Raw genomic sequence first — 72,089 nt, 5'->3', positions numbered from 1 at the left:
GGTTGGGATCCCATATCTCATTGGTGGCACGCACTCACCCCACCATAGGACCGACACTTCGTTCAGTATCGTCTGTCTTTGAGCTGCCGGACATTTCTCAGTCTCCTTCACCGAAGTTCCTGATTCTGGGTAACCCGATGTTCCCTCCAGGATTGTATCAAGGTCCATTCTAGAGGTTGGTGAGGGCCAATAGGTTTAGAGCACATCACTTTATCACGTCCAATTCTTGGCCCTCTTCTCAATCACTCAATGACATCTTAGACCCATTGGTTCTGTTGAGTTGGCAATCACAACAACTACCACATTTTTTTCACATCGCTACCTCCAGCCTCCACGTACACATGAGGCAGAACCAATTTTGAGCAAATCTGTGATATGAGGGGGTAATCAGAGATGTGCTGTCTCGACTATATGGCCTACTCATCTCTCTGTCTAACCAACCTTCTCCTACCTATACACTCAATTGGGAAAGGGAACACATTAACACATAAGACCTCCATTGCCAGCAACATCCAGGAAACAGGTTTTAAGGTCCTCTCCAGATGGTACAGGATACCTTCCAAGCTGCATTCTCTTTTCCCTACAGTCTCCCCGCTATGTTGGCGTTGCGGGAGAACTAGAGGGTCGATTTTACATGTCTTTTGGGAGTGTCCCGTGCTAGTCATCTTTTGGAGTGAAGTGTGGCGCATCACGTCTAAATTTACTTCCTATGCTCTTCCTAAGACACCTGCATTCTTCCTGCTCTGTCATAGCGAGAGTCCCATGTCTACATAAAGGAGGTCGGTGGTACGACATATGGTCAGTGCCGCAAGAGCATGTATCCCTTGCATGTGGAAACAAACATCTGCTCCCACATTAGCAATGTGGATTAACAAAATTCAGGAGGTCATGAGAATTGAGAATCTGACAGCATTTTCTGATTGTCTGTGCCTTTTTGTTTATCTATTGAGTCCAGTTGTTCATTTATGCACTATACCTAATGTTGTTGGGTTGCGCCCCATAAATGATATTTTTGCTATAAAGTACAATTGAAAACCTAAATAAAGAATTTATCAAGAAAAATATATATTGTACCCCCTCACAGTAGTATTGCCTTCATTTACAACCTTCACAGTAGTTTTGTCCAGATATGTGCTCCCTCACAGCAGTTATGCCTTCACTGTACAACCTTCACAGTAGTTATGCCCACATTGTGCCCCCTTCACAGTAGTTATGCCCTCATTATGCCCCCTCACAGTAGTAATGCCTTATATGTGCCTCCTTCACAGTTGTAATGGGCTCTTTGTGCCTCCCTCAGAGTAGTTATGCCCTCTTCGTGCCTTTCTCACAGTACTTATGCCCTCTCTGTGCCTCTTTCACAGTAGTAATGCCCTATCTGTGCCCCCTTCACGGTTGTAATGCCCTCTCTGTGCCTTCAGAGTAAGTATGCCCTCACTGTGTCACCATAACAGTAATAATGCTCTATGTGCCCTTCACAATAGTAATGCCCATTATGCCCCCTTCACAGTAATAATGCCAATTCAGTGCCCCATAACAGTTATGCCCACCCACTTCACAGGAGTAATGCTCTCTGTGCCCCCTTTACAGTAGTAATGCCATCTGTGCCCCCTTCATAGTAGTAATCCCCATTGTGCCCCTTCATAGTAGTAATGCCCATTGTGCCCCCTACATAGTAGTAATACCCATTGTGCCCCCTTCATAGTAACAATGCCAATTGTACCCTCTTTATTATAGTAATGCCCATTGTGCTCCCTTCATAGTAGTAGTGCCCCTTTCACAGTAGTAGTACCTATTGTGTCCCCTTCACAGTAGTAATGCCCATTGTGTCCTCTTCATAGTTATAATGCCTATTGTGTCCCATTTATAGTAGTAATGCCCTATCTGTGTCCCTTCACAGTTGTAATGCCCTCTCTGTGCCTTCAAAGTAGTTATGCCCTCGCTGTGCCACCATAACAGTAATAATGCCCTCGGTGCCCCTTCATAGTAGTAATGCCCATTGTGCCCCCTTCATAGTAATAATGCACACTCAGTGCCCCATAATAGTTATGCCCACCCACTTCACAGTAGTAATGCTCTCTGTGCCCCCTTTACAGTAGTAATGCCATCTATGCTCCCTTCATAGTAGTAATACCCATTGTTCCCTCTTCATAGTAATAATGCCAATTGTGCCCTTTTCATAATAGTAATGTCCATTGTGCTCCCTTCATAGCAGTAGTGCCTATTGTGCCCCTTTCACAGTAGTAATACCCATTATGCCCCTTCATACTTATAATTAGAGTTGAGCGAACACCTGGATGTTCGGGTTCGAGAAGTTCGGCCGAACATCCCGGAAATGTTCGGGTTCGGGATCCGAACCCGATCCGAACTTCGTCCCGAACCCGAACCCCATTGAAGTCAATGGGGACCCGAACTTTTCGGCACTAAAAAGGCTGTAAAACAGCCCAGGAAAGAGCTAGAGGGCTGCAAAAGGCAGCAACATGTAGGTAAATCCCCTGCAAACAAATGTGGATAGGGAAATGAATTAAAATAAAAATTAAATAAATAAAAATTAACCAAAATCAATTGGAGAGAGGTTCCATAGCAGAGAATCTGGCTTCCCGTCACCCACCACTGGAACAGTCCATTCTCAGATATTTAGGCCCCGGCACCCAGGCAGAGGAGAGAGGTCCCGTAACAGAGAATCTGTCTTCATGTCAGCAGAGAATTAGTCTGCATGTCATAGCAGAGAATGAGGCTTCACGTCAGCCACCACTGCAACAGTCCATTGGCATATATTTAGGCCCAGCACCCAGGCAGAGGAGGGAGGTCCCGTAACAGAGAATCTGTCTTCATGTCAGCAGAGAATTAGTCTGCATGTCATAGCAGAGAATGAGGCTTCACGTCAGCCACCACTGCAACAGTCCATTGGCATATATTTAGGCCCAGCACACACACAGGCAGAGGAGAGAGGTCCCGTAACAGAGAATCTGGCTTCATGTCAGCAGAGAATCAGTCTGCATGTCATAGCAGAGAATGAGGCTTCACGTCACCCACCACTGCAACAGTCCATTGGCATATATTTAGGCCTAGCACACAGGCAGAGCAGAGAGGTCCCGTAACAGACAATCTGGCTTCATGTCAGCAGAGAATCAGTCTGCATGTCATAGCAGAGAATGAGGCTTCACGTCACCCACCACTGCAACAGTCCATTGGCATATATTTAGGCCTAGCACACAGGCAGAGCAGAGAGGTCCCGTAACAGACGATCTGGCTTCATGTCAGCAGAGAATCAGTCTGCATGTCATAGCAGAGAATCAGGCTTCACGTCAGCCACCACTGCAACAGTCCATGGTCATAAATTTAGGCCCAGCACCCAGGCAGAGGAGAGAGGTCCCGTAACAGACAATCTGGCTTCATGTCAGCAGAGAATTAGTCTGCATGTCATAGCAGAGAATCAGGCTTCATGTCAGCCACCACTGCAACAGTCCATTGGCATATATTTAGGCCTAGCACACAGGCAGAGGAGAGGTTCATTCAACTTTGGGTAGCATCGCAATATAATGGTAAAATGAAAATAAAAATAGGATTGAATGAGGAAGTGCCCTGGAGTCCAATAATATATGGTTATGGGGAGGTAGTTAATGTCTAATCTGGACAAGGGACGGACAGGTCCTGTGGGATCCATGCCTGGTTCATTTTTATGAACGTCAGCTTGTCCACATTGGCTGTAGACAGGCGGCTGCGTTTGTCTGTAATGACGCCCCCTGCCGTGCTGAATACACGTTCAGACAAAACGCTGGCTGCCGGGCAGGCCAGCACCTCCAAGGCATAAAAGGCTAGCTCTGGCCACGTGGACAATTTAGAGACCCAGAAGTTGAATGGGGCCGAACCATCAGTCAGTACGTGGAGGGGTGTGCACACGTACTGTTCCACCATGTTAGTGAAATGTTGCCTCCTGCTAACACGTTGCGTATCAGGTGGTGGTGCAGTTAGCTGTGGCGTGTTGACAAAAGTTTTCCACATCTCTGCCATGCTAACCCTGCCCTCAGAGGAGCTGGCCGTGACACAGCTGCCTTGGCGACCTCTTGCTCCTCCTCTGCCTTGGCCTTGGGCTTCCACTTGTTCCCCTGTGACATTTGGGAATGCTCTCAGTAGCGCGTCTACCAACGTGCGCTTGTACTCGCGCATCTTCCTATCACGCTCCAGTGCAGGAAGTAAGGTGGGCACATTGTCTTTGTAGCGTGGATCCAGCAGGGTGGCAACCCAGTAGTCCGCACAGGTTAAAATGTGGGCAACTCTGCTGTCGTTGCGCAGGCACTGCAGCATGTAGTCGCTCATGTGTGCCAGGCTGCCCAGGGGTAAGGACAAGCTGTCCTCTGTGGGAGGCGTATCGTCATCGTCCTGCCTTTCCCCCCAGCCACGCACCAGTGATGGACCCGAGCTGCGTTGGGTGCCACCCCGCTGTGACCATGCTTCATCCTCATCCTCCTCCACCTCCTCCTCATCCTCGTCCTCCTCGTCCTCCAGTAGTGGGCCCTGGCTGGCCACATTTGTACCTGGCCTCTGCTGTTGCAAAAAACCTCCCTCTGAGTCACTTCGAAGAGACTGGCCTGAAAGTGCTAAAAATGACCCCTCTTCCTCATCCTCCTCCTCCTCCTCCTGGGCCACCTCCTGTTCCATCATCGCCCTAAGTGTTTTCTCAAGGAGACATAGAAGTGGTATTGTAACGCTGATAACGGTGTCATCGCCACTGGCCATGTTGGTGGAGTACTCGAAACAGCGCAACAGGGCACACAGGTCTCGCATGGAGGCCCAGTCATTGGTGGTGAAGTGGTGCTGTTCTGTAGTGCGACTGACCCGTGCGTGCTGCAGCTGAAACTCCACTATGGCCTGCTGCTGCTCGCACAGTCTGTCCAGCATGTGCAAGGTGGAGTTCCACCTGGTGGGCACGTCGCATATGAGGCGGTGAGCGGGAAGGCCGAAGTTACGCTGTAGCGCAGACAGGCGAGCAGCGGCAGGATGTGAACGCCGGAAGCGCGAACAGACGGCCCGCACTTTATGCAGCAGCTCTGACATGTCGGGGTAGTTGTGAATGAACTTCTGCACCACCAAATTCAGCACATGCGCCAAGCAAGGGATGTGCGTCAAATTGGCTAGTCCCAGAGCTGCAACGAGATTTCGCCCATTATCACACACCACCAGGCCGGGCTTGAGGCTCACCGGCAGCAACCACTCGTCGGTCTGTTGTTCAATACCCCGCCACAACTCCTGTGCGGTGTGGGGCCTGTCCCCCAAACATATGAGTTTCAGAATGGCCTGCTGACGTTTACCCCGGGCTGTGCTGAAGTTGGTGGTGAAGGTGTGTGGCTGACTGGATGAGCAGGTGGAAGAAGAGGAGGAGGAAGCCGAGAAGGAGGAGGTGGCAACAGGAGGCAAAGAATGTTGCCCTGCGATCCTTGGCGGCGGCAGGACGTGCGCCAAACAGCTCTCCGCCTGGGGCCCAGCTGCCACTACATTTACCCAGTGTGCAGTTAGGGAGATATAGCGTCCCTGGCCGTGCTTACTGGTCCACGTATCTGTGGTTAGGTGGACCTTGCTACAGATGGCGTTGCGCAGTGCACACTTGATTTTATGGGATACTTGGTTGTGCAGGGAAGGCACGGCTCTCTTGGAGAAGTAGTGCCGGCTGGGAACAACATACTGTGGGACAGCAAGCGACATGAGCTGTTTGAAGCTGTCTGTGTCCACCAGCCTAAATGACAGCATTTCATAGGCCAGTAGTTTAGAAATGCTGGCATTCAGGGCCAGGGATCGAGGGTGGCTAGGTGGGAATTTACGCTTTCTATCAAATGTTTGTGAGATGGAGAGCTGAACGCTGGCGTGTGACATGGTTGAGACGCTTGGTGACGGAGGTGGTGGTGGTGGTGTTGGTGGTACATCCCCTGTTTGCTGGGCGGCAGGTGCCAACGTTCCTCCAGAGGCGGAGGAAGAGGCCGAGGCGGCAGCAGCAGAATAGGCCGAGGCGGCAGCAGCAGAAGAGGTAGCAGGGGGAGCCTGAGTGACTTCCTTGGTTTTAAGGTGTTTACTCCACTGCAGTTCATGCTTTGCATGCAGGTGCCTGGTCATGCAGGTTGTGCTCAGGTTCAGAACGTTAATGCCTCGCTTCAGGCTCTGATGGCACAGCGTGCAAACCACTCGGGTCTTGTCGTCAGCACATTGTTTGAAGAAGTGCCATGCCAGGGAACTCCTTGAAGCTGCCTTTGGGGTGCTCGGTCCCAGATGGCGGCGGTCAGTAGCAGGCGGAGTCTCTTGGCGGCGGGTGTTCTGCTTTTGCCCACTGCTCCCTCTTTTGCTACGCTGTTGGCTCGGTCTCACCACTGCCTCTTCCTCCGAACTGTGAAAGTCAGTGGCACGACCTTCATTCCATGTGGGGTCTAGGACCTCATCGTCCCCTGCATCGTCTTCCACCCAGTCTTGATCCCTGACCTCCTGTTCAGTCTGCACACTGCAGAAAGACGCAGCAGTTGGCACCTGTGTTTCGTCATCATCAGAGACATGCTGAGGTGGTATTCCCATGTCCTCATCATCAGGAAACATAAGTGGTTGTGCGTCAGTGCATTCTATGTCTTTCACCGCTGGGGAAGGGCTAGGTGGATGCCCTTGGGAAACCCTGCCAGCGGAGTCTTCAAACAGCATAAGAGACTGCTGCATAACTTGAGGCTGAGACAGTTTCCCTGGTATGCATGGGGGTGATGTGACAGACTGATGGGGTTGGTTTTCAGGCGCCATCTGTGCGCTTTCTGCAGAAGACTGGGTGGGAGATAATGTGAACGTGCTGGATCCACTGTCGGCCACCCAATTGACTAATGCCTGTACCTGCTCAGGCCTTACCATCCTTAGAACGGCATTGGGCCCCACCATATATCGCTGTAAATTCTGGCGGCTACTGGGACCTGAGGTAGTTGGTACACTAGGACGTGTGGATGTGGCAGAACGGCCACGTCCTCTCCCAGCACCAGAGGGTCCACTAACACCACCACGACCATGTCCACGTCCGCGTCCCTTACTAGATGTTTTTCTCATTGTTATGGTTCACCACAACAACAAATATATTATTTGGCCCAATGTATTGTATTCAAATTCAGCGGGATATAAATTTGAGGCCTAGTATTTAGGCGCTGGGTGACCGGTATGGATTTAGTGACAGAATTAGACTTGGAAATGCACAGAAGCGTGTGTGTGAAGTTATTCTGAATGACCCTATGTGCACCTTCAATATTATATACCCTTTTAGGGATAGATTTCAAATAGCTCTGATATAGCAGAAACCACTAAATTATGAAATTGCTAAATTGGGAATTGTACTTCAACCCAGAACAAAAAATGTGCTTTGACGGACACTAAATATCTTGCCCAGCAACAACAGTACAGCGGTGGGTAACGAGAGATTTAGAGGGATTTAAATTTGAGGCCTAGTATTTAGGCGCTGGGTCACCGGTATGGATTTAGTGACAGAATTAGACTTGGAAATGCACAGAAGCGTGTGTGTGAAGTTATTCTGAATGACCCTATGTGCACCTTCAATATTATATACCCTTTTAGGGATAGATTTCAAATAGCTCTGATATAGCAGAAACCACTAAATTATGAAATTGCTAAATTGGGAATTGTACTTCAACCCAGAACAAAAAATGTGCTTTGACGGACACTAAATATCTTGCCCAGCAACAACAGTACAGTGGTGGGTAACGAGAGATTTAGAGGGATTTAAATTTGAGGCCTAGTATTTAGGCGCTGGGTCACCGGTATGGATTTAGTGACAGAATTAGACTTGGAAATACACAGTAGCGGGTGTGTGTGAAGTTATTCTGAATGACCCTATGTGCACCTTCAATATTATATACCCTTTTAGGGATAGATTTCAAATAGCTCTGATATAGCAGAAACCACTAAATTATGAAATTGCTAAATTGGGAATTGTACTTCAACCCAGAACAAAAAATGTGCTTTGACGGACACTAAATATCTTGCCCAGCAACAACAGTACACCGGTGGGTAACGAGAGATTTAGAGGGAATTAAATTTGAGGCCTAGTATTTAGGCGCTGGGTCACCGGTATGGATTTAGTGACAGAATTAGACTTGGAAATACACAGTAGCGGGTGTGTGTGAAGTTATTCTGAATGACCCTATGTGCACCTTCAATATTATATACCCTTTTAGGGATAGATTTCAAATAGCTCTGATATAGCAGAAACCACTAAATTATGAAATTGCTAAATTGGGAATTGTACTTCAACCCAGAACAAAAAATGTGCTTTGACGGACACTAAATATCTTGCCCAGCAACAACAGTACAGCGGTGGGTAACGAGAGATTTAGAGGGATTTAAATTTGAGGCCTAGTATTTAGGCGCTGGGTCACCGGTATGGATTTAGTGACAGAATTAGACTTGGAAATGCACAGAAGCGTGTGTGTGAAGTTATTCTGAATGACCCTATGTGCACCTTCAATATTATATACCCTTTTAGGGATAGATTTCAAATAGCTCTGATATAGCAGAAACCACTAAATTATGAAATTGCTAAATTGGGAATTGTACTTCAACCCAGAACAAAAAATGTGCTTTGACGGACACTAAATATCTTGCCCAGCAACAACAGTACAGCGGTGGGTAACGAGAGATTTAGAGGGATTTAAATTTGAGGCCTAGTATTTAGGCGCTGGGTCACCGGTATGGATTTAGTGACAGAATTAGACTTGGAAATGCACAGAAGCGTGTGTGTGAAGTTATTCTGAATGACCCTATGTGCACCTTCAATATTATATACCCTTTTAGGGATAGATTTCAAATAGCTCTGATATAGCAGAAACCACTAAATTATGAAATTGCTAAATTGGGAATTGTACTTCAACCCAGAACAAAAAATGTGCTTTGACGGACACTAAATATCTTGCCCAGCAACAACAGTACACCGGTGGGTAACGAGAGATTTAGAGGGAATTAAATTTGAGGCCTAGTATTTAGGCGCTGGGTCACCGGTATGGATTTAGTGACAGAATTAGACTTGGAAATACACAGTAGCGGGTGTGTGTGAAGTTATTCTGAATGACCCTATGTGCACCTTCAATATTATATACCCTTTTAGGGATAGATTTCAAATAGCTCTGATATAGCAGAAACCACTAAATTATGAAATTGCTAAATTGGGAATTGTACTTCAACCCAGAACAAAAAATGTGCTTTGACGGACACTAAATATCTTGCCCAGCAACAACAGTACAGCGGTGGGTAACGAGAGATTTAGAGGGATTTAAATTTGAGGCCTAGTATTTAGGCGCTGGGTCACCGGTATGGATTTAGTGACAGAATTAGACTTGGAAATGCACAGAAGCGTGTGTGTGAAGTTATTCTGAATGACCCTATGTGCACCTTCAATATTATATACCCTTTTAGGGATAGATTTCAAATAGCTCTGATATAGCAGAAACCACTAAATTATGAAATTGCTAAATTGGGAATTGTACTTCAACCCAGAACAAAAAATGTGCTTTGACGGACACTAAATATCTTGCCCAGCAACAACAGTACAGCGGTGGGTAACGAGAGATTTAGAGGGATTTAAATTTGAGGCCTAGTATTTAGGCGCTGGGTCACCGGTATGGATTTAGTGACAGAATTAGACTTGGAAATGCACAGAAGCGTGTGTGTGAAGTTATTCTGAATGACCCTATGTGCACCTTCAATATTATATACCCTTTTAGGGATAGATTTCAAATAGCTCTGATATAGCAGAAACCACTAAATTATGAAATTGCTAAATTGGGAATTGTACTTCAACCCAGAACAAAAAATGTGCTTTGACGGACACTAAATATCTTGCCCAGCAACAACAGTACACCGGTGGGTAACGAGAGATTTAGAGGGAATTAAATTTGAGGCCTAGTATTTAGGCGCTGGGTCACCGGTATGGATTTAGTGACAGAATTAGACTTGGAAATACACAGTAGCGGGTGTGTGTGAAGTTATTCTGAATGACCCTATGTGCACCTTCAATATTATATACCCTTTTAGGGATAGATTTCAAATAGCTCTGATATAGCAGAAACCACTAAATTATGAAATTGCTAAATTGGGAATTGTACTTCAACCCAGAACAAAAAATGTGCTTTGACGGACACTAAATATCTTGCCCAGCAACAACAGTACAGCGGTGGGTAACGAGAGATTTAGAGGGATTTAAATTTGAGGCCTAGTATTTAGGCGCTGGGTCACCGGTATGGATTTAGTGACAGAATTAGACTTGGAAATGCACAGAAGCGTGTGTGTGAAGTTATTCTGAATGACCCTATGTGCACCTTCAATATTATATACCCTTTTAGGGATAGATTTCAAATAGCTCTGATATAGCAGAAACCACTAAATTATGAAATTGCTAAATTGGGAATTGTACTTCAACCCAGAACAAAAAATGTGCTTTGACGGACACTAAATATCTTGCCCAGCAACAACAGTACAGCGGTGGGTAACGAGAGATTTAGAGGGATTTAAATTTGAGGCCTAGTATTTAGGCGCTGGGTCACCGGTATGGATTTAGTGACAGAATTAGACTTGGAAATGCACAGAAGCGTGTGTGTGAAGTTATTCTGAATGACCCTATGTGCACCTTCAATATTATATACCCTTTTTGGGATAGATTTCAAATAGCTCTGATATAGCAGAAACCACTAAATTATGAAATTGCTAAATTGGGAATTGTACTTCAACCCAGAACAAAAAATGTGCTTTGACGGACACTAAATATCTTGCCCAGCAACAACAGTACAGCGGTGGGTAACGAGAGATTTAGAGGGAATTAAATTTGAGGCCTAGTATTTAGGCGCTGGGTCACCGGTATGGATTTAGTGACAGAATTAGACTTGGAAATACACAGTAGCGGGTGTGTGTGAAGTTACTCTGAATGACCCTATGTGCACCTTCAATATTATATACCCTTTTTGGGATAGATTTCAAAGAGCTCTGATATAGCAGGAACCACTAAATTATGAAATTGCTAAATTGGGAATTGTATTTCAACCCAGAACAAGAAATGTGCTTGAACGGACACTAAATAACTCGCCCAGCTACAGCACTAGGGACAGATTTAGCTGGATATAAATTTGAGGCCTAGTATTTAGGCGCTGGGTGACCGGTATGGATTTAGTGACAGAATTAGACTGGGATATGGCCAAAAAATGAACAGACTATTGCTGGTTAAATGCACTTGGTGTGACAGCTTCACCCTGATGTAGGCTTTAGCCAAAAAACAACCACACCATTGAGGGTTAAATGCACTTGGTGACAGGCGCAGCTTGCCCCTGATTTTGTATATGGCCAAAAAATGAACAGACTATTGCTGGTTAAATGCACTTGGTGTGACAGCTTCACCCTGATGTAGGCTTTAGCCAAAAAACAACCACACCATTGAGGGTTAAATGCACTTGGTGACAGGCGCAGCTTGCCCCTGATTTTGTATATGGCCAAAAAATGAACAGACTATTGCTGGTTAAATGCACTTGGTGTGACAGCTTCACCCTGATGTAGGCTTTAGCCAAAAAACAACCACACCATTGAGGGTTAAATGCACTTGGTCGCAGCTTGTGCTGGCGCACCACAAGACACAAAATGGCCGCCGATCACCCCAGAAAAATGAGACTGACAAACGGTCTGTGCAGCCTAAAAACAGTGAGCAATTGAGGATCAGCAGCTCAATGATCCACAGCTGCAGATCGATCAGTTAATCAAGTCCTTTGGAGGAGTTAATCTGCCTAATCTCGCCCTACTGTCGCAGCCGCAACCTCTCCCTACGCTAATCAGAGCAGAGTGACGGGCGGCGCTATGTGACTCCAGCTTAAATAGAGGCTGGGTCACATGGTGCTCTGGCCAATCACAGCCATGCCAATAGTAGGCATGGCTGTGATGGCCTCTTGGGGCAAGTAGTATGACGCTTGTTGATTGGCTGCTTTGCAGCCTTTCAAAAAGCGCCAAGAAAGCGTCACAAAAGCGCGAAGAAAGCGACGAACACCGAACCCGAACCCGGACTTTTACGAAAATGTCCGGGTTCGGGTCCGTGTCACGGACACCCCAAAATTCGGTACGAACCCGAACTATACAGTTCGAGTTCGCTCATCCCTACTTATAATGCCTATTGTATCCCATTTATAGTAGTAATGCCCATGGTGCCCCCTCCAAAGTAGTAATGCCCATTGTGCCCTCTCCATAGTAGTAAGGCACATTGTGCCCCCTATATAGTAGTAATACCCTCTGTGCCTCCTATATTGTAGTAATACCCTCTGTGCCCCTTTGTAGTAGTATTGCCCTCTGTGTCCCCTTTGTAGTAGTAATGCCCTCTGTGCCCCCTTTGTAGTAAAATTGCCATCTGTGACCCCTTTGTATTAGTATTGCCCTTTGTGCCCCCTATGTAGTAGTATTGCCCTCTGTGCCCCCTTTGTAATAGTAATGCCCTCTCTGCCTCCCTCCATAGTAGAAATGCCCTCTGTGCCCCCTCCATGGTAGTAATGCCCTCTGTGCCCCCTTTGCATTAGTATTGGCCTCTGTGCCCCCTTTTTATTAGTATTGCCCTCTGTGCCCCCTTAGTAATAGTATTGCCCTCTGTTCCCCCTTTGTAGTAGTAATGCCTTCTGTGCCCCCTTTGTAGTAGTATTGCCCTCTGTGCCTCCTTTGTAGTAGTAATGCCCTCTGTGCCCCCTTTGTATTTGTATTGCTCTCTGTATTGATGGAAGCGCTCTGGTACCCCCCTAAGAGCGGGAACCCAGGGCGGACTGCCCCCCACTCCCCCCCTTAGCACACCACCGATGACCAGGTGCCCTGCATAGGGGACTATCTGGTGCCTCCTTCAGGAGTTCAGGATGATGCACCCTGTGCAGTTGCACAGGTGGCGCACCCCTAAGGCTGGCCCTGGTCCTCATCCAATCTGACAGACCTTGAGAGGATCTGCAGAGAAGAATGGCAGAAAATTACCACAACCAGGTGTGCAAACCTTGTGGCATCATATCCAAGATGATTGAAGTACAGAGTAAAGGGTCTGAATACTTGTGTCAATGCAAGATTTCAGCTTTCCTTTTTCAATACATTAGCAAAGATTTCTAAGATTCTGTTTTCAGTTTGTCATTATGGGGTACTGAGTGCACAATGGCAGCAACATAACAAAATGTAAAAAAGTGAAAGGGTCTGAAGACTTTTTAAATCCATTTTAACATCACAAAAAATTCTTAAAAATGTGCTTACCCCTTTGAGGACCTTGCAATGTTCAATTTTAGCAATTTCGTTTTTCACTCCCTGCCTTCCCAGTGCTATAACTTTTTTTATTTGTAAAAAAATAGTGCGATAAGGCGGCTCTCCCACTAATCGTAAAAGAAAGGTGGCTACGTAGGTAGCCACTGAAGAAGAGGCGAGTGGCCTCGAAACGCGTCTGACGGCCTGCGGTCCAATATATTTATGCCGGCAATGATTATGTCTCAAGCAATATGGGGGAGATATTAATCTTCCAAGACCTTTGAATAGGACCTGTGGAAAGCATCACCCGACTCAGAGGCGGTCACGTGACCATACCAGCTGACCAAGTCACCGGATACCAGCACGGCAGCGCAATACAGCGTCTTCGCCACATGGAATCAGCATCCAAGCCAGTGGACAAATGAATACGTGAGTGTGATGGAGGCTTTTATGCCCCATTAGAATACAGACACCACATACTTCAATACCATACTGGAATGTTTGTTTCGACTCAGGGTTCCTCAGTACATAGGTAAGCATTCACATTGAACTTGGAATAACATTCCAAGTTCAATGTGAATGCTTACCTATGTACATTGAACTTGGAATAACATTCGCGTTCAGCTGGAATATAATGTTAAAAGAAAGCATGCATGCAAATCTGCTTAGGTATTTATCTAGATATTCACCTCACATGTAGATCCAGAGGCTCAAGATTGAGTACAGCTTGATCCTCGGCCCACTTTTGTTATAGCAAAGTCACCATCTCATCGTCAATGGATAATTGTAGGCAGTTACTTACATTTCTGAAGTCTCAATGTGCGGAGCGGAGTCCTGTGCCTTGGCGTGGCGTTCCAAGTGGTGTCCGGCACTAGTGTGACTTACCTCCGTTATTTCACCTCATTCGGAGCGCCGCGACTCTAGAATTTTGTCCGCATCCTCTGCACTATGGCTCCCAGGCTCAGCGTCCCACGTGGATAAGAAATAAGGTGGGTATTCCTCGCATGAGGACACTGCTTCCCATGTAATAAGGAGTCAGTATAGATATTGACCATCTCGTGGTGTGAGCTGTGACTTGAGATCGGTCGCAGGTATATTCCGGGAAGAAAGGTATATATCTATGGAGAGCTCCAATATCTTGATTATTTGAATCCAATCGATGCATATAGCATAATCTGGAGGGTCCGCAGCTCTACCAAATGCGTTTCGGAACCTTGGCTTGTTCCTTTCTGAGTGGTAAGGGCCTCCATTTTGTTTGCTCACTTAAATAGTCAACTTGGGATTCACCCAAACTCTGAACTGGATCCCAGGTTGCAATTGGGATTTTGTAATTGCTATACACATTGTGTTTAATGAGTACTCCTCCTGCGGTTTTTCATCAATTCAAATACAAAGCTTAAACCTATTTTCACAACTAGCTGGTACAGAATGGAAGTGTCCCCCACGAATATATATAACACAAAAATAAAATAACAATGAATTATACTTGGAATAAATAAAATTGTATAAAAATATGTACAAAATGTACATGTGGTTTTACTGCATCTTCTATGCGTTTTGTGGGAACGTTCCCGGAAAAGACGACACAAATAGTATCTACCACCAACTCATACACACTAACAAAAGAATTCTTGACGTGTGATTCCACTTACGTGATTTATATGTTACAGTGTCCCTCTAACAAGCAGTATATTGGGAGGACTAAGAGAACATTTAAGAAACTTATTTCTGAGCATATTGGTAATATTAAAAATGGCTTTCTGTAGAGGATGGGTGGGGGGCGGGTGCCCTTCACCGACAGGAGGCCGGGTGATTTCTATACTTAGACACTCTGGTCCTTCCTGGGTGGAAGGCCTCTACCCATAAACACTAATCTTCATCATACCATCTGAATGAAAATAAGTGAGAAAAATGAAAAAACAAGAAATAAAAACAAAAATAGAAAATAAAACGTGTAAGATCGGAACATAAAGATGTGATATATTTATATATATAGAGAGAACACACACTTTGCATTTAATTTTTCAACAACACGCAGTACATATTTTTATATAATTTTATTTATTCCAAATATAATTCATTGACATTTGATTTTTGTGTTATATATGTTCATGGGGGACACTTCCATTCTGTACCAGCTAGTTGTGAAAATAGGTTTAAGCTTTGTATTTGAATTGATGAAAAACCGCAGGAGGAGTACTCATTAAACACAATGTGTATGGCAATTACAAAATCCCAATTCCAACCTGGGATCCAGTTCGGAGTTTGGGTGAATCCCAAGTTGACTATTTAAGTGAGCAAACAAAATGGAGGTCCTTACCACTGAGGAAGGAACAAGCCAAGGTTCCGAAACGCGTTTGGTAGAGCTGGGGACCCTCCAGATTGTGCTATATGCATCGATTGGAAATTTCAAATAATCAGGATATTGGAGCGCTCTATAGATATATACCTTTCTTCCTGAAATATACCTGCGACCGATCTCAAGTCACAGCCCACACCACAAGATGGTCAATATCTATACTGACTCCTTATTACGTGGGAAGCAGTGTCCTTATACGAGGAATGCCCACCTTATTTCTCGTCCACGTGGGATGCCGAGCCTGGGAGCCATAGTGCAGAGGATGCGGGCAGAATTCTACAGTCGCAGCATTCCGAATGAGGAGAAATAGCGGAGGTAAGTCACACTAGTGAAAGAGACCACGTGGGACGCCACACCGAGGCACAGGACTCCGCTCCGCACATTGAAACTTCAGAAATGTAAGTAGCTGCAGACAATTATCCATTGGCGATGAGATGGTGACTTTACTATAACAAAAGTGGGCCGATCAAGCTGTACTCAATCTTGAGCCTATATTTGTATCTACATGTGAATTTAATATCTAGATATACAGTTGCAAGAAAAAGAATGTAAACCCTTTGGAATGATATGGATTTATGCACAAATTGGTGATAAAATGTGATCTGATCTTCATCTAAGTCACAACAATAGACAATCACAGTCTGCTTAAACTAATAACACACAAAAAATTTTATGTTACCATGTTTTTATTGAACACACCATGTAAACATACACAGTACAGGTGGAAAAAGTATGTGAACCCTTGGATTTAATAACTGGTTGAACCTCCTTTGACAGCAATAACTTCAAACCAAACGTTTCCTGTAGTTGCAGATCAGACGTGCACAACGGTCAGGAGTAATTCTTGACCATTCCTCTTTACAGAACTGTTTCAGTCCAGCAATATTCTTGGGATGTCTGGTGTGAATCGCTTTCTTGAGGTCATGCCACAGCATCTCAATCGGGTTGAGGTCAGGACTCTGACTGGGCCACTCCAGAAGGCGTATTTTCTTCTGTTTAAGCCATTCTATTGTTGATTTACTTTTATGCTTTGTGTCGTTGTCCTGTTGCAACACCCATCTTCCGTTGAGCTTCAGCTGGTGGACAGGTGGCCTTAAGTTCTCCTGAAAAATGTCTAAATTAACTTGGGAATTAATTTTTCCTTCGATGATAGCAATCCGTCCAGGCCCTGACACAGCAAAACAGCCCCAAACCATGATGCCCCCACCACCATACTTCACAGTTGGGATGAGGTTTTGATGTTGGTGTGCTGTGCCTCTTTTTCTCCACACATAGTCTTGTGTGTTTCCTCCAAACAACTCAACTTTGTTTTCATCTGTCCACAGAACATTTTGCCAGTTCTGCTGTGGAACATCCAGGTGCTCTTGTGCAAACTGTAAACGTGCTGCGATATTTTTTTTTACAGCAGTGGCTTCCTCTGTGGTATCCTCCCATGAAATCCATTCTTGTTTAGTGTTTTACGTATCGTAAGTCTTTAGCTGACACTCTAGGATTCTTCTTCAACTCATTGTGCAGTCTGCGCTGTGCTCTTGCAGTCATCTTTACAGGACGGCCACTCCTAGGGAGAGTAGCAGCAGTGCTGAACTTTCTCCATTTATACACAATTTGTCTTACCGTGGACTGATGAACAGCAAGGATTTTGGAGATACTTTTATAACCCTTTACAGCTTTATGCAAGTCAACAATTCTTAAACGTAAGTCTTCTGAAAGCTCTTTTGTGCGAGGCATCATTCACATCAGGCAATGCTTATTGTGAAAAGCAAACCCAGAACTGGTGTGTGTTTTTTTATAGGGCAGGGCAGCTGTAACCAACACCTCCAATCTCATCTCATTGATTGGACTCCAGTTGGCTGACACCTCACTCCAATTAGCTCTTGGAGATGTCATTAGTCTGGGGGTTCACATATTTTTTTCCACCTGCATTGTGAATGTTTACATGGTATGTTCAATAAAAACATGGTAACATTTAATTATTTGTGTGTTATTAGTTTAAGCAGACTGTGATTGTCTATTGTTGTGACTTAGATGAAGATCAGATCACATTTTATGACCAGTTTGTGCAGAAATCCATATCATTCCAAAGGGTTCACATACTTTTTCTTACAACTGTATACCTAAGCGGATTTGCATGCATGCTTTCTTTTAAAATTATATTCCATCTGAACGCAAATGTCATTCCAAGTTCAATGTGAATGCTTACCTATGTACTGAGGAACCCTGAATTGAGTCAGATTACCTCGTTAGAGGTAACTACACAAACATTCCAGTGGATTGGCTGCATACCTTGATTGAGTTTTGAGAGGAACAAATAAGTGGTTTTTAAATGCTCATGGATTTAATGGGCACATAGATACGTTTTATTGTTATCTGATCACAGGTGGACGATCTTATTTGTTGTAACATACAGCTCTACTTATAGATAGGAAATCTCCCTTAGAACCACTGATTTATATCAATATATTTTAATAGTTTTTTATTCTTTATATTTGATTTTAGGAATAAATTTGTATATCCACATGAGTCCACGTGAGTGAGTGCCTGTCAATATTTATTCTATAACTTTTTTTATATTTCTGCTCACATAGCCTTATGAGGGCTTATTTTTTGCGGGACAAGTTGCACTTTCTATTGGCACTATTTAATATTGCATATGATGAGCTGGAAAAAAATCCAAATGGGGTGGAATTGTAAACAAAACGCAATTATGCCATGGTTTTATGTTTTTTATTTAATTTTACGGTGTTCTCAAAACAGTAAAATTGACCCATTATCTTTATTCTCCAGGTCAGTTTAATTACAACAGTACAACACCTGTATAGTGTTTCTTGCGTTTTAGTACTGAAAAAGAATAGAAACCGTTAAAAAATATATTTTTTTCTTTTCATTGCCATATTCTGATCCCTATAACTTTTTTGTAGTTATGTGTACGGAGCTGTATGAGGGCTTATTTTTTTGTGGGCGATCTGTACTTTTCAGTAATACCATTTTGAAGTGTGTGGGGCTCTTTGATCACTTCTGAGCCTTTTGAAGTGAATCACGCGTCAAGCTGCTTGTGCTTGGGGCAAAGTATATTGTAACAGCCATGTCACAAGATATGTTTGTTTGATGCTTTATTGAAAGCGTAGTTGTTATTCATTTATATAATTTTGCCATTATCTTTTCCTGTGTATATGCACTCTTATGATTAGGATATTCCTTTATTAATTCCATATGGATCTGTTTTAACTGGTATAATCCGTGTGGATGGTAGGTAGCGTACTGGTATAGTGATATTGCTATATAGTATTGGTGAATCTGATAATACTGACGCCAGCTATTTTTCCGTACCTATTTTCCATCTAGCTGGTTTTTTCTCTCCTTTTATTTGATAATGTTTACTCATTTGATATACGAATATAGTTCTAATAAAAGTGAATATAAAGAGTTCCATAAATATTCCTTCATGAGTGACCGAGTATAGGCATTTATAGGCTCTTGTTTATCTTTAATTGTTATCTTCACTGTGAGGTTATTGTAGGTTGTTTAGTGCAAATACAGATGTATGTGCAGTGTATTTGGACAGAAGAGACATCACATGGAGGTGATTTGTCTGGTCACATGACCCTCCACCAGCAGCCATTTTATGGACAGGACCTTCGTGTGCACAGCACAAAAGACTTTGTTGTGAAGGGAGCATACCTTATGAAATATAGAAAACGGTGCAAAATTTCCCCAAAGGCTATATTAGTAAGTGGCATGTAATCATCTCACAAACACAATGGTCACCAGAAAGTGAACATAAAAACGTGATTTAAACAATAAGTAATTTTTTTTGATGACGCATTCCCTTTCAGATATTTTGCAATCTTACTCTAACTCACGAAATGGAAAAATTTGCTATAGATGAAGCCTCAGGATGGCTATCCAGTAATCTTTTCAAATGATTTTCCCATACTTGGTAAGATACCTATACATTTAAGTCAGTTAAGCATTAGCAATTCTTTACGTTCACATATGTATTATGCAATGATGCTTTTTGTCATACACCACTATACATTGCTGAAGCAAGAAAACCAAAAGTTTCAAATTACAAATCCAAGCCTTTCAATACTTTATGACAAATATGCCCAATTCATAAGGACAAAGCTATGTGAATAACATGAATGTGCGATCTTCTAGAATTAAAGACTTAAAAAAGAATCACCTTCCCTTCCCTCACATGTTTGATTTGTGATGTAAGACGTAATCCATAAAGAGACCTAGCACTTTCTTTGTCGTTCAGGAAGGAATCATCATTTACAGGGTTTTACAGTTTAGTTATAAAAGTGCTCTTTGTATTCATGTTTTTCTAGTTGTACATTTTGTATGTCTACTAATCCTGTGCACATTCAACACTTCCAATATGTTTAAAAGATCAATATTAGCGGAGCTATTTATCCAGAAGTGCAGTTTCTTCATCACTACGACTACACAGCACCATTTGTCTCTGTTGTGCCACTTTTTGTGCCTTTCAGCCATCATACCTGTTCCTGTACACTGACAGTAGTGCGTGTACCTTCAATTAGCAACAAGGACAGCAGGCTAAGCTATTGTGTCAGCAATGGCATCTATCTCCTCATTTCTCTTCCCTGGCACCATGACACTAGCTAACCCTTAGTACATTTTTGTTAAAGGGGTCGCCCAGGATCCTAAAATGGCATTTAATTGTGTAAACCTCATCAGGGTGTAATCGTGTACCTGTCAATGTTTCCTAAGTCTTCATTTCAATCTCCATTCTCCCGCTGCACTCCACTGTTTACACTTCCACGTTGTGGGCGTAGATGAGCTGCAGCCACAACACTTCCCATAGTGCTGTAAGATCAGACAAAAATGTAAACCTCTACTACATCTCTATAGCCCAATGCTTAAGGTTCTTGCCTTTAATGTAGATGGTTGTGAGTTCGAATCCCCACAAAAGCATTTTAAAAATAGAGTCTAAATAAAACTTAAGTACACAGGACTCAGTTCATCAAAAAAATTTTTTTTTCTCTTTATTGCGATATTTTGACTTTTTTATAGTTATGTCTATGGAGATTTTTTGCGGGATGATCTGTCGTTTTTGACTTTTTCTGTTACGCCATTCACCATATGGGCTAACTTTTTTAAACATTTTAATAGTATGGGAGTTTTCGCATGCGGCAATGCCCATAATGCTAAAACTGAGTCAGATAAGGCCAAATTACTGACTCAGTTTTCATGCCAGCTGTTACCTCAACAGACAAGGGTCACATTTTGTTCATGATATATAGACCTTAACCACTACTCCACAGATGCAGGATACAGGGCATATTCTACTTTATGTTGTATGTTTTATGTCCATGCCTTTGCCCAGTATTCCTTCCTATCTTAGTCCTATATTCTGTTCCCTAGTGAAAACGCATAACGAGCCAATGTTGCCTGTCAATAGCCTCTGAAGCAAGAGGACTAGCTCTGTCTGATTTCCTATTTCCGATATATACAATTTTTCCCCTGATGCATTTCTTTTGTAAACATGGAAATTATGTTATTTGTCCACCTGATAAATTTGTCCACCTGATTTTTCTGATCTCTGATAACTATTGTTTTTCTTTATACGACTAGTGTCTGACGAAGGCCTGAGAGCCTAAAACGTTTACATGTTGATTGTCACTTGCGCAAAATATCTTCGAAAAAAACAACGATACCACTACAAGCAAACTTCATTGCTGTGATTTATATTTACATGGATGGACAGGCAGACAGGTAGACAGATAAACATAGACCCACCATTCACAATAGGTGATGTCAAAGCTTATCTACTCCTTCCTTGTACAGTGATCTCTTCATGGGTCACAAAGCATGCCCAGAAAACTCTCCCAAGTCAGTGAGATCCCCTCCTGATCATTGTGTCTATGCCCCTTGGTGGCTGCTGTAAAGCATATCTCTAAATACTGCTGACAACAACTCAGGCAAGATGGCTGCCCCATAATCATGTTCAGTATCCGGCCCCGTGTTGCTAGACCACAGGTTGCGCAGGATACGCTTCAAGGGCAGCAGAGTGGGGCTGGCGCTGTCGGATTACGTGGTGAGGCATACACCAGCAGCGCAGCCCACCCTGGACCTAGTACCAGCACTGCCGTACAACATGGTGAAGTGGCGAGCACCAGAAGGGCAGTTGAAGCTGGTACGGTGGCACGTGCAGTAGTTCCCCCATCGCCGCCACCGCACAGATGGGCCTGTAGAGCCCCTAAGGTGCTGGCAAACCTTGATTGGCAGTCCCCAACTTCAGCCGCACCATTAGTTCCCCCTTTCACCGCCCAATCTGGAGTTCGGGTTGAGACAGCTCAGATCGGTTCGGCACTGTGATTTTTTGAGCTGTTCTTGACTGTGGAGCTCTTGGACATCAAATCAGTATGCCACTCAATTTATAGCCGCCAACCCGGGAAGCTATTATGCCCAGCCTTTCCGGTGGAAACCCGTCCAAGTTTCCGAATTAATTTTTTTTCTGGGCCTTCTCCTCAACATGGGTCTAACCAAAAAGCATGAATTGTGGTCATATTGGTCCACGAACCCAATTCATCACATGCCCATGTTCTCTGCTGCCATGTCAAGGGCACGATTTAAGGTCACCCTGCGTTTCCTGCACTTTAGCGACAACACCACCTCCCGTCCCAGAGGCCACCCAGCTTTTGACCGGCTCCACAAAATTCGGCCTCTCATAGACCACTTCAACAACAAATTTGCAGATTTGTATACCCCTGAGCAAAACATCTGCGTAGACGAGTCCCTTATACATTTTACCGGGCGCCTTGGCTTCAAACAATACATCCCAAGCAAGCGTGCCCGGTATGGGGTCAAATTGCTTAAGTTCTGTGAAAGGGCCACAGGCTATACCCACAAATTTCGGATCTATGATGGTAAAGATCAGACACTGGAGCCGGTCGGTTGCCCTGACTACCTGGGGAGCAGTAGGAAGACAGTCTGGGACTTGGTGTCACCCTTATTTGGCAAGGGGTACCATCTTTATGTGGACAATTTCTACACAAGTGTGCCCCTCTTCAGGCATTTGTTCCTAGAACAGATTGGCTGCGGTGAAATTGAGAGACAAGCGTGACGTTTACATGCTCTCCTCCATTCGCGCAGACACGACAATAGAAATTGAACGAGCAATCAGTGTCATTGAAATGCCCCTCTGTGTCCACGACTATAATTCGCTCATGGGAGGGGTGGACTTCAATGACCAGATGTTGGCTCCTTATTTAGTTTCCCGATGCACCAGACGATGGTATAAGAAGGTGTCTGTATATTTAATTCAATTGGCTGTATATAATAGTTTTGTTCTCTACAGTAAGGCTGGGAGAACAGGATCCTTCCTCAAATTTCAGAAAGAGATCATCGAGAACCTCCTGTATCCAGGAGGTTCCGTGGCCCCATCCACCAGTGTAGTGAGCTGTCTACACGAGCGACATTTCCCCAATGTCGTTGCTGGTACCTCAACCCAACCGTCACCCCGAAAAAGATGCTGTGTCTGTAGCAGGAGTGGAATAAGGCGTGACACCCGTTATTTCTGTCCTGACTGCCCTGACCACCCTGCCCTATGCTTAGGGGAGTGTTTCCGGAAGTACCACACACAGGTACACTTAGCATAGGGATTGCATCTCACAGGACAGGCACACAGGGCTATTAGGGCCCATTCACAGAGAGCTGCCGCAAACCTCCCCTTTCACCTGGGACAAAGTGCATAATGTACTTCGCCACATCTTTGGGCGCTTTGCGCTTTGCACATTGTCCTATGGGGAAGGAGAGGTTTGTCCTTTAAAGTAAAAAAAAAAATCACCAGTAAGCAAAAAAGTTAACGTTCTGTTCAAAAAGTTAAATAAAGTTTATATGTTCCGTTCAAATGTTATTATAAAGTTAATGAATTTATTGCGTTGCGGCCTGGTTTTTTCTTTCTTTTTTTTTTTACCTTCCAGGTAGACCAACCAATCGACTAGCTGCAGCACTGATGTGCATTCTGACAGAAGCATTGCGCTGCTGTCAGATTACACAAAAGTTGGTGTATGCGGCGCTGCAAGACGAGATTTCTCCTCTGCAGTAAAAGATACATTTGCCGAGGCATATGAGCTGAGGGGGCGGCGGTGTTCATATGCTTTGGCAAACACTTTGTATATAAAAAAAAATCTAAAAAATCCTGGCAATGATTTATTCATCCACATCGATTGATGTGAATGGAGAAATCGGGTTTGCCAGGGCATACGAGCTAAGTGGGTATGGATGTTGGGCGGAGATCCTATGTCCTGGCAGACGCCTTTCCCCTTTATTTATTTTTTGGCAGAGATTTTTTCATCCACATTGATCGATGCGAATGAAGAAATCGGTGCCGTTCATTTTTTTCCTTCAGCCCAGAGGCTGAACAGAAAAAAAATATCTCATTACCCGTATACTCAATATAAGGAGAATAGCAGAAACTCCTAATGCTGGCCATACATGTAATGATTGCGGAGACCCTCAAATTCTAGGGCAGTACAAACACCCCACAAATACCCCAAGGTATTCACTGAGGGGCATATTGAGTCCATGAAATATTGACATTTTTGTCCCAAGTTAGCGGAAAGAGAGACTTTGTGAGAAAAAAATAATAAAAAAAAATTTCCGCTAACTTGTGCAAAAAAATAAAAAATTTGATGAACTCGCCGTGCCCCTCATTGAATACCTTGGGGTGTCTTCTTTCCAAAATGGGGTCACATGTGGGGTATTTATATTGCCCTGGCATTTTAGGGGCCCTAAAGCGTGAGAAGAAGTCTGGGATCCAAATGTCTAAAATGCCCTCCTAAAAGGAATGTGGGCCCCTTTGCACATCTAGGCTGCAAAAAAGTGTCACACATGTGTCATTGCCGTACTCAGAAAAAGTAGGGCAATGTGTTTTGGGGTGTCATCTTACAAATAACCATGCTGGGTGAGATAAATATCTTGGTCAAATGCCAACTTTGTATATAAAAAATGGGAAAAGTTGTCTTTTGCTGAGATATTTCTCTCACCCAGCATGGGTATATGTAAAATTACACCCAAAAACACATTGCCCAACTTCTCCTGAGTACGGCGATACCACATGTGTGACACTTTTTTGCAGCCTAGGTGGGCAAAGGGGCTCACATTCCAAAGAGCACCTTTTGGATTTCACAGGCCATTTATTACACATTGTGATTTCAAACTACTTCTCACACATTAGGGCCCCTAAAACTTATTTTTTTTATCAAAGACATGTAGAACAATACATTTAGTGAAAAATTTATATATAGATGTCGTTTAAAAAAATATAATTACAACAGAAAGTGAAAAATGTCATTTTTTTGCAAAAATTTCAGTAAATTTCGATTAATAACAAAAAAAAGTAAAAATGTCAGCAGCAATAAAATACCACCAAATGAAAGCTCTATTAGTGAGAAGAAAAGGAGGTAAAATTCATTTGGGTAGTAAGTTGCATGACCGAGCAATAAACGGTGAAATTAGTGTAGTGCAGAATTGTAAAACGTGGTCTGGTCATTAGGGGTGTTTAAGCTAGGGGGGCTGAGGTGGTTAAAGAAATAGGAAATTTGCCATTCATTGCAAGTGATAATTCATTGCAATGTAAAGCATAACGATCTGAAGAGCATATATTAAAGTCCCCTAGGAGGACTAAAAAAAGGCGATTTCCATCAGTGATAGTGAGCCAAAACCAGGAGTGAAGTCTACACAGACATAAGGTATAAAGGAAAGAACTTGCACCTTTTTGACCCACACCTGGTTTTGCCTCACAATCGTTGATGGAAATCACTGATCAAACACAGACTAAACACTGACTGTGTGAAAGTGGACTTAGGTCAGATATACACATAAGATAAGTTCTTGGTTGAACAAGCATTCATCTGACAGCTCTCACTCCCAATACACTCATACACATCTCTGCTAAGCTTGGTTGAGCAAGTATGTATTCTCAGTAGGAAGAGGGGTAAAGCCAGGGGCGTAATGATCGCGGTCGCAGAGAGTGTGACTGCGACCGGACCCGGCGGGGGGAGGGGGCCCGCTGTACTAACATGTAATGAAGTGCTGTGACGGGGCCTGGCATGAAGTACAGTGATAATGCCGGGCACCTTCAGGGCGCTCCATTACATGTTTAATATGAGGCAAAGTGGGGGAGGTTTGGGCAGAGGGAGGGAGGACGAAAAGGGGGGACACGCGCACTCAATAACATACAATCGGCCCGGCAGTTCTTGTCACTGCCGGGCTGTCTCCAGATCATCAGTGAAGCAGGAGCTCTAGCGCTCCCTCTGCTGAGCGCACATTGTGCTGCTTGATGTGGGAGGAGCTCTGAAGGCCCGGGAAACTGCCTTCAGCACAGCCAGCAGCGCGATGTGAGTGGTTTTTTTTATTTTCCTAACACTGCAGACTGGGGGCAAAGGGGAAGGGGGGGGGGGGTTGATGGGCACAACTAGAGTGAGGGGGCACAAAAGTGGGCATCTCTACTGAGGGGGCACCTAATCTGCCATAACTGCTGTGAGGGGGGCACATATAAAGGCATAACTATGAGGGGGCACATATATTAACTACTGTGAGGGGGGCACAGAATCTGGCATAACCACTGTGAGGGGCACATATGTGCGCATATCTAATGTGAGGGGCACATAATCTGGCATAACCACTGTAGGAGGGCACATATCTGGCATAACTACTGTGAAGGGGGCACATATAAAGGCATAACTATGAGAGGGCACATATGAAGGCATAACTACTGTGAGGGGGTAACATAATCTGGTAACCACTGTGAGGGGCACATATGTGGGCATATTTAATGTGAGGGGCACATAATCTGGCATAACCACTGTAGGGGGGCACATATCTGGTCATAACTACTGTGAGGGGCACATAATCTGGCATAACTACTGTGAGGGGGAACATATCTGGGCATAACTACTGTGACAGGAACAAAGGTGGGCATAACTGCTGTGAGGGGCCACAAGAAGGACATAACCTTTGTGAAGGGACCACAAGGTGGGCTTAATTACTGTGAAAGGCCACAGGGTGGGCATTAGTACTGTGAGGGGCCACAATGTGGACATTAGTACTGTGTGGTTGCACTTAGGGAAAATGTCCTAAATTACCCTGCTATACATTGGCATAGCTCAGTCTACCAGGCCAGCACAGCGCCCCCTGCTGGTGATTTCACAGGGGCAGTCACTATCCCTTCCTTATGTGATTATTCTTTTTTCTCAATCACCACAGGGACCTTGTTCTGGATCCAGCGGACATCACACCGACGCCAGCGACACCCTGGATGAGGTAGGACCAGATTTTATTAGGACTGGATGAGTGTAGCCATGCATTGGGCTTAGGGCTCTTTAACACGAGCGGATTCCGTGTGGCTAATCTGCTGTGTGAAAGACAGCCAAGCCCCGTTCCGGACAGCAGAGACACGGAGCAGTAAAATGATTGATAATGCTCTTTGCCTCTCTATGATCGTTTTGCTACAAAATCACAGTGACAACTTTATCTCACTGTGATTTTGTAGTAAAAAGGTCACAGAGAGGCACGGAGCGTTATCAGTCATGTTACTGCTCCATGTCTCTGCTGTCCGGAACGGGGCTTGGCCCTCATTCACGCAGCGGACTAGCTGCACGGGAAAGAGCCATTAGTAAGAAAATCTGCCATTTCTTAGTAAAAATGGGGGGGGGGGGGGGGCGATCCAAAGTTTGCACTGGGGCCCATAACACTCTAGTTACGCCACTGGATAAAGCTGAGGCCAGAGTCCTCTGGCAGTAGCTTATTTCCCCGAGAACTAGCCTAGTGGTCAGTTGGATTTCATTGTCCTTCAGGATATGGTTCGCTGGACCTACCGAAATTGTCAGGTTTAGCCAACATACACCTAATGTGTAGAGTCAGACATCTAGGACCTAGTTTCATTTATCCAGATATCCTAAACCAGAGCGAGCAGAGCTGGTGGGATGGGAGTCTAGTTCTAGAAAAAGGTCCCTCTGAAATTGTTAAATTTGCATTTATGCTGATGACATTCATGTATTACTGTAATGCAAATTCAAGTTCTTATTAATGAGTGTAAAATGTGAGACTTTACCAATTACACAGTTCATGTCAACAAATCACCAACAGATGGCGCTCAAGTAATTCCAACTAATTTTCCAAGTCGCAGCCATATCAGCATGCTTTGTGTTATAGCATTCATACAAATCTAACTTCACATCTGAGATTTTAGAGGTGTTTATATTAGCGCCCATCTTTTACTATAGTCAGCTATTTGTTTTTCAATGTATATGATAGATGAAATATCAGTAAAGAATAATTTGGAAGGGGGATGTGATGTTTTTAGATATAAAGGGGTTGTCTCATGAGGACTTTAGTGCATATTGACATGATAAGAGGGGGTCCACGTTCAGAACCCCCAGCATAAAGCCACTGAAAAGCAGCAGCACTGGCCTGTGCAGACTGGAGCCATCCATTTACTATATGGATGGCCCATTCATTTGGCCGCCATGTATTACTATAGTTCTGGCTGGCCATGGCTTCCCCTGCAGCATTTTCTTGATCAATATATATTATTCAGATTGAGACATTTTTATGTTGTGATCAGAATTCTATAAATATTTTAAAGAAGTTGTGGTAATTGTGTAACATATACAGAACATCCTGTGACATTTTCAAGTATACAAAGGTGTCAGTGATCAAATGTCGGTCTAATTATATGTTCTCAAACTCTTCTTTTCCATCTTTTTTTGTTGTGTGAGGAGAGAGGGGGGGGGGGGGTGAAATGTATAGCTAGAAATCTATAGGTAAATGTATTTTAGGTTTTGTAAACGTGATGAAAAATAAATGTACAGCAAATGCCTACCATAAGTGGTGTCACATCCAACATATTTCTTGTACTTTGAGAAAAATTTACATGCTATGAACTCCAATATGTTCTGTGAAAACTACTCTCTTAATTTCAAATGTTCAAAATATTCAATAATCTAAAAAGTCATTCTGCAGTTATTGCTGTATATAGCATCCAATGACACATCTAGATTTCTGGATAACTTACTGAATGCGTATTTGCTTATGAAGATGCACTGTGATGCTTATATTCTGGTATTCTATCTATCATCATATTCTATCATGTATCTATCCTCGTCATAATATGATGACAGGTAGCTAGATATACATGAATTACAGCTATAGATAAGAGATTAATAGGTGAATAGATAGATGTGAGATACATAGGAGATAGATAAATAGATAGATAGAGGTAGGTGGATAGATAAAGGTAAATAGATAGATAGATAGAAGCACCCCACTTTATGTAAAAGGTAGATTAACCCACTTTATTACCAGAATGCCACATTTCAGCCCCGCTCAATAGTGCCTTTCTCAAGGTGTGAGATTAAATATCAGTGAGATAGTTAATGACATGACTGAACAATAAATCAATAAATTCATATCATAATAACAATAACAGGATTATACAAAATATATCAGTGACAAGATTAAAACATTATATAACATATTGGGGGCACACTCATTAAGGTCTTAATAAGCCCCTACGCTGGTGGTGGATCGCTGAAGGTATCTAGAGGCGCTGGCCATGCCCCCTTTTTTTAGACCTGGTGTGAGCGGGGAAGAAGTCGAAGGTTCTGCTGCACCATGGCGTGCAGCAGAATCTGCGCCAGATATACACCACAAAAGTAGTGTATATCTGGTCATAAATGACCCCCATAGTGTCCACACTGTATATGTGGTCAGTCTTCTTTTGGATATATAATAAAGTTGTATAACAGTGTCAATTGCATGCTCTCTCATAATCAGCAGGGCTCTTACAGCTGTGTGTACATGTGCAATTGTCAATATATCCATCAAGAGCGATACATCAAAGAAGTTTATATCTCTAACATGGCTTACCCTAATATGGGTCCCATAATGTAGAAATGCCTCGTGCAGCATCAGGATGACGCTAGTCCGCTGGTCCACGCATGCGCAGAACGACAGCGCCCACACTGCCAGTACTGCAGACGAGCCGCTCATTGCAGTGAGCCATGAGTGTCCAAGCGGTCCAAGCAGCAATGCTCCTCAGACAACCAGAGGCCCCCAGCAAACTGATAGCAAAATCAAACTAATACAAAAGTACATCCTAAAGGGAGCTAGTCATATGACAAGTGTCTGAGTCAAAGAAAATGTGAATTCTAAAGTGATCATCAAGCGATCGTATCCAAGGCATTGTACTGAGTACACATACTGAAGGGCAGCAACAATCTTAAAGGGGCCATGTGTCAACCATGACCTATAGATCAGAATCAGACTATACATATGAACAGTTATATAACAGTTATATAAGTAACTATATCAGTCTTATTAATGAAGGGCTGTCATAAGGTAACAGGACGATGATGTCCCAAATGAATGACATTGGCTCACTATTAGAAAAGGGATCTAAAGTGGTGTCATTCATGTGTCGTCATCTCCTCCATTTATCATACAGGCAGGTCACTAAAAAGCAACACCACAAGCACAAAAGGTGTACTAGGGGGTGGCGGCTCCACTCATCCGCAGAGCATATCCCACAAATTATTACGAAACTTGCTGACAAAGGGGGAGCACTGGTAGTCATGGACAGATCCATGTACATCGACAAAATCAGAAAACAGTTGAGTGACAGTACTACATATGAATTACTGACCATGAACCCCACCATAAGAATTGCCAAGAAAATCAAGAGCACACGTCAAGATTTTCGCCAGTTGGGAGCGATAGATGAGGACACCATTACTTTTTTGACAGAACAACACCCTATAACACCTGTTTTTTACATTCTTCCAAAAATCCACAAGAACCTACAGAACCCACCATGCAGACCCATAGTGGCCTCTACAGATTCCATACCTTCTCCACTTTCTATTTACCTTGACCGCATACTCACCCCTCTTATCAAAACATCACAATCCTTCCTGCTAGACACTACTGACTTCATTTCAAAACTACAACAGGACAGACCAGAACCAGACTCAATACTAATCACTATGGATGTTAACAGCCTTTATACATCCATAGAACACAATAAAGGTATCAGTGCCACGGCTCACTTGCTTTCCACAACTTCCACACTCACTCCTCTACAACAAGAATTCTGCTTGTCTCTACTCTCTTTAGTGTTACATGAAAACTTTTTTCTGTTTGGTGACCAGTATTATGGGGGACTGCATTGGGGGCCAATTTTGCCCCCCCCCTATACTAACACGTACATGACGCTTTTCGAGGAAACGTTTGTGTACCACCATCCTTTGTTCCAACAGCACGCCATGATTTGGTTACGCTTCATAGATGATATTTTTTGTCTATGGAGAGGCACCGAATCAAGTGCCCTTCCTCTTCCATCAGGATTTAGATAACATATACCCTGAACTGAGTTTCACGATCCAGATTGATGCCCACTCAATCAGTTTTCTTGATACCCTCATTCTTAAAGACAAACAAGGCCAGATAAAGCTTGATTCATACAGCAAACCTACTAATAGAAACAGCCTTCTACATTACACAAGCAACCATCCAAAGTCTACTAAGGTGTCATTACCTAAATCACAAATAACAAGGGTAGAAAGAATTGTCACTAATCCATCTACACGAAACACAAGGAAGGAGGAGATGCTCTTGACATTCTCACAGAGAGGTTTCCCTGAATACTTCAACAGAAACCCAAAAGACCACATACTACAGACACACAAAAGGCCCCTGCCAGTCGAGTACCTTGCATCTTGACCTATCACCCTCTTGCACCAAAAATTAAACAGACCATTAAACAGCAATAGCATATACTGTCCCAAGCATACCCCAATATACAGGAGTTCCAGACCCCACCCCTAACCTGTTACAAACGATCAAAAAAACATAAGACACTGTTTAATCCGAGCAGATATTGGACCCCTTACCAAAATCCCTCGAAAAAGGTTTTTGTATACCCCTAAAACAGGCACTTTCCCCTGTCTCCACTGCGCCCAGTGCTCGAGTATCATTAAAGGGAACACTTTCACACATCCACACTCCGGTCAGAAATAGTCTATTGATGGATACTTTACATGTGATTCCACACATGTAGTATACCTCATTAAATGTCCGTGCGGCCTGATCTACATTGGTGAAACCACACAACACATTAGGGACGGAATCTCTAAGCACAAATCCACGATCAGGACTGAACAGCTTCTTTTACCGATTCCTGCTCATTTAAAAAAAATACGATCATCACGTCTCATCTTTACGATTTCAAGTTTTAGAACAAGTTTCCACCCCACGGAGGGGAGGTAACCGAACATTGTTACTTAAATAACGTGATTCACTGTGTATACAACGTTTGGAGACCTTGTCTCCTAAAGGACTCAATCGAGAATGCGATTTCTTTAATAATATTGAATCATTTGGACTTTAGAGTGACAATATGTTGACGTGTTATTTCCTTTTTTACAGATCCATTAGTCCTGGATAATTCTCTCATGTGTTATCTCCTTTATTGCAGATTCGCTAGTCCGGACCCTAGTCTATAGCCATCTAGACACCTTGGTGAGAAACCACAGATGGATGGACAGAGATAGATATGAGATAGATAGATGTGAAATAGATATGAGATAGATAGATATGAGATACTGTAGATAAATATAAGATATATAGATATAGACTCCAAGACCCTCTCCAGGACAACTACTTCTTGGAACTATAGAACCACATACACAAAAACCGTAAGAACATCAACCTCCACATCCAGAACGGCAACATCTGACTCCAGTACTTCAAGGACCTTTATAAAGATATCCCGAAGGAGAACCAAAGCCCAAAACAAAAAGAGATCATGAAAAAACTGAAGGATATGAAAGAAAAAAATCTAAGATTTCCCAAATCCTCTTGACATACTAATTACACTGCAGGAGATAACAGAGAGGATCTCATTGGTGAAGAGTAAAAAAGCCATCGGCCCAGATGGGATCCTTCTAGAAATGATAAAAAACAGCCCATCATGTATCCAGGCCACAATAGTAAAACTCTTCAATGTTGTTCTGAGTGCTAGTTACTTTCCCCAGAGTTGGTACCAGGGACTTATAACACCCATACACAAGAATGGAGACAGGTATGACCCGGCCAACTATCGAGGGATATGAGTCAACAGCAACCTGGACAAACTCTTTAGCAGCATCCTGAATAAGAGGATCCTGAGATTCCTCTCCCAGCACAACGTCCCCAGCAAAAGCTACGTAGGTTTCATGCCAAACCACCGCACCACGGACCACATCTACACCCTATTCAGCCTCATCAAGAGCCACTTCCACAATACAAAGCATGGAAAGATCTATACCTGCTTTGTGGACTTTTAAGGCCTTTGACTCAGTGTGGCACCCAGCCTATTCCTGAAACTTCTGGAAAGCGGAATAGGAGGAAAAACATAAGATGTTCCTACATTGAGAACATATGCAGTGTGAATGTAAATAGGAGGAGAACAGCATATTTCTAGCAGAGCTCAGGAGTCATACAGGGCTGCAGCCTCAGACCAACAATCTTTGACATCTATATCAATGACTAGGCGGTGGCTCTGGAGTCCTCCTCAGCACCAGATGTCAACCTCTATGACACACCCAGGTGAAATTTTTTATTTATGCAGATGACCTTCTGCTACTATAACCAACTGAGAAAGGTCTCCAAGACAACCTGGAAATTCAGGAGAAATTCAGCACCACGTGGGCACTGCCCATCAATCTAAACAAAACCAGCATCATGGTGTTCCAGAAGAGAAACCTAAAACCAGCGAGGCATTCTCCCTTCCTGCTAAACAACTGTCCACTTTCAGAAACTGACATGTACACCTACCTGGGACTAGAACTTAGAATGTCAGGGAGCTTTACTAAAGCCTTAGAAACACTGAGACAAGGAGTGCAAAACATTCCATGCTATCAGAAAGTGTCTGTATCATCTCAAAGCACCAGTGACATCCTGGCTTAAAAGCTTTGATAGTATCATCGCCTCAATCCTTCTGTATGGTAGTAAAGTCTGGGGTCCGGATACATATCTATACTGGTCAAAGTGGGGCTCTGGGCCAACAGAAATATTCCATCTAGAATTCTGCAAACATCTCCTCGAGGTCCATCAGAGCACTTCTAACAGCGCCAGTCGAGCAGAGCCAGGCAGATTCCCACTATACCTTGCTGTCCAGAAGAGGGCGCTGTCATTCAGAGCCCATCTACATAGCAGCAGTCCCAACATCTACCATCACAAAGCCTTGCTGCACCAAGAAGCGCCATAAAGATGAAGTCACCCAAACCCAGCCTGCCCAAGCCACCAAGCAGTACAGCCTAACAAAGAAAAAAATCCAGAAAACAATATGCAAGAGCAAATAGGAATATATCAGCGTCTGGAGGAACGTCATAAGAACATCACAGAAGCTGACAATATATCACAGCCTACAGAGGGAGTACAAACTGGCTGATATGTGGAAAAACTCCCCAATCCAAGAGACTGACAGATCCTGAGCCGGTACAGACTGATCTCCCACAGCCTGCTCATCAAATCCAGGTGGCACTGAGAGAGGTACAAGCTCAGGGAGAGCAGATTATGCCAGCAGTACAACCAGGTGGACGTGGAGGATGAGGTCCACTTCCTGCTGCGGTGCCCCAAATACTCAGCAGTGAGGGACACCCACTTCAGAAGACTGTCTGATCTCTTCCCAGACTTCACCTCCATGGAGGAGGAAGAGAGACTCTCCATACTGCTGGGGGAAGAGTAGAACACAACGGCCATAGCAGCACAATATGTCAGTCAGAGAGAAGCCTGATATACCATTGGACTACTATACCCCCACCCTGGATGTGTCCCTATTCCCAATCCCTACCCACTCATTTGCCACTTGCTAAACTTTTATTTAGTTCTGCCAAGAAAGCTAATTTGAATTAGATAGATAGATAGATAAGACTCATTTTTCATGGGAAAAAACATAAATGACAGATCCGAGGTTTTCAGACACAAGGATGATTCAGAAGCAAATTTTTCTCCCACGCTTGTACGTAAATCTCTATAAGCATTCAAGGACAGTTTACATGGTTCCTGATTCTATGGTCCTTTGCGTATACAAAAATTACTGGTGTCTGGAAATTACATGTGGTAGATTTTTGGCAACAATACTAATACTCCCAGCACTGAGTTGTGGGACAACAGCACTTTGTTTGTATAGACTGATTAAAGAAATTTTACGACACTTATGACGTGTGTCCTGCAGTATGCCAAATATTTTCAATGGTATGCATTAGGCTTATACTAGCTGATACTGTATAATTGCATCTCAATGACAAAGGGTTCTTTTATCGAAGCAGGGCTGTAGACAAATATCATACATTGCCTGTCCCCCAAAAAGTCGTCACAAAAAAAAAGTCACACACTCTAATATTTCTTGGATCGCTTTTAGCTTTGATTACGGCACGCACTCGCTGTGGCATTGTTTCGATAAGCTTCTGCAATGTCACAAGATTTATTTCTATCCAGTGTTGCATACATTTTTCACCAAGATCTTGCATTGATGATGGTAGAGTCTGACTGCTGCGCAAAGCCTTCTCCAGCACATCCCAAAGATTCTCAATGGGGTTAAGGTCTGGACTCTGTGGTGGCCAATCCATGTGTGAAAATGATGTCTTATGCTCCCTGAACCACTCTTTCACAATTTTAGCCCAATGAATCCTGGCATTGTCATCTTGGAATATGCCTGTGCCATCAGGGAAGGAAAAATCCATTGATGGAATAACCTGGTCATTCAGTATGTTCAGGTAGTCAGCTGACCTCATTCTTCGAGCACATGCTGTTGCTGAACCTAGACCTGACCAACTGCAGCAACCTCAGATCATGGCACTGCCCCCACAGGCTTGTACAGTAGGCACTAGGCATGATGGGTGCATTCACTTCATCTGCCTCTCTTCTTATCCCTGACGCGCACATCACTCTGGAACAGGTTAAATCTGAACTCATCAGACCACATGACCTTCTTCCATTGCTCCAGAGTCCAATCTTTATGCTCCCTAGCAAATTGAAGCCTTTTTTCTGGTTTGCCTCACTGATTATTGTTTTTCTTACGGCTACACAGCTGTTCAGTCCCAATCCCTTGAGTTCCCTTCACATTGTGCATGTGGAAATGCTCTTACTTTCACTATTAAACATAGCCCTGATTGTTTTTCTTCAATTTGATTTCACCAAACGTTTAAGTGATCGCCGATCACGATCATTCAGTATTTTTTTTCCAGCCACATTTCTTCCTCGAATACGATGGGTCCCCACTATCCTTCCAGTTTTTAATAATGTGTTGGACAGTTCTTAACCCAATTTTAGTAGTTTCTGCAATCTCCTTAGATGTTTTCTCTGCTTGATGCATGCCAATGATTTGACCCTTCTTAAACTGACTAACATCTTTTCCATAACCACGAGATGTGTCTTTCGACATGGTTGTTTAAGAAATGAGAAGCAACTCATTGCACCAGTTGGGTTTAAATAACTTGTTGCCAGCTGAAAGATAATCGCCCATGCAGTAATTATCCAATAGGAGGCTCAGAACTATTTGCTTAGTTAAATCCAGGTGGCAACTTTTTTTGGGACAGTGTATATTACCACTGATGAATATATTATTCCACAGAATTTGCCACACATCTGCAGCAAATTCTGCATGTGTTATTTGTGGATTTTAGTGGGGGTAAAGTACCGTATTTTCACGATTTCTCAACATAAGGAACATGTAGAACTAGAAAAAAATCACAGCTTGTTCTGAAATCAGATTTGTGGATACTGTAGGACAAAAAGAAAGTGGATAGCGCCTCATGTGGTAGGTTCATGCAATCTTGGGTCACTCATGCCGCTAGAATAGCTGCTCACATTGTAAAATATAGGAAGATACATGTAACCTACTCAAGAGGTGAAATCAGGGTGACTGCTCAGCCAGATGCCTCAAGAGAAGCATTGCCATTGCAAGTGCTGGAACAAAGCGACATCTGCGAATGGAGCCGTCAGACCCGTGGTACAATAGACTGTGGTCTGTGACTGGTGCAAATTTGTCACTTTTGTACAAGGTCTATCAATGTTATAGTATAACATAAAATACTAACTATAATGACTTCTTACTGTGCACATTTTTGAATAGCTCACTCATACATTCGGACTTAAATAAGACATTATAGTAATCCTCAGTCTATGTTAGCAGTAAATGCTCTCTACAAATGGTTAAGCTGTACAACCCTCCCATCCCAGTACGTATAGACCCGCCCCCAATATTCAGGAGCTTGTACCTGTCCACTATTAGACACAGTGCAGGAGAGCCGGCAGAAGGACAAGCTTCACTGAAACAGGTTGGGATCTGAGTCTTAAATTTGAGCCAAGCTTGCACATTTAAAAAAGCCTTTATCTGGAAGATAGGATTTGTAAATCATGCCAGAGCTGCAAAGGCATCTACAGCTGAGTGAATAACCTGATGGCAAGGGACAACACTTTGACTATGGATAAAACTTCTATAGGAACTGTATTAGTGGATCTATAAAGCTAAACTGAAGACTATGCCTGGTTAGACATTAGAGTCAAGGTCTTCATAGTTATAGGAATGCACTGAACACTTCAAAGTGGTCTCCTTTAATAACTTTAATAACTTACAGGGTGTCTCATTCAAAATGTACAGCTATTGTATGTTAATGTTTTAGATTATATTCATATGATCAGAAATTTTAGAGTCTATTTTGGAATAGGACAAGTAATTGGAGTGGGGAATAGTCATGCATAGATGTATTATTATGAGATGGTAAAGAATTCAGAGAATCTTTGTGCTTATGAATGGGATTACATGTCTGGTTTAGCATTTTGAGTAAGTTCTACTATTTGTTTATGTATCTTTTTACTTTTTGTTTTATTTTAGACCTCATAGAAGTAGCATATGGACATTGTGTGTATTTCACTTATTGCCTTCTCTTTTACACAGGTCACTTGTCCCTGGCAGAGTGTAAAGGTTCTTGCCATGAGGTCCTGGACGGTTGTGTCTTTGAGTTGTATCAGCCTCTTGTGTGTGCAACAGCTGCAAAGTTCTTTGGCTCTGCCCTCCCCCCAGCTGCCACAGTTACCAGCTCCCAGGTAAATACAAATTTATGACATAATATTACACACAAAGACGTGTGACGCAATACATCACACCCACCTTTCTTATTTCACACACCTAAAATTCTTTTTGATATGCTACCAATACCAATAGGCATGTCTTTTTAATGTGTTGTATTCATTTTTTTGCTGTCAATTATAGTACATTTTGTTACTTGTTCACATTGTACAGTGCATTCATCTTCAATGATGTGAAAATAATAGTTTAGCAAACTACAGAACAGCTGGCGAGCTTGCTACAGACAATGACGTGCAGAACATCCATCAATTCTCTTTAAATACTTAGGGGGTCATTTACTAACAGAAATATGTCACTTTTTTGCTGTAACTTTTCCCTGCTCACGACAGTCCTAAAAAAGGGCATGGTGTGGGCGGGCACAGATGCCTTCAGATTGCCAAGTGCACATGCAACAGGTCAGTCAGTTTCATAGGTACAAATCTGCTGACAGATGCTCTTTAAACAATGATGCAACTATCTATTCAAGTTATGACTATATGGAATAGAAATTGCTTCAAGGAGTTGTCCAGGAATTTACTATTGATGGCCTATTTTATTTATTTCTTTTTATACACTTATATAGTGCTACTATATTCCACAGCGCTTTAAAGATATTAGCTCCATCCAACTGTTCACAATGGGGCTCACAATGTAGGTTCCCATCAGTATGTCTTTGGAGCGTGGAAGGAAACCAGAGAAAACCCACGCAAACACGGGGAGAACATACAAATTCCATGCAGATGTTGTCCTTGGTCGGATTTGAACCTAGGACCCCAGCACTGCAAGGCATGAGTGCTAACCACTGATCTGCCCATCCTGCAGGACTGCTTCCATTCAGTGAGAGTAGCACTGTAGTTACCAGCAATGTCCACTACACAATGGACAGTTGTGTAGTTTTGGCACCAATTTCCTGCACTGGAGCTGCAGCAAAACAGCTGATTTGCAGGAGTGCAGGGTGTTGGATCCCAGCTAGTCAGATATCAATGGCCTGTCCTGAGGATAGGCGATCAATAGTAAAATCCTGGACAGTCCTTTAAGGTGGACATTAGATGAATGTCAGCCATACCCAACTGGCCTTCCATCTAATGTATATGAGGTGTCCTAAATTTCCCCTGTTGACAGATGTAGCAGAAAGGAAGGATTAGGCATGCTGGATTTAAGCCATCCCCAGAAGAGTCTGGCAGCGGCTTACTCCTCTCTCCTTACTGAGAACACATGCACTTTTGGTCAGTGTGATCTTGCATATGTTTTTGTGTGTGTATATTTGTTAGTGGGAGTTAGGGTTAGAGTTAGTGTGTTGTTGCTATAAGAAAAATCTGTTTAAATTTTTTTATGATTTCTAGAGCAAGTTAGTGTTATTGCGGTGGTCCGCACCCACCTCTAATCTGTTCACCATCAACCCTGTTGCCAGGTTCTAGTGGCTCTGACCTATTAGTGTCTTTCTGTGCTGGGGTAAATCATTTGTCCCTCACAGGTTTTTACCTGCTTCTTGCTGGAATTCCTCTTCTCCTTGCAGGCTTGTTTGCTTGCTTCTACTGTGCCTCTAGGGCACTGGCATGGTTACCCCTCTGGCTCCCTAAAGGCTGGCCACCTAGTAGTACTTAAAACACCTTCCCCTTTAGGAAGGTGCCTGAGCAATACTTTACTAGGTTCCTGTAATAATGTGCTGCTTAAACATTTGTCTGCTCATGTACCGACTTCTTTCTGTTTCCCGGAGTTGATGCTTTGCTGCATAACCTGACCTTGAACTGTTTATTGGATTGCACGTACTCTGCCTGCTCTGACCTCGGTCTGCGCCTGACTACAGTTTTGCCTGATCCTTCGGTGTTCCACATAGGTGTCTATTGACTGCTGGGGTCAGTAGTCACTTGAACAGGGACTACTCCAAAAGTTTGCTATTTGGTAGTTCTCCACAGTGGAATCCAGATCCCTGTATAGGGTTTATAGGGTAAAGACCAGGAAGCCACTTAGATAAAACCATTGGGAGTAACCCGAAGCCAAATCTTTTCAGGTGACACAGCAGGTTCACATCTGATTTGTAACAGAAAAGCAGTGATTTGAACTGGTTTCCATAGTCAACTGCTCCAGTTTTCTATGGGGCCTATTAACACCATAAAATACATAAAATTAGAAATTAAGTAGATTGTAAAAATAATATTTAAGAGGCAGAAAAAACAGGATGCTAATATTAAAAAGAATGCAAAAATAAATAAATAAATAAATATATATATTGAGGAAGGCTCCATCATAGAAAGCTGGGAATAGCTACCAAAATTGATATGTTCCTGACTACATAAACCGCGTGTGTATACCTTATATAGATTGCATTGTTGTGTACTGCATTTGTTCTTTATATATTTCATATCTTTGTATGCTGAGCTTTAGAATGTGGGTCTGAGTAACAGCTACAAACACCCCATAAAGGAAAGGAAGTCTTTATAAAAGTGGATAACATAGAATTATTATACTGTATAATCACAAAGTAGTTTAAACCGAAAACTGCTTGTTGAACATAATAAAACTATAAGAAACAGTAAAATGTAGAATTCTCCCTTTCTCTCTCTCTCTCTCTCTCTCTCTCTCTCTCTCTCTATATATATATATATATATATAAAAACATATAAACATATATTGCTGTTAGGGGCTGTTTAATGATGTATTACAAAGGATTTTGTGAATTTCATCATTATCTTTTTTTATAAAATGCTTAACATTGACCTTCCTCTACCCGTTTTTTGAAGATAATGCTCCATCTCTTATAGTCTGTCATTTTAACTGCCTTTACAAGATATATTTGGCAGGTAATGCTTGACACGTACATTACCCCCCCCCCCCCCCCCTCCCCTTCCCCGCACTGCTTTTTGAATGCTGGCCATCTTCAGAGTCTGATGCAACATTCATGCAATGTTAAATCTTTTCTTAACAAATTGAAAGCCCTAACCACAAAATGCATGACACACTGACAGAGCATGCCATTACTTCAAGTGTTCCCACACATTCTGTAATATGATAACATAAGGTAAGGGAGGGAGGGCGTAAATTTCATTCACAAACTTGTTGAATGGGATCAACAGGTATGACATGGAATGTTATAAGTTAAAACTCATTCACATCAGTGGGATGTACCCTGTACCTCCCCCTGGTATGCAGGGAACCAAATACAAAATGTATCATAAAGTTATCAAGTTATAAAGTATATTCACATACAACTGCATCCCAAAAGAAACAGACAATGATTTTATTTTGTGGGTTGGTTAACACCTTCATACACAGTAGTGTTTGTTTTACTACTTCTTTGATAATATCAATTCAAAAATAAAAAATGTCAGGTTCCATATGTTTGTAGAATATTATCGATAAACCCAAATAACTCCAAAACCTGGATTGCTTGCAGTATTCTACAAAACGGATTATATATATATATATATCTATCTTATATCTAAAAATGAGTTTGTCTGTCTGTACGTCTGTACGTCTGTACGTCTGTCTGTTCTTTATGTGCGACCAAATGACTGGACTGATCGTCACCAAATTTGGCACACAGGTACATCAGGTGTCCAGAAAGGTTTTAGAGCGGGTCTAGGCTCTCTAGGACGTACCGTTTCTGAGATATTCCCCATAAAATTACCTGCAATACAAGCCCCCAACTGCCATGCACACGGTCACATGTCCCTTATAAGCCAATAGAAGCTCGCAGGCCCTTAGTCTCCACATACACACAGTTTTACTCCAGGTTTACATAACAACCCGACCATTTTTCTTCAATGCTGTAGGTCAGCATTACACTAGGGCTACATGACGACAATAAGTCGCACGACACATAGGGCACAACTATACTGCTTCATGCATCCATCTTGGATGGATTTTTTATGACTGTAGTGTCGCAGTCACAGCATGTCACATGTCACAGTGCAACATCATAGCCTATCATTATAAAAATTGTTGCGCGACATTGGTACGACAAAATGGCGCTCGACACATGTCATAATGTAGCCCAGGCCTTAAAGGAGCAGGGAGCTATGGAGGTCACTGTTAATGGGGCAGGGGCCACTATTAAAGGGGCAGCTGTTGTGGAGGTCACTGTTAAAGGGGCGAGCACTGTGGAGGTCACTGTTAAAGGGGCATTCACTGTGGATTGCAGCAGTGGGGAGCTGGTAAGTATAAATCCTTAGCATAGTGGGGCAGGCTGCTGGCACCTAGTAAAATGTCATTATTACCAGAGAACCCCTTTAAAACTTCATGTATCTCATAAATGTATTTGTATTTGCAACAAATCATGTCACTAAAGGGCAAACATACAATTTTGTAGGTTACATCATAATGACATATGATATTCTCGCCATAATTATAGACCTCCACATGTTTATTATAATTACACTGTAACAAACTTTAGTTTATAGACATTTAATCCTACAGTTATGCTTCATAATACAGATAACATGCAGGCTAGCTAGGATTTCAACTTTTGCGAATATGCTAAAAATGTCAGGGTTAGGCCTCTTTCACGTGTCAGTAAATCATGGACGTGGGCTGTTTGTGTTCTCCACGGACAGCACACATACTCATTGATTTCAATGTGTTTATTTACAGATCAGTGATTTTCCACTGACTGTAAGCGGAAAAACCACAGAAATATGTGATACTTTGGTCTGTGATGCAGACTAAACCACTGATGGTTGGTCTCCATATTCTGTCAGCGATTTTCACAAACGATAGGTAGCAGATAAAAAGAACCAAAGATATAAACTGACTGGCACAACTGAACTTAAGATATGTTCCCCACTGGGAGTACAAGACACAAAGGAGATCTAGTAGTACATCCGGTGATGCACAGCATATACAGGTGAAAATGTATTTATTGTGCAAAAGTCCATTTATTTCAGTAATGCAACTTAAAAGGAATTGCATTAATGCAGCTTAATAGAATTTTCTGAAAAGGTTCAATATTCTAGGCTCAGAGTGTAACACTCTAGTCAGCTAATTAACCCATACCCCCTGAGCAAAGGGGACCTCAAAATTGTGACTTTGGGGTTTCATAAGCTGTAAGCCATAATCATCCAAATTATAACAAATAAAGGGAGGTTATACTATATTTGTCTGGTAAAGGAGAGTATGTGTGTGCTCATCAGGTTTTATAGAGAGAACACTTTCCAGAAGTGGAAGATCATATGGCCTATGAGGCCTGCAGCAATTTTACAGGATCCATGCGTTCAGGAGAGGAGGCCCAATAGATGTTTACCTCCTACTGCACCTCATGTCAAGTCAGAAGAGACCCCTACTACTGCTGATGGACTTATGGCAGCCATGGAGAAGTTAGTTAGCCTGCAAATATGTAGCCTGAGGGAAGCTACCGCCATCTGAAAACCTTCTCAGGTGTCACCCCTACCCCAGTAGGAGAAGAAAAATATAACACATAGAGAGATGTTGCCCTGCAGTATCTAGAAGACTGTCAATCTATTGATGTGAAGAAGCAGAGAATAGTGGAGAGTTTGAAGGATCTGGCTATGGAATAGATTCAGGCTTCATGGCGGAGTAAGGCCCAATCAACTTCTCAAGTCTTTATAACTGTGCTTAAGAATGCTTTTGGGTCCCCAGAGGATGCCGTGGCCCTGCTCTATAATATTCATACTACCTATCAAGATCCTGGCAAGAAGATGTCTGACTATCATTACAGGCTAGACTAACTGGTTCACAGGATAGTATGCAAAGGAGGAATTAGCCCTGGAGATGGGAGGCTCGTCCCCGCCTGCAATTGGCTGCTCCCCCCCGACACTGGATGTTTTCATCCGTGTGCAAGGAGAATGAGCAGAAGCGGTGCGGGGACCAGGAGTGGTGCGGGGAGCGGGGTAAGTACATTACCTGTGAGGGGCCCGGGGGGGATGTTTCAGAAATCGGATAACCCCTTGATGGAAGTGCAAGAGGAAGCTACTTTGGCAGCCAGGGAGCTGAAATCTATGAGAGTGGCTCCTGTTGCTCTAGAGTCTAAGTCACAGTGTCGAGAGGAGGCACTTAAAAAAAAATCATTGAGAAGGGAGAGCAGATTTCACACCCCTTAAAGTGGTATTCCCATCTTGCTATTTCACCCTTACCTGCAGCCAGCTGTGCTGTTTACTTCCTGGTTTCCTGCTTCTAAGGCTGGGCGGGTTTAGGCAGTTTGAGTCAAGGCCGGCCACGCCTCCTTATAACATCACACTGAGAACTCAGTCCTTGCGTGCTGGTTCATGTGGAGAGTATGAGTCATCAGTCTGGCAGCCTGCAGTGTCTGTGAGGCCGCTCCCCCCTGCTGGGGAATCGTCACTCAAAGCGCTGTAGTAAGTGAGCTAACATGTTCTGTCCTGTAGTCTAATACAGTTTTACACACAAACCCCATTCTGAGTAGCAAAAAAATAATTCACTACAGCCCAAAAGCATGTTAGCTAGTAGCCAAATGATCTGTGCTTTTGCCTCCCCTAAAATATTACCATCCCCCACCCACCAGCACTGATGCAGATTTGTTTCCATTACAGCTACAACAGTTGTGTATACACCATTGACCATGTATCTGTATAGATGCATATACAGCTCTGCTACATCTGTCTTCCCCAGTTCCCTCTAGCATTGTAGCTTACCAGCTTTCTTTACAGCTCTGCTACATAAGTATTCCTCTCCACTACCAGCACTGTGGCTGACCAGCTTCATATACAGGTCTGCTACAGCTGTCTTCCCCTCCCCCACAAGCACTGTGGCTAAACAGCTTTCAAAACAGCTCTGCTACATCTGCCACTAAATAAAATTATCCTCCATTGTCCCTCTACTCTCCTCCGATCTCAGTTGCTCCAATGCACAGCCCCTCTACGCGCAGCTCGATACAGAGTCCGCGCTGCATATATTTGTTGCGGGATGAGATGACGGTTTGTTTGATTGGTACTATTTGGGGGGGGGGGGCATACGCCTTTTTGATTGCTTACTTTTTGTGATGTAAGGTGACAAAAAATGGCAAATTTTTTTTTAGAGTGTTCACCTGAGGGGATAGGTCATGTGGTATTTTTATAGAGCAGGTTCTTACGGACGCGGCAATACATAATATGTCTACTTTATTTTATTTGTTTTACTTTAGCCCAATAATAGCATTTTTGTTTCCATTGTCTGAGAGTGATAGCTTTTTTATTTTTTGACCGATTGTCTTAGGTAGGGTCTCATTTTTTGCAGGATGAGATGGCGGTTTGAATGGTACTATTTTAGGATGATTATGATTTTTTGATCGATTGGTATGGTACTTTTTGTGATGTAAGGTGACAAAAAATGGCTATTTTGGCACAGTTTTCTTTTTACGGTGTTTATTTGAGGGGTTAGGTCATGTAGTATTTTTATACAGAAGGTTCTTACGGACGCGGCGATACCAAATTATTTTTTTATTTGTTTCACTTTAGCCCAATAATAACAGTTTTGAAGCAAAAAAAAACATATTTTAGTGTTTCCATTGTCTGAGAGTGATAGCTTTTGAATTTTTTGACCGATTGTCTTAGGTAGGGTCTCATTTTTTGCGGGATGAGATGGCGGTTTGGTACAATTTTAGGATGATTATGATTTTTTGATCGATTGGTATGGTACTTTTTTTTTTTTAATGGTGTTCACCTGAGGGGTTAGGTCATGTGGTATTTTTATAGAGCAGGTTCTTACGGACAAGGCGATACATAATATGTATACTTTTAGTTATTTATTTTACTTTAACAGAATAAAAGCATTTTAGAAGAAAAAAACTGTGTCTCTATAGTCAGAGCCATATTTTTTTACTTTTTGGGCAACAGTTTTATATAGGGGCTCATTTTTTGTGGGATGAGGCTATAAGAAGAAATTCATTTTTTTTATTTTTACTTTTTTTTGGTCCCAGACCCACTTGGTTCTTGAAGATCCAGTGGGTCTGATGCCTATATAACACACTACAGTACACTATATAGGGGGATTGCGCGCCCACCTGCTATAAAATAAAAGGGCACATTGAGGGCTGCAGGGGGTGGGGAGTCTGTTTACTCCCTGTCTGAAGGATATGCTGTCAGAAAAGAGGGCCTGTAGAGTCCTGTACTGGACCCCCATCACCCATGAAGGCCAGTACAGGACTACGGGGGCACCGGTGGCTTGCCTCTCTTGTGGTGTATGATTTCAGCTTGAAGCACCGTTCCAGCTCAAATAACATCAATGCAGATGTCCTATTCCAGATGCCCTGGGCCCTACTGTGTGATGAGTCGGAGGCATGGCTAACCCCAAACATGGCTTTGTCAGATTCTTAGAGGCTTCAACTGACTTAGGTGAATGCTGGGTCCCTGCCTCGATTGAACAGTGATCAAATGAAGAAGGCATAACATCTGTGGGGGTGGTCCATCGGTCGGTAAAAAGGGGCCTTAGGCCTGACAGAAATGCTGTGAAGACAGAAGAGTCCATCTGGCTTGCCCGCCAAGTGGAGTTCCTAGAAGTTAGGAATGGGCTACTGTATCGGGTGAACAAATGGTGGACTGAAAAAAATTCGAAAACAGCTGGTGCTTCCTGCTTGTTTCAGGGACATGGTCTTGAAGGCTCTGTGTCCCGAAAAGGTAGGGATAAGTGCAGCCCTAAACTCCACCAACTCCCCTATCCATACCTACTTGCACGGTCCGTCCTAACTGATGGGGTACAACTGGCCGGCAGTCCCTAGCTTATGTACGTGTAGGGGCCTAAAGGGAGGAAACAACAAGGGGAGAAAACAAAAGATAAGGACAGAAAACACAGAAGCAACAAGCTTCCCAGGCTGGGTAAAACCACAACTGAAACCAATGGAAGCCAAGGTCTAGACCCAGGAGGTAAAAAGGGCACAAAGGAATAACACAAGATTGAAGTCAAATACAAGCCGAGGTCAAACAAAAGTAGTCACACATGCAGAGAACACTAGTGAGGTAACAAGACCAATCACAGGCAACCTGTGGCCAGCAGGTTACCTGTTTAAATAGGTCTAATTGATGGGTCACGTGACGTGGCCAGCGTCACGTTACCCATGTCAGGCAGAGCAATACAGCTGAGAGCCGACTCATTGACATCGGCGCTCAGTTCCCCCGCTGCTCGTTGTCTAGGGGATGAAGGACGCAGGCCAAGCTGAAGGGGCGTGCGTGGCCGAGTCCTCTCCACCCCCTTGTTACCATGGAGATGAGGACACCAGTCACATCATCGCTCCTCCTCACGAATGGGATGCTGGCGGCGCTGCAGGGAGAGAGCGAGTCGCCGACTCCCGTTACACTCTGCACGGACATCTTGGGGTTGAGAAGAAAACTGGTCTTGGGCAGACAGATTATATTAGCCAAGAATGGAAGCTGACATTGAGGGTTACTGCTAGTCCAGTGCATGGTGTGTTCTGAGAAATACTCAAGGGAATGTCCAGCCAACTTCACCTACTCCACCAATGATAAGAAGGCAGTCATTGTGGCCAAAACATTGTGGGAGAAGTTCTTTGTACATTATTGTTGACTACCAGCCAACATCCACACTGACCAAGGAAGAGACTTTGAGAGCTGGCTGATTAAGGGGTTGTGTGAAATCTGAGGGATCAAGACTTACAAATTGGCTGACCAGGCTTCTGGTCGATCAGGAAGGAGAAACAAGATCCCCATTGAACAGCTGGACCTTCATGGAACGCAAAAGCTTCCTGATCGGTGGCATTCAGAACCCTATGTAGTGGTAGAAAAGCTGCCTGGTGTTCCAGCATACAGAATGAAGCATGAGATTGGAGGTAGGATCATCAAAACCTATCATTATGAGCACCTGTTACCTGTGAGTCAGACTGTCCAATGGCGAGGTTCACAACCAGAGGGATCTAAGTCAACCCTACAGCCTCCGACGAAGAGTCGCCATCACCACCAAGGGATCAGTCTGAGTGTTCCGCCTGAAGAAAGTTACAGTGATTAAAGTGATGAATGGGGTCTAGACTATGGATGGGGAAATAACCTCAGGCCCTTCGTTCAGGACAGTCTGGACCAGTCGCTTGATGTGGACTATTTGGAAAACTACAGTACAGATTTCAGCTCGACCTGTCCTCAGTCGGGGAAGAATTCGAAGGAGATTGAGCCACCAGATGAAGAAATAGTTGTGATGGAGCCCGAGTCTGAAAGTGAAGAGCCAGGGGCCAAGGAGGATGATTCCATAGTACATAATCATCCTAGAAAGGTCCCTAGGCCCCCAATGATGCTTACTCATGATAGAATGGGACATGCTACTGAGATCCCAGTGATACACCCAAATGTTATTAACATGTGGTCATAACAATGCATTTTTCAACATGATGGAGCACTGTGTCACAAGGCAAAAGTGATAACTAAGTGACTTGATGAACAAAACATTGTAATTTTGGGTCCATGGCCAGGAAACTTCCCTGATCTCAATCCAATTGAGAACATGTGATCAATCCTCAAAAATAAAGTGTACAAACAATAACACAGAAATTATTATAAACTCAAGCATCAGTCAGGATTTGGCCTAGAAGCTGATATCCAGCTTGCCAGGGTGACTTTTAGAAGTCTTGAAAAAGAAGGGTCAACGCTGGAAATACTTAAAATTGTACTTCAATATACAGCAGAAACATCTGACATTAAGATCTAAAAACACTGGAGCAACAAACTTTGAGAAAACCAAAGTTTGTGTTAGTCTCAAAACCTTTGGCTATGACTGTGGGTTTTCCAGTACTATGATATTAATTACCCATCCTCAGGATAGGTGCCGATCCAGGATAGGTCCAATATCTGACACCACCACCTACAGCTGCTGTTGGCAGCTGGCATGAAACTATGTAGTGGATGGAGTCAGAAGCACAAGGTTCCATCCATTGTGAGTTGAGCACCAGCGCCAGAAACTACACAGTGAAGCCTTTTGCCCACTGTATAATTTCTGGCATCAGAATCTTCCTTAAAAACTGATCAGTGAGGGTGTTGAGTGTCTGATATTCATGACCTATCTTGAATAAGTCCCAGAAAACCCCTTGAAGTGATTTTCTAATATATGTTACCAGAGAATTATGTAAACTCTTTAAAAAAACAGCCTGTAAACTGTCCCCTTAGGAACATTCTAAATGAGCATTGGTAAGTATAATGCATCTTCAGTGTCTGCTGTACATTGAAGATGGATAATAGTAAGATGCAATGACAGGCTTCTTAGCCTGCCTCTTCTGTTCCTGCCACAGCCGCTGTCTCCATATGTGTATATAATATATCTTATTAAAAATGATAGATTTTACTATGTCCCCTTGCCTGTTTGATTTGCTGCCAGTGCTGTTCAATTGTATTCCTGCTCCCTCTATCCTCTGACACTTAGAAACCAGGGACTTACAGGCAGATAGAAGTGAATGGGACTGGCAGTGATCAGCACTGCAAGCAAGTTAGGAATCTTAGTAATATCCATACTGGCTGGGGCAGGGAGGGAAGATGCAGGCTTAAAGGGGTTGTCCAGGTTCAGAGCTGAACCCGGACATACCCTTATTTTTACCCCGGCAGCCCCCCTGAGCCTAGCATCGGAGCATCTCATGCTCCGATGCGCTCCAGTGCCCTGCGCTAGATCGCGCAGGGCACGGGGTCTTGTGTTTTCAATAACACACTGCCGGGCGGTAACTTCCGCCCAGCAGTGTGTTCGGTGACGTCACCGGCTCTGAGGGGCGGGCTTTAGCTCTGCCCTAGCCGTTTTACTGGCTAGGGCAGAGCCAAATCCCGCCCATCAGTGCCGGTGACGTCACCGGGGTTCCTGTCAGCCCCATAGAGAGCCCGGTACGTCACCGGAACTCAGAAAAATGCCTTTGCCCTGTGCAATTTAGCGCAGGGCAAAGGAGAGCATCGGAGCATGAACTGCTCCGATGCTCATGTGAGGGGGGCTGCCAGGGTGAAAATGGAGGGCTGTCCAGGTTCAGCTCTGAACCTGGACAACCCCTTTAAATGCCTGCCTCTGCATCTTATACTTATCCAACGTCATCATACTCTAGATGGATTTTAGCAGTGCTCATTTACAGTGTTCCCAAGGGGACACTTTATAGGTTGTTTTTTTAATAAAAGCTTAAATATTTCCTTAATAAAGTATACTACAATACCACTTAACATCAATATCACTGTCCCTACTCATTAAAAAAGTGAAATTACATTTATGCTTTAAATCATTCTATAAAAGGACAAATTAGCATTCAAGTTATACAAAAAGTATTTATTTTTTTCCATTATAGATTAAAATACATTATTTTCAGTAAACTGCTGTGCTCCTTTCTGAAATCGACAAATTAGGCAATAGTAAAAGCTTTCTTTTTACTGCTGTGGAAAGAAACAGTGACCTCTGAAGGATCTGTAATTTAAAAGTAATTATGTGAGATATTTGAAGTGTTATTATGTACTTCTACAAAGCAAGCAAACAAAGTGTGGATGTAGAAGCCATTACTTAAAAACGTTATTTTTAAATCTTATACCAGTGGAGAAAAATAAGTAGAAAATCATTTCAAGGATATCTTTAGCAGATGATAATTTTGTCCCAGATTAACATTTTACCCCTTATCCACAAGATTATATGTGCCTGATCAGTGGGGGTCCTATCACTGGGACTGCTACTGCAATTTACTTTACTCACTTATATAGCGCTGACATGTTGCGCAGTTCTTTACAGACATTATCATCACTTGCTGTCCCTATTGGAGCTCACAATCTAAGTTCCCTATCAGCATATCTTTGGAGTGTGGGAGGAAACTAGAGTACCCAGAGGAAACCCACACAAACATGGGGAGAATATACAAACACTATACAAATGTTTTCCTTGGTCAGATTCAAAACCGAGACCCCACTGCTAAGCCACTGTGTGGTCCACTATTACTGCTATGACAACAGGGGTCCCACATTCCCCATTTAAATGGAACATAAGTAAATGTGTATTATCACCCCATTCACTTCTAGTGAGACGGACAAAGATAGTTTAAATAGATCGACAGTGTGCATCCTTAACTGCCATTCTATTCAGACGGGTACACAGAAACCCCATTCTCATAATAAGTGGGGGTTGCAGCAGTAAGACTATACCAATCAGACACTTATCACCTGTCCTGTGGATACGTGATAAGTTGTCTTTCTGAGACAGCCCTTTAAGAGCTGTTCAGGTAAGTGCAGCTTTTCTTAAATGGAGCTGAGCTATAGTTCTTTGCTTACTACTCACAGAAGAAAGTTAAAGAAGACATTCATCTTGTCTTTCCTGTTACTTTTCCTTTCAACTAAAAATCTGAACAAGAAAAAAAAAAAAAAAAAAAAAAGTGCTAACCCAGTGTCACAGCTGTACATGTAGATAAACTGTTATGTTGCTGTATACAAATTTAGAGCTATTGTTCCTTTTTGTACTATGAATAATAATTATAGACTGCATCATTGGGTTTTAGCTATTTCTTTCCTGTTAATTATAAGGATATATTTATGCCCTTCCAGATACTGTCTGAAGCATTCTTCTCACCTTGTTTACTCAAATAGATAATGAAGTGCAAACACAGATTTTCATATCTTGTTGCACCCTGGGGTTGACTCAGTAATAAATAGTCAGGTAGTTCTAGCTACTAAAGTCCAGGCATTCTGGTTGTCAATGTGAGAAATTAACTTTTTAAGAGATAAAGGAATTTGCAAAGCAATTTCCTCAATAAGTAAATTATTTCGCAAATCCGGAACTTGAGCAGTTTATTATTTTATGGAATGAATATACATGAACGAAGTTTTGATGGACCATGTGATGTTGATTTCCATAGCAGATGAACACTGCAAATCAGTTTCTGTCTCCCAGTTCACTTAAGGCGGATTTACACTACCTGATAATTTAACAGATTATCAGGAACGCTGATTCCCAACAATCTGCCCTTTGAAGTGTGCCGACGATCGAAACACTCGTTCATTGGGTGATCCTGTCGTTCGTGTTGTCTGAACAGCGATCTGATGCCCAGAAACAATTATTCTGTATAGGGATGAGCGACCGCAATAGCGATCCTTCATCCTCATACTGTGAAGGAGATTGCTGCATGTAAATGCAGCAGTCTCGTTCCCCGACCATCCAGAAGGACGTTTTCTTCCCAACAATTAGCTGTTACATTGTGCAGTGTAAACCCGCCTTTACTCACCAACTCTCCTAAAGTTATTGTGACACACTGAGGGGTTGTGTCTGGCAAGGCAGGTATTTTTCTTCCAGCATGTGCGGCTGGGCTGGCTTCTATCCAGGTGAGGTCAAATACCTGACCAAAGTTTAAGCCCCCAGACACATTTCCATAGTCCCCAGTACCTCTCCCGATTATCGAAGTCCTGTTTGACCAAATAGCTATGGACCTCATAGGCCCAGTACCGAAGTCCGCCAGAGGGTATCAACACATCTTAGTCATTCTAGACTACGACACTCGGTACCCGGAGGCGGTGCCACTATGACATACCTCGGCCAAACTCATAGCTAAGGAGTTAATGGAGATGTTTTCCCGAGTAGGACTACCTAAAGAGGTTCTAAACGACCAAGGGACCCCTTTTATGTCCAAGGTGATGAGAGAACTCTGTAAGTTGCTGCACATAAAACAACTACAGACGTCCGTTTACCATCCGCTATCGGATGATCTGGTAGAACGGTTTAACCAAACATTAAAAAATATGTTGAAAAAGGTAGTGTCTAAAGATGGGAAGGACTGGGACCTCCGTCTGCCCTATCTCATGTTCACCGTGCGAGAGGTACCCCAGGCCCCTACTGGGTTCTCGCCCTTCGAACTGCTATATGGCAGACACCCTTATGGTCTCTTCGACATGGCCAAAGAGGCGTGGGAACAACAACCCTCTCCACATAAAAGTGTCATTGAGTACGTTACTAAGATGCAAGATCGGATAGAGACAGTGTTGCCTCTTGTTAGGGAGCATATGGAGGCAGCTCTGCGAGCCCAGAGTCGGATCTATAATTGTCAGGCTCGGGTCCGGATCTTTAACCTGGGTAATCAGGTTTTGGTTCTGGTGCCGACGGTGGACAGTAAGTTCCTAGCTAGTTGGTGGGGCCCCTACGAGGTACTCAAGAAAATTTGAGATGTAGGGCGCAGAAGTTTCCTTTTGGCGAATGGTCCATGTGCTATGCACTGGGCTGTGTGCCGGGGGAGACTGATGTGTTCAGCAGAGTAGTGTTTTGTTGGCTGATTTATGGACGCCGGCTAGGGCCCCCGTGCATTACGTGGATTTATTGGCTTGGCGTGGATGCATTTGTTAAGAGAACAATATATGAAAGGAATGTGCGTTTGTTGTCTCTAGTGTGCCTGATCAGCCGCTGGAGATAATGACGTTGTCCTGTAAATAAACATGCATGAGGATCATAGTAACTTTATCTGCCATTGATCACTGAGCAAGGCTGGATAAAGTTGACTCCAGTGGTTATAGGATACATGTGTTTGTTAGCTGGCTATGTTATTCTAAATGATGGTGTCTTGTCTTCCTATGTCATCACTTCCTGTAAGTCATCACTTCCTGCATCCTTGTTACATGAAGTAAGTGGTCTGGTGATGGGCCAGCCCCTTTTCTATTGTTAAACCTTTTGTGAGTAAACAATAAAAGTGTACAGACTGGGCGGATCAGGGCAGTTGCTCAGCAGAACTGAACATGAACTTTGTCTGACTGCGGTTGAGAGATTTGCCTGTCCTTACACAAAGTCTGATGAGAGTGGATTTCTACTATTAATATTTCTACAACAATACCCAAGCCAGACGGGACGTTGCGGTTTTGTAACAACTTTCGAAAACTTAACGAGGTTTCCAAAATTTTTTTTGGGACCTCATGAAAGGGAACTGGCAGGTGCCCTTAATGGAGACTGCCAAAGAGAAAACTGTCTTAATCACGCCTGAGGGGCTGTATCAATATAAGGTCTTACTCTTTGGTCTGCATGGCGCCCCTGCAATTTTTCAGCGTCTAATGACTAATTGTGCTTCGTCCACATTGTGTCACGGCCACGGTTATGGTATAGCTTATGCTATGATAATACTTTCTCAGGGTATTGAACAACAAAATCATCGAAATCACTGGAGATAATACATGTCCTATGTGTTATGATTGTTTGCTGCATCTGTAGTCTTGTTAGATGCATATGAAAAGGTAACAGGAGATCAAGTCACAGATGTATGCAGGGAACAGGTTGTATATGGCCTTGTATGTCATAGCTAGTGTTTTGTACTGGATTCTCTGGGCAGTTGGGAGCAAGTGAGGGGATTAGCAGGGAGGGGGGCAGATGAGTAACAGAGGGAGTAGTGGATTAGTCTGGCAGCAGAGTTGAGTATAGATTGGAGGACAGTGAGAGTGCCAGATGTGAAGCCACAGAGGAGAATGTTACAGTAGTCCAGGTGGGAGATGATGAGGACATGTGCAAGTATTTTTGCAGACTCCCGGTTGCGGAATGTGTGGATCTGAGAGATATTTTTTAGTTGGAGGCGGCAGGAAGTGGAAACGGATTGGATTTGCAGTTTGAAGGGAGAGTAGAATCAAAGGTTAACCCAAGGCAGTGGACTTGTGGGACCAGTGAGAGTGTGCAGCCATTGTCTATGATAGATTGGTCTGTTGGGGAGGCTGAGTGAGATGGGGGAAAGATGATAAATTCTGTTTTCTCCATATTTAGTTTTAGAAAGGAGAGGAGAAGAAGAAATATGTAGCAGATATACATTCTGGATAGTAAGAAGGTGACATCTGAACCAGACAGGTAAATTTGTGTGTCATCAGTGTAGAAGTGATACTAAAAGTCATGGAAGTCTATGAGCTATGAGCTGTCCCAGGCTGAAGGTGTAGATTGAGAAGAGCAGATGTCCTAGGTCAGAGCCTTGAGGGACACTAACTGAGAGGGGATGAAACAGGAATGAAGTGGGATGGGATCAGGTCAAGTGCACAGGTGGTGAGATGTGATCTGGAGAGTAGTGTGGAAAGTTTTTCTTCTGTAATGGTGGAGAAGCAGGTTTTTGAGGGAAGAGGAATAAAAAGTAGTGGAGATCAACTCTGAGGACTGCAGACTGAAACTTTCTCTGATGTTGTCAATCCTTTGTTTGAAGTATGTGACAAAGTCCTCTACTGAGTATGATAGGTGAGGAAGGGGGTACTGCTTGACAGAGAAGAGAGTTAAAAGTGTTGAATAGTTCTTTAGGGTTGTGAGACAGGAAAGCTATAAGAGATGTAAAGTAGACCTGTTTTGACGGAGCAAGTACAAACTTGAAATTGAGAAGGGATTGTTTGTATGTGATAAAGTGCTTAGGGTGAGTTCACATCACGTTTTATGCCTCCGTTTGACCTATACGTTAGAAAAAAAAAGGATACAAAAACTTAGCACACCACGTTCCTGTATCCTGCACAGTCCGTTAAAAAAAACATATACGTATTGAAGGAAGCTGGTTACTGCTGTACTGATCAGCTGGGGTGTAGGGTGTCATAACTCTGCTGATCAGATATTGATAGCATATTCTGAGGATAGGCCATCAATATAGAAGAAGTGACCAACTCCTTTAAGCTCTTCTGAGCCTACTATTACTGATTTTCACTGAAAAAGTAAAGCACAAAAACAAAAGGGAATTAAAAAGCCAGGAAAGGAAGTAGAATACATTGAGTGACTTAAATTGATATATCCAGTAAACATTCACCCGTTTTTATTTTAAAAATTACATAGAATATTCACCTATAGGCTGTTAATATGGAATAGTATTTTTTATATAGAAGTGTCCCTTTTGAATATAGCCAATCTACTGAATACTGTTAGTAGAGGTGTAATTTGAAGTCCCTGGGCTTCGATGCATCATTTTTAATTACCCCACAACTTACATGCAATTTATCTTTCATAAATATTTATTAGGTTTAAAAGTCCCCTTGCATGGGGAAAAAATTAATAAATTGAGTGAAATAAAGAATTTCCAAATACACACATGTATTTAGATATTCAGACACAGAAAAAGCTGAGTATCTGAGTATATGTACTAACGCACTCTCCTGTACACATAGACATGAATCACTACCCCAGCACAAGGAGTACGTGTGAAACTGCAGGCAGTCATCTTTCCCTCTCCCCTCCTCCACATCTCTTCATTCTCCTCTTTCCCTCCCCCTTTCACCTTTCCCCTTCTTTGATTTCTCCTCTTAATGTAATTTGAGTTTTCTGCATTATCATAGGGGTCAGTAATACATTTTCTTTTAGTTATTTTGCAGCACAGTAGTGTCTTACATAAATCAGAGGACTGCAGTGACAATGGTCCTGGTCACAGTGACCTTGTATTTTCTTTTCCTCACAGTCAGTTTGTTAGACTTGCACATTTGTATTTTGTCAGTTTCTAAATAACGTGGTTTGCACCCGTATAGTAGCAGAGAAAAAAGGATAGCCACATAAATGGTCCACAAATCAAAATGTATAGTATCACAAATTTAGAAACTGGACTGCAAGACTCAGTCCTCACTCACACAATTGACATTTATTACTTTTGTAAAAATTCCAAGACAAAGAGTAACAGTCCCAAGGAAAAGGTTCAGCTATTTTTTGTTTATAAACCATGGAAGTGCTTCTAAAGGCCTGATCCATATTTTCTTGTATGGACAGTTTCCCCTAAACAGCTATATCAGTTCCAGTTACTTTACCTCAGTCTCGAGGTAACCACACAAAACCACCTAAACCAGTATTTTCTTGCCATGGTCCCCTTAATCCCAGTTTGGGGTTATATCAGCAGCAAGACCCCTTACTTTTAGAGCGATGGTAAACTGCTTTTATAAAAAATGTGAGGATGCATTAACTGCTCCTTCGCCAATCTTCATTACAGTAGAAATGGAAGTAGGGGTTTCTCTATTGCAATTAGTTTGGGAATCACAAGATCTACCTGACTGTGTTCTTTCCTTCGCCCTCTATCTATACCTAATCTATAGGTTTACTATAAAATTAGGCCAAGTTTAGGGCACATTTTTCGAAGGTTTTGATTAGATAAGTGGAGAAAGACTACAGGACAAACACAAGGAAATTTAAAGTGGCTAATTTTTAAATAAAAGCTGATGTGGAGAGCTACTCTAACTCCGGTGATCAGCTGAAATGAATGGCCACATGAATGGGCTTAGTTTGCCAGGAACCCTGTAAGGGCAAGTCTCTGATGTGGCTCACAGAGGGTCCCTTGTTCATCGGACTCACCTGTATGACATTCATATACTCTTCAACAGATAGGTTCAGTAGACAGTAAACTTGGAGAACTGATAGCTATATATATATAGATATATGGACTGGTTATTTATATTATTCTTAAACTACGTATATGCGATCCTTAAGGGGATTGTGTCATCATAAATGACCTATTGTTTAAATTACCTTTTTATGTTTAACATATTTTAAATGAATTTTTGGTGATGTTATTTTAAATTTTCCATGTCAATATTTATATTTAAACAAAAACCATAAAATCCTATAGTTTTCGCACCGGCCACAAGGTCAAATAATAAGCGCCACTTCTTGAGCTGTACATATCACTTTACTGCTGTTAACTTCTTATCTGTCATTCTAATCCTGCCTGTAATGATTTCACCTCTGTTTATAGATAAGACCGGATCCACCATGAGCAGTAGGTAACTGTAAAAGCTTATCTATCCCTTCTTTGTACAATGACCTCTGCACAGGTCAATATCTCATAGACATCAATGAGACAATTGTGTCTATGGCCCATGTAAAAAATGTTCTTAATGATTTCAAAATGTGTTATGAACAGCTCAAGCAATATGGCCTCCCCCATAATCATGTTCAGAAAAATAAATCTGCAATCAGAAAATAAAAACAAAAAGAAAAAGAAATGTGTTGCTATCAGGTTATAACTGGCAGATAACATTTTTGGTGACACATTTCCTTTAAAGAGAACCTGTCATCACGAAATGCAGTGTAATATGCAGGCAGCATGTTATAGGGCAAGAGAAGCTGAGTAGATTAATATATTGTTTTCTGGGTAAAGATTCAGCAAAAATTGCAATTTATACATTTAAACTTATGCTATTTCTGAACTTAAAGGGAACCTGTCACAATGAAAATGCAGTGTAATTTGCAGGCAGCAGGTTTTGGAGCTGGATAGACAGAGTAGATTGGTATACAGTTTTTAGGAAATAGATTCAATAAAATCTTAATTTCATTCATCTAAATTCCTGCTCATTTTGGCCTTTTTAGTCAAGGAGGCGGGCATATCACTGAAAACACCTCCCCATGTACAGTTATCAGTGACTGACAGCTATCTATGTATACACACTTACACAGAGAAAGCTATCAATCACTGATAACACTTCCCTGTGTACAGCTATCAGTGACTGACAGCTATCTCTGTATACACACTTACACAGAGAATGCTATCAATCACTGATAACACCTTACCTGTGTACAACTATTAGTGACTGACAGCTATCTCTGTATACACACCTACACAGAGAATGCTATCAATCATTGATAAATCTTACCCTGTGTACAACTATCAGTGACTGACAGCTATCTCTGTATACACACTTACACAGAGATTGCTATCAATCACTTATAACACCTCCCCCTCTGTACAGTTATCAGTGACTGACAGCTATCCTTGTACACGCACTTACACAGAGAATGCTATCAATCACTGGTAATGCTTACCTTGTGTACAACTATCAGTAACTGACAGCTATTTCTGTATACACACTTACACAGAGATTGCTATCAATCACTGATAACACCTACCCCTCTGTACAGTTATCAGTGACTGACAAATATCTCTGTATACACATTTACACAGAGAATGCTATCAATCACTGATAACACCTCCCATGTAAATCTATCAGTGACTGACAGCTATGTATACACACTTACACAGAGAATGCTATCAATTACTGATAACACCTCCCCTGTGTACAGCTATCAGTGACTGACAGCTATCTATGTATATACACTTACACAGAGAATGCTATCAATCACTGATAACACCTCCCTGTGTACAGCTATCAGTGACTAACAGCTATCTCTGTATACACACTTACACAGAGAATGCTATCAATCACTGATAACACATGCCCCGTGTACAAGTAAAGTCTTAAAATGCAGAACTATAAATGTATAAGTCATATGTTCTACGGAACCCTTTCCCATAAAGCTATACATCAATCTACTCAACTCTTCATGCTCTATAACCTGCTGCCTGCAGATTATACTGCATTTTTAAGATGATATTTGGACTCATCAATGTGTGGGGCTTGCTCATATTTTAAAGGGGTTGCCTGTTGAACTCTTTAAGAGCATATGAACATTATACAGGGCAGCCCTTCGATCTCCACCTTCTTATTAGCCTGAGCACAGAACTGCTGTTACAGACCCCTTTGCAGACCCAGCACATCTATGCATTGATTATTCATATTTTTTCTTTTTTGATGATAACATCTCAAAATTGAGTATGTAGAGTATATATTATATGGGCAGGGGTGCCGTTTGAATTTTTGCCTCAGGCAGCAAGAAGGCTATGTGCTTCTCTGTCCCTGAGGGAAGGGGGGTGGGGACCAAGCTGAGCTCTTGCACCAGGTCCCATGAACCTTCAGCTATGCCCCTGTATATGGTTAAACAGGGGGAGTGAAAATAACAGTTTATTAACTTTACTGGCAAAGGCAATAACATTTTTAGGTAAAGAAAACCACAACATTGCCAGTGGTCATATTTCAACATATTGAATAATATGCTTCCGTTTCCTTCTTTCTTATATGTAGATGAATTTATGGGACAGATTTGTAGCATTCAGGCAGGAACTTAGTCAAACCACATAAAAAATATTGCTTTGCCACCTGCTGTTATAGGGGAAACATTTTCTCCTTTTTCAAACCCTGCACTTACATTTTAAGGCAAATGCCTCAGGGAGTCCTTCTGGCACTGGGCTTTCGGACATTACCCTGATGGTCAAGTAGTCAGTCACCCCTGGAAATGAAGTGTTCGGTGCTCCACAGCATCAAATTACTGAAATATACATTTGCTATGAACCAGAGAGTTCAATACAGTACTTCTAATGTATTCACTGGCAGAATCTGATTCCATTTCAAAGTAGACTGCAGTTGAGCGTTGCAGTATGAGACAAAGGGGGAAATGTATTGGGACATTGGTCTTTATATCCCCTGTGCTGCTGGAGGATGCACCTAAATTAGGCGCATCCTCTGGTAGTCCTTGTGCCTAAACAGAAATCTAAGGCAGCCCATAGCTGCCATAGATTTCAGTCTTCATTTACGACAGAAAACTGGTGTAAAGGAAGATAAATGTGGTGGGCCCACCCTTCCCCAACCTCGATATACCCCCTTTTCAGAAAGCCACGAAGGCGGCGTACACATGCCACTAAATTTTGTTGCAGTTATGTTAAAAAAAGACGCAAACACAGCGTGTGTGACTTTTTTGCCCAAAAATCAGCGTAGTTCTCACCTTGCCTCTGGAGCAACCCTGTCCCTGTAACTAGCCCATGACACCCTGCAGCAGAGTCATTAAGACACAATAATAATGTAACAATCCCATAATATCTAATATGTCATTTAGTAGTTTTAATGCTCTGTAAGAAAAGTTAATAAAGCTCAGTGAGCAGACTCGCATTGGACTCAGTTCTGCATGGTGTAATAATTAATCAGCATAGCATTCATAGTCATCACAGCGCCGCCATGTGGGTAATTCCTACAATTGCCAATGTGCACAAAGCCAACTTTTCATTGAATTTAAGAGATTGCTAACATGGGGCAAGGGACAAGGAAGACAACCAAAGAAGGTGATAATGTATATAGATTTAAACAAAAGTAAGATACAGATTTTGTCCTATTCTAGACCCTATTAGGCTGAAATAATCTGGCTGGGAAATGTATATTTCCATGTTCTGACCTCACTGCATGTATTTACTGTCTCGCTTGATTTCATCTTACAACATACACTTTCCTGACAGTCATATGAACTTTCCTGACAGTCACAAGGACCGGATGCAACATTTTCTGTTTCCTCTTGAGGTATGAGAAAGTGCAGTGTTCTGTGGCACATAATAAGAAAAGGCGAGAGTTAAGCGAACAGGTGTAGATAAGTGAAGTGTCCCAATAGAAAACCTATTCGAGCTGAGTTTCTGGGTACTTTTACAGAAAAGCTAAAATTTCTTAAATGTGGTTGTTTAACTCCGGGGTATGTTGTATTATTATGTATAGGGAATGTGACACTTTAGAACATAGGGCTTGCTGTGGTTACAGTGTATTGTGGTTCTAGAAGAAACAAAGCATGTTCTGAAAATTATGTTCATATCATGTAAATAGGAAAAGAAAGTGTAGGACTCATGTAAATGAGAAAACTGTGTGCTTAGATCTTGTACAGCCGCATATAAGTGCGTGTGCTGCATAATGTGATGTGAGGCACCATTTACAGATAGACTGTTAATGATGACTTGAATCACGATTAACTTTATTAAAGGGGTTTTCCGGAAATTAATATTGATGACCTATCTTCAGGATAGGTCATCAATATCAGATCGGCGGGGATCCAACACCTGGGACCCCCTGCTAATCAGCTGTTAGAAGAGGCGGGGTGCTCCATGAGAGTTGCGGCATTTTCCTATCAGTCACACGGCCTAGTTGTAGCTCAGCCCCATTCAAGTCAATGGGGCTGAACTACAATACGAAGCACTGCCGCTATATGACGTACAGTGCTGTACTTTGTTAGTGCCTAGGAGGCCGCTGCATTCACCAGAGCTCCAGTGAGCACCCTAGGTTCCCGAAACAGCTGAACTGCAGGGGTGCGGGGACTCGTACCCCTGCCAATTTGATATCGATGATCTAACTTGTGGATGGGTTATCAATATTGTTTCTCGGATAACCCTTTTAATAGATTGATACATTCAAGGGGAAATGCAACACTAAATGATGTTGATTCAAATGATTTAACGACCACGTAATGCATGGACGTGCTGGGTCAACCAGTGCCGAAGCTACTCTTATATTCGGGGATCTCAAGCAGGGATATACAGAGGGGTTGTTCTTGTGAGACAACCCTTTAATTATTTGAAGAGCTTTGACTTTTCTTGTCAGTTGTCTCCTACCACTAATTGTAATAAACAACATAAAATTTATAAAAATCATTGTATACATTAATTTATAATTTTTATTTTCTAAATGTAAATATTCAATATTTTAGTCAATATATATTGATTTTCAAAAACCTTTTTATTAAGTAATAGTTTTGATTTTTAAAAATAGGAGGTAATAGAAACAACACACACAAATGCAAAAACTACAGAACAGAGTAAACAGTCCAGGTACAGCTCAGGGCCCACTTGGTGGGACACTGTAACCCTCAAAATCAGGAATAAAATAGGAAAATACAATTATGACAAAGTAGTTTATCCGCTATAACAATGTGGAGAAGAAAACAACCTGTCTTGGTTCTATGTTATTGACCATAAAATATACTGTAATATACAAAAAAAACGGAGGCCTGCTATTGCAAAAAATAAAAAGTAGAAAATTCTGTACCAGTATTGATTTCTCAATCATTTTTATTGAGTAAAGCATCATTACTTGCACTACCAGGATAAGGAGTAGTCTTTTCTAAAAAGACAAGTATATGAGTGTATGGCATGAGAGTATGTATTGGATGAAATCCCTGTGGTGGAGGATTTGGCTGTTAGAGTGGGAACGTGTCGACTTGCACTCTCTCATGTCCTGAAGACTATAACAGATCTCAGTTAGAAAATGAGACATCCAGTCTATACACAAACATAATGTCTCTCTGTGCACACACTACCTGTCTTCTACAGCTATTTCTGGGCTGTAAGTTAGTCTTTTTTACTACACAGTAGTAGTAAGTATGATCACTTTCAATTCTCTGTCAAGCTCTTGCCTATGCTCAGGGGCATACATAAAAATCACTGGGTCCCATAGCAAGAATCTAAATAGGGCCCTCATGCCCCATTTATAGCCCCTCCCACCAGAGGCGTACATAGGAATCACTGGGCCCCATAGCAAAAATCTGAATTGGGCCCCTTAACCCCGCCCACTACCCACCATGGCCCCTCCCACTTCCTGACTTTGCTCCTCCCATGCCACACCCCCATTAAATAAATTTATACATGACCTACAGAAACTGTTAGGGGTTTCCTGGGGGTGACCTGTCACATGGGATATCTGCTGCAGCCTGCAGGTCTCCTTATTTGGGGTGCCATGTTAGGCTACCTTCACACTTGCGTTCGGGTCTCCGCTTGTGAGTTCCGTTTGAAGGCTCTCACAAGCGGCACCGAACGGATCCGTCCAGCCCTAATGCATTCTGAGTGGATGCGGATCCGCTCAGAATGCATCAGTCTGGCACCGTCTGTCCTCCGCTCAGCAGGCGGACACTTGAACGCTGCTTGCAGCGTTCGGGTGTCCGCCTGGCCGTGCGGAGGCAAACGGATCCGTCCAGAGTTACAATGGACGTCAATGGGGGCGGATCCGTTTGAAGTTGACACAGTATGGCTCAATTTTCAAACGGATCCGTCCCCCATTGACTTTCAATGTAAAGTCAAAACGGATCCGTTTGCACTATCATGAACAAAAAAAAAAAATGTTAGTTTTTTTTGTTCATGTTAATGCAAACGGATCCGTTCTGAACGCAAGTGTGAAAGTTGCCTTAAAGGGAATCTATCACTAGCAATTTACCCCCAATTTTTTTTTCATGAATCCATGTTTAACAGAGAACCTGTTTTCCATCTGTCTTGTTCTTTTGATTGTGAGTCTTGTCATTTCTTCAAAAAATCGATTCTTATGATATGTAAATGAAGCTGTAAGGAGCCCAGAGGGGCGTTATTCTTTCTCCACGGTGCCCAGGAACGCCCCTCTGAAGTGCCGTGCCCGGCTAAATTTGAAAACTAATAACGCCTCCAAGTTCATCTAAATCGCCTCCCAAATCCGATCCTCCTCTCGCTGGCATCCCAAATCCCACGCAGGCGCAGTGCCGTCAGTCATCTTATCATAGCGCAGGCAATCGCCGGCACTGCGCCTGCGCGGGATTTGGGATGCCAGCGAGAGGAGGATCGGATTTGGGAGGCGATTTAGATGAACTTGGAGGCGTTATTAGTTTTCAAATTTAGCCGGGCACGGCACTTCAGAGGGGCGTTCCTGGGCACCGTGGAGAAAGAATAACGCCCCTCTGGGCTCCTTACAGCGTCATTTACATATCATAACAATCGATTTTTTGAAGAAATGACAAGACTCACAATCAAAAGAACAAGACAGATGGAAAAAAGGTACTCATGGATCCATGTTTAATAAAGTACCTTTTTTCCATCTGTGTTCTTCTTTTCCATGTCAGTCTTGTCCTTTCTTCTAAAAATCGATTCTTAGGATATGCAAATGCAGGAACGGTGCCCCTCTGAAGTGCCGTGCCCGCCTAAATATGAAAACTCTAACATCTCCATGTTTAGCTGAATCGCCTCCCAGAGGCGCGGCTAAGTCCTCAACACCCGCCCCCCTCCTCAGCGCTGCGCTCTGCAAACACCCGATCCTCCTCTCGTCGGCGTCCCAAATCCCGCGCAGGCGCAGTGCCGGCGATTGCCTGCGCCTGCGCTCTGATAACACGGCTGAGGGCAACAGCTTTAACATCGTCACTGGGCTCGGCGCATGCCCAGTGACGATGTTGAAGCTGTTGCCCTCAGCCGTATTATCAGAGCGCAGGCGCAGGCAATCGCCGGCACTGCGCCTGCGCGGGATTTGGGACGCCGACGAGAGGAAGATCGGGTATTTGCAGTCAGAGCGCGGCGCTGAGGAGGGGGGCGGGTGTCTAGGGCCTTAGCCGCGCCTCTGGGAGGCGATTCAGCTAAACATGGGGGGGGCCCTGGGGAGAAAAGCAGCCGCATAGCCGGCTGCAGGTCATGAGTGGGCGGGGCCTTATCTGCGCTACGGGCCCCCCAGTGCCGCGGGCCCCATAGCAGTGGCGTGGTCTGCCTCTATGGGCGGTACGCCACTGCCTCCCACTACCCATTCCTGACCAGTATATATAGCAGTGTACTCATGTGAGATGCGAGGTGTAATTTATACCTCATACCCCACATATCAGCCCACTGCTGTATATACTATATATCTGTACACACTGTATGTATTATACCTCGTACCTCACATATCAGTACACTTTTGTATATACTATATATCTGTACACACTGCATTTATTATACATCATACCTCACATATCAGTACACTGCTGTATATACTATATATCTTTACACACTTCATCTATTATACCCCACACCTCACATATCAGTACACTGCTGTATATACTATATATCTTAACACACTGCTTCCATTATACTGTATATATATATATTGTATACAGATATATGTAGTCAGTTATATATTATGGTTATTGTGTGAGGTGCATGAGGTAATAGTGGTTGTAACTGTCGGCAGTACTATATACAGTACAGACCAAAAGTTTGGACACACCTTCTCATTCAAAGAGTTTTCTTTATTTTCATGACTATGAAAATTGTAGATTCACACTGAAGGCATCAAAACTATGAATTAACACATGTGGAATTATATGCATAACAAAAAAGTGTGAAACAACTGAAAATATGTCATATTCTAGGTTCTTCAAGGTAGCCACCTTTTGCTTTGATTACTTCTTTGCACACTCTTGGCATTCTCTTGATGAGCTTCAAGAGGTAGTCAGCTAAAATGGTCTTCCAACAGTCTTGAAGGAGTTCCCAGAGATGCTTAGCACTTGTTGGCCCTTTTGCCTTCACTCTGCGGTCCAGCTCACCCCAAACCATCTCGATTGGGTTCAGGTCCGGTGACTGTGGAGGCCAGGTCATCTGGCGCAGCACCCCATCACTCTCCTTCATGGTCAAATAGCCCTTACACAGCCTGGAGGTGTGTTTGGGGTCATTGTCCTGTTGAAAAATAAATGATGGTCCAACTAAACGCAAACTGGATGGAATAGCATGCCGCTGCAAGATGCTGTGGTAGCCATGCTGGTTCAGTATGCCTTCAATTTTGAATAAATCCCCAACAGTGTCACCAGCAAAGCACCCCCACACCATCAGACCTCCTCCTCCATGCTTCACGGTGGGAACCAGGCATGTAGAGTCCATCCGTTCACCTTTTCTGCGTCACACAAAGACACAGTGGTTGGAACCAAAGATCTCAAATTTGGACTCATCAGACCAAAGCACAGATTTCCACTGGTCTAATGTCCATTCCTTGTGTTCTTTAGCCCAAACAAGTCTCTTCTGCTTGTTGCCTGTCTTTAGCAGTGGTTTCATAGCAGATATTCTACCATAAAGGCCTGATTCACACAGTCTCCTCTTAACAGTTGTTCTAGAGATGTGTCTGCTGCTAGAACTGTGTGGCATTGACCTGGTCTCTAATCTGAGCTGCTGTTAACCTGCGATTTCTGAGGCTGGTGACTCTGATGAACTTATCCTCCACAGCAGAGGTGACTCTTGGTCTTCCTTTCCTGGGGCGGTCCGCATGTGAGCCAGTTTCTTTGTAGCACTTGCTGTTTTTTGTGACTGCACTTGGGAACACTTTCAAAGTTTTCCCAATTTTTCGGACTGACTGACCTTCATTTCTTAAAGTAATGATGGCCACTAGTTTTTCTTTACTTAGCTGCTTTTTTCTTGCCATAATACTAATTCTAACAGTCTATTCAGTAGGACTATCAGCTGTGTATCCACCTGACTTCTCCACAACGCAACTGATGGTCCCAACCCCATTTATAAGGCAAGAAATCCCACTTATTAAACCTGACAGGGCACACCTGTGAAGTGAAAACCATTTCAGGTGACTACCTCTTGAAGCTCATCAAGAGAATGCCAAGAGTGTACAAAGCAGTAATCAAAGCAAAAGGTGGCTACTTTGAAGAACCTAGAATATGACATATTTTCAGTTGTTTCGCACTTTTTTGTTATGTATATAATTCCGCATGTGTTAATTCATAGTTTTGATGCCTTCAGTGTGAATCTACAATTTTCATAGTCATGAAAATAAAGAAAGCTCTTTGAATGAGAAGGTGTGTCCAAACTTTTGGTCTGTACTGTATATATAATATGAATAAAAATAGGAAATGGGGTGCAAATGAAGAGAAGGGAGGAGGACCTCCTGTTATGACCCCATTCTTATCTCACCGGAGAGCTCATCTTGCAGTTCTTCTCCATGTTGTTGGAGGTTAAAGAACCTGTGATGATGCTCTGTGCAGTTCCATGACTAGATGTACAGGACCTGTGATGCTAAAGGTGATGTCATTACAGGTCCTGGCAAATGCTCATATCTAACCTGGGAACTACACCATTATTTGTGCATTTCCTTTACCAGATGTACAGGACCTGTGATTCTGAAGATGATATCATCACAGGTCCTGGCAGATGCACCTATCTAACCTGGGAACTACACCATTCTTTGTGAAGTTCTTTTACTAGCTGTACAGGACCTGTGATGGGATCATCACAGGTCATTTAGCTTTCTCCACTGATGACAGTGAGGCCAGTCATTGGCTGCAGTGACACCTGCATCGGGCAATCTGAATTTTAAAATACTTGATCCTTTCTTCCATAGGAATATAGGACATTGCCAGAGGTCCAAAATGGAAAGAATAGCTGTCCTCAAAATGACTGTTCAGCCAGAAGCTTTCTAAAGTGAATGGGCACTAAGATATGCAGCATAGCTGGTGCCCAACTTCTTATAAAAATATTTACAAAGGACAATAATATCCCGAATGTTCCTGCAAACCAGACATATTCTATCTGGCACTTACCTAAGAGACTATAAATTAGTCACAATCCAGAAATACTAAAGCTGTAATACAAGAGGATAGATGCAGACACTGTTTTTCATTATATCATTCCATTAATATCAGTACAAAAAGTGCAACCAAGTTCTTAATAGTATATGAGGGCAGATGTAAGATTTTCAGTTTCCTCTTGTGGTTTATGAAAGTGAAGTGCTGTGTGGTGGATGCAAAAGCCGAAGCAATCAGCAAATATTTCTTCACATCACTGTCCAAAACAAGTGTTGCTTGGTGCGTTCTAATTTGCATTAAACTCTATTGCTGTCAATGTCAGTGCTGAAGGGACCGAATTTTTTGGCTGCCAGATTATGGGAATTTAACACATGGGGAGTCTGTGATTTGGCCCACCAGGCAGAATAGAAGACCTACCCTACAGATTAGGGCTCATGCACACGACCGTATGTATTTTTCGGTCTGCAAAAAACGGATCTGCAAAAAATATAGATGATGTCCGTGTGCATTCCGTATTTTGCGGAACGGAACAGCTGGCCCCTAATAGGACAGTCCTATCCTTGTCCGTAATGCGGACAATAATAGGACATGTTCTATTTTTTTGCAGAAAGGAAATACAGAAACGGAATGCACATGGAGTAACTTCAGTTTTTTTTTGCGGACCAATTGAAATGAATGGTTCCATATATGGTCCGCAAAAAAACGGAACGGACACGGAAAGAAAATACGTTTGTGTGCCTGAGCCCTAAGAAAGACATTTGTATTGCTGGCAGGACAGTAAACTGTCTCTGGACATTACCACACTGAGAAAAAGATTCTATTTATCTGATTTATAGAATAGAATATTTTTATATCATGAAGGACAACCTAAGATAGAGTTTTGTTTTTGCTTTCCTTGGGACCAGCACTATATGACAACAGGTTTAAATTGATTTAAGTATGTATAAGAGAAGGTTTCATCTGCTTGTCACGTCATCGAGTCATTGGGGCACATGTGTAAATCCCCTAGACCAGTCTTCTGATCTCAAGAAGTTGCAAATATCTGTGTAAGCCATCACTTGTTCTAAAATTTGTTACTTTTTAGGGTGTTTGTGCCATGCTCAACACTTTTGAAAAAAAGTGATTGGCACAGAGCCAGACCTAGTCAGCCTAGCACATTTATTATAATTTATACCAGAAATCTAAACTAACTCCTAGCTTCCATAGATTTCAGTTCTGGCACATAGACCTGCCAAGATCCCCACAGGGGCGTATGCTGGTTTTAATAATTATCCCCTAATGTTTATAAGGTTACTACCAATATTTGTCACAGGCTAAAAGTGAGTGTCATGTTTGGTTTGAAACCACAGGCATAAATATGGGGTTGGTTAAATGGGAATGAAAGTGATGACACATTTACCAGTCAAAGAATCTGCCCATCACGAGTCAAGAAAATGTGAAAAGAAAGCACCCTTTGGCTCACCTGTGGCGGCACTAGAAATATCAGCACTATTGGAGTTGTAGAGATGACAATATGTCATCTGCAGACTGGCAAATAAGAGACATGAGAGAATTTATTAAAATTCAATTTGGGTCCGATTCGGTTAAATTGGGCAAACCCCAGCTGAAAGTGCCCCAATTGCCTTGAAAACCATCTTCTCTCTCTCTCAAATCATACAAACATGTTTCAGAATTTTCGAATCGATTTGCTCACCTCCAGCAGTTACTTTATGCTGAGAGATGAGGCTTCACAGTGATTTAACCCTTACCTGATACTTCAGAATGAGAAGGCATCCGATTGGTAGTAGAGTACTTATGCGTTCTTGTTAGTACCTTTGAAAAATGGAGTTCTAGTTTTCTACATAGCAATATCTTGCATGGTAATTATTAGTGTGAGCACATAAATGTTTACCCTCTGTAGCACAACTATATTTTCGCTTACATCATGGTTGATCAGCTATGTGCTGCTGACTGCCTAAAATGAGAAACTGGACATTGGACCCACAGTCATGCATGAATAATTGTCCTGATGTGCTCTCAAAGTCACAAACATGTTCTCACTCAGTTATGTTCCAAAACAATGTAATGAAGTTCTGAGTATGTTCCTGCTAATTCCAGTGATGTAGAAATAGGTTTCTGGTAAACCTGATAGCAAATATTGATGTGGTTATGGGTAGGAAAATGGTGTGATTTCCTGCAAGTGATTCTCCTTCTTTCATTTGTATCATATAAATAATGCTTGATGGTTTCATTGGCCCACATGAGAGTTTTTTTCTCGTCTTTCTCCTCTCTTCCCATTGAAAACAAACACATGCTTAGACAACCTGAGCATGTATGTGCATGGGGGAGCTAAGACAGATTGTTGTCAGCCCAGTCCTTTTTTCCCATGACATATGCCATCAGTGGAAAGTTGGACCACCCCCATCCTCATACACATTAGATTATCAGCTAGCCCTTTCAACATCATAAGGTGCAGCTCAACTTGGCACGGCCTATTATAACTGGTATTGTCCAGTTACTGCAGTACTGCTCATGCTGAACTGAATAGGATCCATGATGCAGTTACAAGCTCCATCCATTGGGTTTGTGATAGGCCAGAAAATTATACAGGAGATGTGGGTACAGATGTGTATACCCAAGGCCTATTTACCAGGTTATGATGTGTTCCCTTATCCATCTGTGTTAACAACAGTATTTAATGTCTCTTTCAGGGAATCTCCTGATGGGGAAGAACATTTGAAGGAGCTGACCACCGTAAAACAGCCTTTATTATCCACACCAACGATGGACTTGATGATACATCTTCGAACCCTGCGGAGGAAACGAAGACGTGCTCGGCGGTTGCATCCACCCCGTCTAATGCGTGTTGGCTGTTCTCTGGGCACATGCCATGTGCAGAATCTGAACCATCGACTATGGCAACTGATGGGACAAATGGGGAAAGAGGACTCACCAATCCAGTTGAGCAACCCTCATAGCTTTGGTTGATTTTTGTAGGCCACAAATCCACAAAAGCCATGCTTATCAGCTTACCAAACAGTGTCTCCTCTTCTGCTGCTTAGTAAATAGACCGCTTCTGACTCATAGTGTGTCTGGGTCATTTATACTGTGATCTCAGCATTTGTAGCCTTCAACCAGTAAAGACTTTCCACCATGAAACTTGAAAACTATCCTAAGCAAGTTGAAGCATATCTGTCATGTGGGCCTGAGGCAGCATAGTCACATACATACTGCAGAAACTGCATATTCAGTGTGGAAATCAAACAGTAATATAAAATAGGAGGTCATAATCATATATAGCTTACAACAATTTACTTAGAACATAGTCATTGATCATATATTCTTATTGCATTATACCATACATTATATACATTATGGGAACCTGCTGCCTCACACAGAGCACAAATGCTTATCCATTGCAGGTCATATTACTCTGAATCATTGTAAACCATGACAATTATTTTAACTGTGTTCACCTTTAATATTCTATAAACTATACCTAAACGAGCTGAAATATTTTGGCATGCTTGATGCTTCTCAGGGCTGCATCATATAGCCAGAATCACCTTTCTGCTGTCAGTCAATGCAAAATTAACCAAGGACAGACATAGAAAGCAGAAGACCTCTGTGTCATAGAGCATCATTGTCTTAGCTCTCTAGCGGATCCACCATGAAAGTGCTACTTTCTATGGTGGATCACAGTCCACCAGTAATTATGAGTCATATGAAGCATTAGCAGGCTAATAGAAAGTAGGAAGCACTGCTATCTTCATTTAAGGCTCCATTCACACATCCGCAATTCCATTCCGCATATTGCGGAACGGAATTGCAGACCCATACATTTCTATGGGTCCGCAATTCCGATCCTGAAAAAAATAGAACATGTCCTATTCTAGTCCGCAATAGCGGACAAGAATAGGCACATTCTCTTAGTGCCGGCAATGTGCAGTCCGCAAAATGCGTAACGCACATTGCTGCTGTCCTTGTTTTGTGGATCCGGATTCACGGATGTGTGAATGGACCTTAAAGGTGATGGTGGGCTCAACTGTTTACTGTTTAAGGCTGTAGTCACACGTCCGTGGAACACGGACTATGAGATACCGGACCGGCATCCTGCTTTGTGCAGGAGCGCACTGCGTCCTTGGTTGCTATGACGCCGTGCGCTTCCTGCTGCCGCCGCTGTACAGTGAGTGATACACTTGTATGATCTATACAAGTGCATTACTGTACTGCGGCAGCAGCAGGAAGCGCACGGCGTCACAGCAACTAATGACGCCGTGCGCTCCTGCACAAAGCAGGATGCCAGTCCGGCATCTCAGGGTCCGTGTTCCACGGACGTGTGAATACAGCCTAAGGGCAAGAGCCATGTGTTATAATTTTTTTTTTACTTGGTAAAGATGTATTAAGCTATGTTCACACGCAGCATATTTGTTTAATAAACTTCTGCAACTGTCCCATTCATCTTGATAGGGCTTGCACTATGTAAATACTGCAGAAACTGCCCCATTCATGCACAGAATGGGTTTTCAGTTATATACATTTCTGCAACCACTCATGTGAACATATAGAAAGTTTCTATTCTGTAGGATACACCTAAGGGTACTTTCACACTTGCGTTGTTTGATTCCGGCAGGCAGTTCCGTTGCCTGA

At 42.8% G+C, this 72,089-nt stretch overlaps 1 protein-coding gene across 1 annotated transcript; it reads left to right on the top strand.

The window, feature by feature from the left end:
• Window positions 1-36,834: 36,834 nt before the first annotated feature.
• Window positions 36,835-71,337, top strand: ADM2 (adrenomedullin 2). Its single transcript, XM_044277126.1, has 3 exons — window positions 36,835-36,963; window positions 37,584-37,732; window positions 70,151-71,337. The coding sequence occupies exons 1-3, from the start codon at window positions 36,835-36,837 to the stop codon at window positions 70,425-70,427; spliced, it is 555 nt and encodes a 184-aa protein (XP_044133061.1). The 3' UTR covers window positions 70,428-71,337.
• Window positions 71,338-72,089: the final 752 nt, after the last annotated feature.

Source organism: Bufo gargarizans, chromosome 2, assembly GCF_014858855.1.
Source record: "Bufo gargarizans isolate SCDJY-AF-19 chromosome 2, ASM1485885v1, whole genome shotgun sequence".
Lineage (NCBI taxonomy): Eukaryota > Metazoa > Chordata > Amphibia > Anura > Bufonidae > Bufo > Bufo gargarizans.
This window is presented reverse-complemented; position numbering and strand designations above follow the sequence as displayed.

Excerpts from the sequence above, each read along its gene's own strand:
- ADM2 (XM_044277126.1), top strand. The coding sequence starts at position 36,835 with ATGGTTAAGCTGTACAACCCTCCCATCCCAGTACGTATAGACCCGCCC. Across the intron at positions 36,964-37,583 it reads GACAAGCTTCACTGAAACAG|GTCACTTGTCCCTGGCAGAG; the intron begins GTTGGGATCTGA and ends TCTTTTACACAG. Across the intron at positions 37,733-70,150 it reads CCACAGTTACCAGCTCCCAG|GGAATCTCCTGATGGGGAAG; the intron begins GTAAATACAAAT and ends TGTCTCTTTCAG.